This window comes from Equus caballus, chromosome 16 (assembly GCF_041296265.1).
Source record: "Equus caballus isolate H_3958 breed thoroughbred chromosome 16, TB-T2T, whole genome shotgun sequence".
NCBI classification, from domain to species: domain Eukaryota; kingdom Metazoa; phylum Chordata; class Mammalia; order Perissodactyla; family Equidae; genus Equus; species Equus caballus.
This window is the reverse complement of record NC_091699.1, coordinates 11,042,186-11,112,737: the sequence shown is the minus strand read 5'-3', so window position 1 is coordinate 11,112,737 and position 70,552 is coordinate 11,042,186. Positions and strand designations below refer to the sequence as shown.

The following is a 70,552-nucleotide window of genomic DNA, read 5'->3' as shown; positions in this document are numbered from 1 at the left end:
GGGTCTTCTCCGTTCCTTTGTGATTTCAAGAAGAAATCGCTTCGATCTTTTGCCTAGACTGTTCGGATTGGTGTCAAAATCACATTCGTCGTGGGTTTGGCTGCCGAGGCGCTCAGACCGGCTGGGGCTGACACCCCTCCTCTGTGGCTTCCTCCAGGGCGAGGCAGCACTTTGCGCCGTAGTCTCTCCCTCAGCCGGCCACGGGGCCCCTTGGGGAGGGCGGGGAGAGAGCAGCCTCCTTGAGCGTTCCATCACTCAGCACCGGTGTGCCCCTCATGAGGACGCTGGCCATGGTGGATGTGGAGGCGGAAGAAGAAAGCCATCCTGGGAGGGCTCAGAAATGCGGCGGGGATAACAGAGAAGCCGGGATTGGAAACAGGTGAGCTGTCGGAATGCGCACTGGTGCAGCCACTATGGAAAACAGTATGGAGGCTCCTCAAAAAATTAAAAATAAAACCACATATGACCCAGAAATCCCACTTCTGGGTATTTATCTGAAGCATACGAAATCACTATTTTGAAAAGATTTCTGCACGCCCACGTTCACGCCAGCATTATTCACAATAGCCAAGGGATGGGAGCAACCCAGTCCATCACTGGATGAATGGATAAAGAAGATGTGGTATATGTATACAATGCAATACTATTCAGCCTTAAAAAAGAAGGAAATCCTGCCTTTTGTGACAATGTGGATGGACCTTGAGGGCGTCGTGCTGAGGAATGCATCAGACAGAGAGAGACAAATGACGTGTGATCTCACATGTGGACTGAAGAGGAAATGAGCGAGTGGAAATGGAGAAGTTTGGTGTTTGCGAGAGGCGGAGGCTTGGGAGTGGGTGAGACAGGTGAAGGATTTAATAAAAAAGGGAAATAGGCCAGACAGAGAGCAAGCATGAGCCAAGGGGAGGGTAGGCCAGGGGAGCAGGAAGCCAGGACCACCTAGGGGTGGGGATGGCGCGTCCATCCAACCATCTGCTGACTAACTGATGGATTGATCCATCACCCTTCCTCCACTTATTCATTCTATGTGTGTTTATTGAGCACCTACTGTGCGCAAGCCTCTTTCCTAGGTGCTGGGAGATAGCAGACAAACCCCCTTTCTCATGAAACTTATAGTCTGGTGAGTCAGTGAATAAAGCCCGACATAGAAATGCGAGTGCAGGGGCCAGGGGGGAGACTGCGATTTTAAACAAATTGGTCAGGGTGGACCTCACTGTGAAGATGAGGCCGGACAATGCAGAGGCAATGAGACGGAGGGGGCAGAAGGGCAAACGTCATGAGCGGGGCATGTTCAGCTTCTTCAGGAAGCAGCAAGGAGCCAGCCGTGAGCGAGGCAGAGAGAAGTGGCAGGAGGTGCGGCCAGAGCGGTCGGGGGCCGGGCTGGGGCTTTTACAGAGGGTGAGATGGGGGAGCAGGAGAGCAGCATGAGGGGACAGGGGTTTCCAGTTTGGTGGCCCCTGTGTTTCCTCCGCTTCTGGTAAGGCCCCCAGTGTTTGCTAGAGAAGGCTCCGGGGAGGCTGCATTCGCTGAGTGCATGCCCTTGCTGCCCACCCACACCGGGCAGGTGAGCTCACCGTGGCCAGGGAACCTGTAGGGACTAGCTCTCTTTTATGCAGAAAAGCTGGACAGAGAAAGTCCCTCATGGGCATTGTCGTGGGAATCGTAACAGGAGGTACTTCACACGAGGTGACAAGGACCACAGGGAGGGCACCAGGCCACTACCGTCCCTCATGTGCACATCTGGACAGATGTGCAACTAGCTGCAGCCCTTGGTGTTTGGCAGAAGACCGTGGGGGAGAGAGACAGAGACAGAGATGACAGAGAGCGCGTGAGAGAGCCGTCAAGGGCTCCGGGGGCCCGTCCTGTGCTCCTCCTGCAGGACTGCTAGTATGGGGCGTGTCTTCCCTGACACTCAGGCCCCACCAGGCTCCTCTCCTTTGGGCCCATCTGCTTTCTCCGATGTGGCTGACAGTGCAAGGGGTGCTGTGGACCTCTTCGCGGCCTTGCCTGGAGGCTCATCCTTCCCACGACCAGGGGAAGCCCAGCCTCGGGGGGCCAGGGTCCTTTCCCGGCTGCCGCCGACTTGCCATGCCGGCTTGGGCAGCTCTCTGGGCCTTCAGTTCCTCCTCTCCGTACTGGAGCTGAGGGTGGCCCGCCTGTCTGGGCATCTTCCCCTCGCAGCACGTAGCAGGGCCCAGGTGCCCTCTGGCTCTCTGTTCAGGGCGCAGCCTCACTCCTGAGCGGCCTCCACACCTGTCTACCCTTCCATGACCTGGCTTTGACTTTGACTCCGTGGTCTCTCTTTGGTCTAACCAGACTGTGTGGTCACCCCTTGATTTTAAACCTCCCGTATCACTCTGTTTTAGGTGTTTTTGCTGAAAAAGAGCATTACCTTTGGATTTTTATTTCTTTTCATGAGGGTGTTAACCCACCCGTGTGAATTGGTCAGAGCCACGTGTCCGCGTCGGGTGCCGTGCTGGGCTCCCGCTTCCTCTGCTTGTGGCCTGTCTTTTTGCCCCTGACCTTCACATTCTTTGATTTTCCCTCTGGTCACTGGCAAGGTCTACGTCTTCCGTTCAATTTGCCGGTTTATCTTTATTTTTAAATGGACATATGTGGTAAAAATGAACATCAAGAATAAATGCATCACTATTGATTCCTGTCTGTGTAGAAAGAAATTTGCTCATTTCCCTGCTTCCTCCCCACAGTTTTCACAGGTATAATCCAAGATTTTAGATCCAATTTTCACTTTTTTTTTAAAGATTGGCACCTGCGCTAACATCTGTTGTCAATCTTCTTTTTTTTTTCTTCTCCCCAAAGCCCCCAGTACATAGTTGTAGATTCTAGTTGTGGGTCCTTCTAGTTGTGGCATGTGGGACACCACCTCAGCGTGGCCTGATAAGTGGTGTCATGTCAGTGCCCAGGATCCAAGCTGGAGAAACGCTGGGCCACTGAAGCGGAGCGCATGCACTTAACGATTCGGCCACGGTCCAGCCCCCCCAGTTTTCACTTTTAATCTGTTTATTTATTTTATCATTATGCCTCTTCTTGTTCCAGAACAATTGTCACTACTTAAAGTCCCTTCTTTTCCAACTTAACCGTCCCATCCCAGCGCCTTGACTAGCTGGAGTATCTTTATCAGCCAAGTTTTCAGGAATGTTGTGACTTATGCATCTGGGATGAACTTTCTGTTGCTCTCACACATATGAACAATAATTTGACTGGACATTGATTTATTTTTAAAAATTTACCTTTAACTTTTTTTTTTAACAACTGTTGCCAATCTTCTTTATTTCCCCCTCTGCTTTTTCTCCTCCAATCCCCCCAGTACATAGTTGTATATTTTAGTTGTGGGTCCTCCTAGTTGTGGCATGTGGGACACCGCCTCAACGTGGCCTGATGAGCGGTGCCATGTCTGCGCCCAGGATCCGAACTGGCGAAACCCAGGGCTGCCAAAGGCAGAGTGCACGAACTTAACCACTCAGCCACGGGGCCGGCCCCATTCCTTTAATTTTTTGAATCAAAATTCGGAGTGCACAGAGTTTAGTGTCACCGGTCATTTTGCCTGAGAGGCAGTGGTCCCCCCGCCGCTCCTCACTGCCTGCTTCCCCGGGAAGGTGCTTCCAGCCCTTGTCGCTGACCCTTTGGAATTTGTCTCCTCGCCTCTGTAGGACATGCTGATATCGTTACCTTTGATTTTAGGTTCTGTTCCGGGCAGTGTGTGTTGACACCCGCTGTGGCGGTGAGGGTTTAGCGCTCTTGCACACAGACCGTGTCCCCTCCCCTTGTCGCGCGGACATGCACATCCCATCCTTGTCCTTGCAGTGGGGTTAGTGCCACACTGAGACTTTCCACAGGGCTAAACTGTAACCTGTGGTCTTCTTCATTTCCTGCACAACTTTTCTATTCCCTGGCATTAATAACTGTCGGCTTAATTTTCAATAATCTAGTCATCATCTAGTCTAGTGATTTTCTATAATCTAGTCATCATCTAGTCTGTTAATTTTCTATAATCTAGTCATCATCTAGTCTGTTAATTTTCTATAATCTAGTCACCATCTAGTCTAGAGATTTTCTATAATCTAGTCACCATCTAGTCTAGTGATTTTCTATAATCTAGTCATCATCTAGTCTGTTAATTTTCTATAATCTAGTCATCATCTAGTCTGCTAATTTTCTATAATCTAGTCATCATCTAGTCTGTTAATTTTCTATAATCTAGTCATCATTTAGTCTGTTAAATTTCTATAATCTAGTAATCCCCATCTATCAATTTTCTATAATCTAGTAATCCTGTAGTCTGTTAATTTTCTATAATCTAGTCATCATCCAGTCTGCTAATTTTCTCTGCACTGTCACGGACCCATGTCCAATGGTCCTCAGCTGAGCCCTTCTCCTCTCAGAATCTTTGAGTCCCCAGCATTTCTACCATGCCCCCCTAACCCATTGTCCCAGAAGTCTGGGGGCCCACCGTGGCCTCTGAACCCTCCCGTCAGCACTCCTTTCACCCCGTTTTTGGGGCATGTTATTCTCCCTCCCTCTGACTCTGCTGAGAGAGAATTCCAGGTGGGAAATGAGTTTCCTGGAAATGTTGACGACGACATTCCCCTGGCTTCCAGCTTCCAGAGCCGCTGTGGGCAGTCAGTGCCAACAAGATGCTTGACACTTTGTGTGCTTTTTATATTTGTCTTGTTTCGCTGTACTCTCCCTCTCCAGAAGCTTTTGGGGCCTTCTCTTTGTCTTCAGTGCTCTCAGGTTTCACATCGTGTCTTGACGAGGGTCCATATCCCTCCGGTTTGTGGGTCTTTCCAATCTAGCATCTCCAGACCCTCCATTCTGGGACCTTCTGTGGGTTGTTTTCCCATTGGTAATTCTTCTCCTCTCTCCTCTCTGTTCTCTTCTGGAACTCCCATCATTCAGATGTTAGGTCTCCCAAATTGGTCCTCTAAATTTCTGATCCTTTTTCTCTCTCTGCTCTTCTTAATGGCTTTCCTCAACTGTATCCTCCAAACTCTTCTAATGTTGTCATTTCTGCTATCATATTTTTAATTTCCAAGAGCTTTTCATACTGGTTCCTTTTGTTTAATAAAATGCATAATGACCATTTCCTTTTGTGGTGAGAACAGTCAGGAGCCACTCTCTTAGCAACCTTCAAGTATGTAATACAGCGTTATTAGCTATCATCACCATGCCGTACCTTAGCTCCCCACAATTTTTTCGTCTTATAGCTGGAAGTTTGCACCCTTTGGCCAACATCTCCCCATTTACCCCAGCCCCCGGTAGGCCCCTCTGCCCTGTTTCTCTGTGTTTGAGTTTTCTAGATTCCATATATAAGTGAGATCATCCAGTATTTGTCTCTCCCTGTCTGACTCATCTCACTTAGCGCAATGCCTTCAGGGTCCGTCCAAGCTGTCACAAACGACAGGATTTCCTTCTTTCTCATGGCTGAATAATGTTCCATTTAACACAACATGTTTAAAAATTGTCTCAGTGTCTTTGGGACGTTGAGCCAGTGCAATTCAAAGGGTGTGATCATGAAAGTGTGTGCTTGTGCCACGCCTTCACTGAGGGTCCTCAGGTGGTTTAAAAAGTGTCCCATGACAGCTTTACCTCACATTTCAGCAAGAGTGCCCAGGCCCAGGTAATAATAAAACCTTTCCCCTCCGCACGGGGCCGTCTGTGGTGAAGGGACAGCAGAGTCCTCCTTTGGGTGATGTTTCTCTCTTCTTCCCCCATTTGGGGTGGAGGAGACGCAGGGTGACAGGCGCTGCAGTGAGACGTCATCGTTGCCTGCCTGGGCTGGCTGGCGCTGAAAGGCGGCTCCTTCCCGAGGAGCCTGAGATGCTTCTTTGCAGGCCATCCCTTGGGGGCCATTCTCTCAGGACAGGCCCTCTGGCTCCTACTGGGCAGGACTGAAAACAGCTTCTGGCTGTTTCTCTCTCCCCTGAGGCCCACATCTGGTCCATGAGAAAAACTCACTTGTTCTTGCTCCCTCCATGTCTCGGCGTGGCTGCTGCCCTGTGAGAGACAGATGTGCTCGGCCTTTCTGAGACCCAGTAGGGCCCACAGGGCACTCCCATGGGAACCTGATTGCCCTTCCTGAAAGAGGGTCTCCCAAATTGTGCAAGCAATCAGGTCATCCAGGGGACGGCCCCAGCCCTTGGGAACTGCGGGACTGGCTGGTGACCCAGGTGTGGCTTTGTGTGAAAGTGTACGCTGGTTGTGCCTGGTTGGCGGGGGAGAGACAGACACATTGCTCAGCAGAATGAAGCAGAAGACTGTTGCGGCTTCTCTGGGAGACCAGGAAGTGGGGGGGCACCCAGAATGGAGAGAAGCAGGATAAGTGGGGTGGGGAGAGGGCTGAGTAGGGACAGGGCCGTCTAATGAGTGGTGCCAACCTACTTGCTGTGGTGCCAGGTACGCTTCCTCTTCACTTCCTGTCACCCAGCCTCAGCCCAGGGATCTCAGTCTGTGTCCAGACCGTCTGCTTGCGAGGAGAAGAGCACATCATTGGAGCAACCTAACAGAGTCCCTGCCACCTCCCCTGGCTCCTCTAAGGGAGGTGGGCATACTCTCATGTATCAGTGAACTATGGCTGGGTGACAAATCATACCATACCTGGTGGCCTGAAACAACAAACATTATTTCTTACAAGCCTCTGGGTTGGCTGGGCAATTCTGATGACCTGGGTGGGCTCACGCATGCATCTGGGGCTAGTGAGGGTCAACTGGGCAGCTCTGTTGACCTAGGTGGGGGTCTCTCACATGTTGCATGGCTGGCTGGCTGGAGGCTGGTCTAGGATGCATAGGACCTCTCTTCAGGGTCCTCCAGCAGGTCAGCCCAAGCTTGTTCATGCAGCAGGTGTTAAGTGTTCCACAAGATCAAGTGGAAGCTGCAAGACTTCTTGAGGCCCAAGCTCAGATCTGGCACAATGTCAATTTCACTCCATTCTATTAGCCAAAACAAGTCACAGGCTAGCCCAGAAGGGGAGGGGAAATGGGCTTCACATCTTGATGGAAAAAGTACAAAGCCACCTTGCAAAGGCGTGGATCCAGAGAGGCATGGGGAACTGGGACCAGGTTTGTGTCCATCTGCCACATCTTGCAACCTATAAGCAGAAGGGCCTGTGAAAACCTCAAGCTGCTGCTGGTCAGGGCCAGAGGCCATTGCTTCTTTGCCATCTGTGGGGCTTCCACCAGTGTAGTCTCCCGGGTGGGAGGCACATTTTATAGCAGAAGGAGGGCAGGACTCATGTGACTGACGCTGCGAAGCAGCCGCAGAGCTGAGGAGTCAGCAGGGCAGCCCTGCAGCAGCCGGACTTCGGGGCAGGACCAGGGCCCCGCGGCCTTCCGACGCGGGAGGACCGCCCACAACATGGCGGAGCGCCCGCCCGACCTCAGCCCTCACCAACACCGTCAGCGGGGGGGAGACGAGAGTGCCAGAAGAAGGGGGAATTCCTCCTTGGGCCTCGAGATGTGCTGGGCAGGGAACCGAAGGACTCAGGGCCCAGATGGTGTTTTCATCTCGTGTTCCAGCTGGCGGCTAAGGCTCGGGGAGAGGAAGGAACATATGGAGGTTGAACAGCTGGCTAAGTAGATGCAGTCGAAGAATGTGATTTTGGTTTTCTGGACCGTGGCTTAAGACGGGTTCTTGGCCAGGACTAATATTAACCATCTAATACCGTGCGTGTGTACAGAGCTTCACTGTCTCAAGTCACCTTGGTCAGTACCTGTGTTGTCCTCACTCCACACTAACCGGGGTTGAGGGCAGCTGCATTTTACCCATTTCGCAGATGGAGTCAGAGAGGAGAGGGCCCCTGCCGTGGAGATCTGAAATCGGCGCTCATCTTGCTCTTTCACGTGCTTCTAGTGAGAGTGGTGTGGAGCCAGGCTTTTCCCTTCTTGTGACCCACAGAAAAAAAATTTACATCCAGACTCAGGATATATATGTATGTTGCGTGTGTGCCGCACTTGCGCATGTATATGTGTGTGTGCGGGGGGCATTCGTGAAAAAGACAAGAGGGACATGAGAGGTGCCAACAACAGGGAGGACAGTCCACCACGTGCCCAGGACGCCCCTGTGTGAGGATGGAGAATGGGAGGTGTGTGCCGTGGGCAGGCCTGGGCGGCAGAGAAGCCCGCGTTCCAAGCTGCGGCCTTTCTTCGTCCCTGGTTTCCTCTCTGCCGCCTTCCTCCTCTGGTCAGGAGTCACAGGGTCCCTGGCCGGCCCACTCATGCGGGGTGTCGTCCTCTCGCCTTCGAGGGGTGGCTGCTGTTGTCGCCGTCCCAGAGTCCCTTCCTTCTGCTGCAACTGGCTCGTTGGTTTCATGACGCACCGAGGGGTTGGGGCCCGCGGTTTGGGCAGCGGTGGCTGCCCGGTCTCGCCTGCTGGGCTTGCCTTTCTCGTGGTCCCCTTCCTCGCAGTGGGTCCTGCTTCCCCATCATGGAGGTGGGGAACTTGACCGGGGCTGGAGAATGGAGCTTCCGATTCCCCTGGGCGTAGCTGGGCCCTCCGAGGCCGGGCGAGTTCCACCAAATCTGACCCTGGGTGTGCGCTGTTGTCTGTACCCACCAGCATCTGACATGAGGGTCTCTGACTGGTGAGCTGTGGGGTGTGTAGACGCCCAGCATCATGTGGCTCCAAGAGGCGGGGCAGTGTAGGCGCTCAGGCACAGTGCTGTCCCGCTCTCCAGGGAGGTCACCCACGCCCCGCGGAGGGGCACCGGCAGTGTCTGGTACCGGCAGTTACACCGGCTCTTCAGGGGTTGTCACTTTTGACCCCTCCAATCGGTTTCTGGCTGGTCCTCGCCTGCCGTGGCTGGGTGGGCACGTCGGGGCTGCCTGCCGTGCAGCTGCAGAGCGCGTGCTGGGCTGGACGGGGTCAGGTGGGGGGACGCTGGGGGCTCTCTCAGCCACACCTCCCCTGAAGGGGCCCTTCCACACGGCATCTCCCCGCACCCTCCCTCCACTCTGATGGAGACCGTGGACCTTCTGTGACAGGTGAGGAAACTGAGGCCATATGACCTGCCCCAGTCTGCAGCTCGTCAGCTGAGCACAGCCCCTCTGACGCTGCGACGAGGCTCTCCACGTCACTGGTGTCCCCCAACGTGTGGCGGCACCCAAGAGACACGTGAGGAGAGCCGTGGGCCCAGCATGGAATGCTTCCAAATTCCACAGTGAGCAAGGTATTTCCCTACAAATTATCTTTCAGGTCTTCTAATGGCTTCAAGCAGAATGCCTTGATTTGGTGCTAGAGTGTTTTAACACCTTTATAATACTTGCTAATCTCTCTTCTTCTAACAAAGAGGGAGTGGGCCTCAGGCTGAGAGTCTTGCCAGGCAGCGCTATCAAATTAGGGCTTAATAACATTATTTTGACTTCATTGTGTTTTCTTGTTCTCATATTATGGAAATTGAGGCTCCTTTCCGTTTATGAAGCGATATAAAGTTTTCTGTTAGGTATACACTAAATACAAATAAAAGAAATAGAAAAATAAAAGAAAATTCAGGTATAAATTAAAATTAGCTAGTGTTTGAGGAAACATAAGTCCAAGAAAGTCTGAAACCAGAGTGAAAGGCAGGATGGGAGGAGGGCTTGGCAGGGTGCCAAAGTCCAGAGGGCGTGGTGACCACAGGCCAGCAGCTGCCTCTTCGAAAGCCAGGGGACAGGTGGCACCCAGGGACCACTCCCAAGGCACTAACCAGCCCACCACCACTGGTCCTCAGGGCTTCCTGACCGGCCCCTTCTCTGCCACCGCACTCCTGCGTGTGGACACAGCCTGGCTGGAGGGTCTGGATGTGGCTCCTTGTTTCCAGGACCTCTGGCTGCATCCATGACTGAGATCCGGGGGCCAACGAAGGCATCTCTGTCGTCCCCCCGCCACAGCCTGGGAGTGGGTGGGCCTAAGGCTTGAATCTGGGGAACCATCCATTTTCTCTGGATCTCTGGACGCTGGCTGTGGTCCTGGCATGCTGCCTGTCTCTTGCCCAGCCCAATCCCTCAGTCAGAATCTTGATAATTAGGGAGGAGCATTGCCCATCACACACCCAGATCTAGACTCGGCCATACTCCGCTGCTGTTGTGCCCCCTTCGCTCAGGCCTGGGTTCATCAGGACCCCTCTGGGTGCTTAGACAGAGGTACTGCTATGGCTGATCTAACCAGGATGGAGTGAACCTGTTGGTCACTCACCCAAAGCCATCTCTTCCAGTCACCAGCTGCCTCCCCCGGAGCAAGCCCCTCCCCACCTGGGTTTTGCTCAGTGTTGTTAGAGCCCCAGATCTGTAGGTGTCCACTCTCCTCCATGAAGCCCTGGGGAGGGGTGGGTCTTAATTAGTCTAAGCCAATCACAGAAATTCCATTTACCTAGCCAGTGATTGGCTTAGGAAGAAGCAGCTGGCCTGATTCTGGCCATTGAGATGTGAGGTTGCATGTGTGATGCCTGGAATTTTGGCAGCCATCTTAGGCTCATGAAGAACATTAGCCTGAGAGAAATTTGCTGAGAATGACAAAGCAGAAAGACCGAAGGCTCTGGGTCCTAGGGCTTCTTCTTGGGTAGGACAGAGCCTTTTATATAAGCGACTTTTAGTTGGGTTTTCTGCTACTTGCACCCAAAAAGCAGCCCAACTAATACACACAGAGAGAGTGGGCGGTAGTACACTCAGGGAGCAGGTGCCAGCACCCTGGGCCACTGTCTGTGGCTGTCGGCCTCATCTCTGTCCCGTTCTCTGTGAGAAGGCCAGTGTCGTCTTCTCTCCTCTCTCCTGCAGCCTGGGGCATGAGGCTGGCTGTGGGAAACTCAGTTGGTGGGGGAGGCCTGGAACCTGTTCTCTCCTGGGATTCCAGCCCTGACTGTGGCCCCAGGAGTCCAGGGCTCTGGCTCCTTCCGGCACACAGCACAGCCTGGGGGCCTCGGCACCCCGCATTCCCTGTCCCCCTGCAGGGGCCTCCTGCCTCTGATGCTTCCCCAGCACGGGGCGAGGCCAGGATGCCCAGACCTGAACATTTAGTTTCCTGGTCACCATTTTTAAAAGTGGTTTTACAGCACAAAGTTTTGCTATTTCCTTGTAGGTTACTGCTCATGGATTTTTAACTGTTTCTTTAAAAACAGTTTTTTCCCCTTTGCTTTACTATTTTTCATTTGTTTTACTAGGTCTCGGGGCAGGAGATCCAGTGAGCCTGCTTTATTTTACCGTCTTTCCCCGAGTTTCAGCCTGGCGGCCTCTGTGCCTCCTCCTGAGCTGGCCACCCTACCCTGAGCCCCTCAGGAGGAGCGCCGGCTTGGGCATCTCAGAGGTGGGCCTCCCGCAGGCAGCAGGCTCCTTGCCAGCACCAGCCGGCGAAGGTGACGTGTCATCACAGCAGAGACCACCTGCCACCATCCCTGTGCCTGTGGCCCTCTGGCTCCATGTGATGGGACGGTTTTCGTGTGTTCTTGCTTGTTGTGAAATGCAGCAGGACTCGTGGGTGTAGCTCAGCATCAGCTTCACTGTAGTAAAAGGAAAGGGAGCAGCGGGGCGCCGAGGGCCGGGCCAGGCCGGAGTTGCCGAGTCAGGCGCACCTGGGCATGAGTTCTGGGTCCGTGCTTCCTGGCCGCGTCTGCAAGCGTTAAACAGGCTGTTGTGTAATTAAGGGACGGACACTGGCAAGCTGTGTCGTCTCCACAAGTCTCAAATCCTTTCTCTGTGGAACGGGGGCAATGATCACATTGCTCCTTTGGTGCTGTAAGAGGAGTAAAGAGATTGTGCGCGTGGGGCGCCTGACACAAGGCTTGGCCTGTATCCAAGTTGGGAATTGTCACTATTTAGAACAAGATTTAAAGAAATGCAGCCCTCAGGTACACTGATGTGCGTAATGTGTTAATTTACGATGTTTGTCAGTAATCATTGCTTCGTTCAATCCTGTGTTCTCACAGACTTGAGCAAAACCACACAGGTCTGGGCCAGAGTCTGGGCGCCCCCTCCCCCCGGCGCTGGGCCCACAGCCGCAGACCCCACCAGCCCCAGCTCAGTCTCTCCCCGGGGCCCCTCTTTCCAACTGCCCTGTCCTGTCAGCGTGACCCTCATCTCCCACCGGGAGGATGCTCTGCAGACTTTTCTCTTCCTCTCCTGCGTCTCCCGTGACGCCACACCCAACCCCCACAGCCTGACGGGCGCCCCCACTCTCAAGGATGGCAGCCTGGCTTCCCAGCGAGGGCGGAGAGCAGGGGCCACATCTCTTCTCTCCAGCCCAGGGCTGGCCATGCTGAGGTGCCTGAGAAAAGCCTCCTGACGGAGCCCGTGTGGGCTTCCTGACTGCCTGCTCTACGGTTGTCTCCCCTTCACTCCCCGTCCTCTCGCTCGTCTGAGTCTCCGTAGTGCTCATCTCCACTGGACGGGAAATGTTTACCATCTGTTTGTCGGTCGCCTGTTTGGGTGCAAGGGAACACGCGCACCGCGAGGGTGGTTCATCATCTGTTTTGTGCTCTGCTCTGTCTCCACCACCTGCAAGTTTCGCCTGGCACGTAGTAGGTCTTCAGTAAATACAGTCTGGGTGAACAAACTCCCCAGACAGAGTTCACCACTATGGACTTTGGTTACTCCTTGCAGACTGGACTCCTCCAGGGGGTCACAAGTACGCACACACTTTATTAAACGGGATAAAGTGGGGGCCAACGGAAAGAAGGAGAGAGGGGAAAGAGAAACAGACGGAGAGGGATAAAGAACACACACACAGAGAATTGTACCAACTAATTGTACCTAGTGACAAGTCACAGGGGCCAGCTCAATACCTTTTTACCTGTCTGACGCCCTAATCAAAGTCTGCCTTCCTTAATCCTGGTCGCCATCCCTCACATTGATCCCAAACCAGAGAATAGAGAGGAGCACACGCCTGGGGGCAAAGAGAAGGCAATTAACAACCCCCTGGCTTCACTGAGAAGCTGTCACCCAGCAGTTTGCCCTAACGCTGCAGAGTTCTTTTTCCCCTGGGCTATTTCTCTCCTCACCTTTCCTTTCTGCAATTCATGTTTGGAACAGTTAGGAGGCCAGGAACTTATAAAAAGACACTATTGGATTACACCAGGGATTCCCAAACTTTTGGAAGTCATGGAACCTTGGTTTAAAAAAAAAAAATCATTCATGGCAAATAGAGACTTTTATGGTTATACTTTGAGGTAGAAAATATTCATTGGGCACTTTCCATTCATAGTAATCCTATAAGGTTCAGAGAGGTAAAGACAGTTGCTAAAGGTCACACAGCTAAGCAGTGGAGCTGGGATTTGAACACAAGTCTTGGCTCCAGGCACAAGGCTCAGGGCTCTCACGTCCAGCACTGCCTCCTAGGCCATGGGAATGCTAGCGAGGCCCCAGTGCTCTCACGTGTACCAGCCCAGGGCTCCTGGAGGACGGGAGGCAGAGACCAGGCAGGCAGGGCGTCCGCCCTTCCTGGCCAGTGTAGAGAGATCCTGCCCATCCCTCAGGTCTGACTGCAGGGTCAGGCCTAGCCGTGGAGTGGCTGTCGGAGCTCGTGTCCAGAGAGGCTGAGGGGTAGCACTTGGTGTTCCCTTGCCGGGCTGCACTTTCACACTCCCATCCAAGTTCCATGGCTCTTCTGGACGGGGCATGGGCTAGGGACTGGCGTGTGGGCGGCAGAGAATGGAGCCTGAGTGATCTCAGATGCTTTAGTCAATGGGATGAGGGAGGGGGAGCAGAGGCAAAGAGGGAGGGGTGAGCTGGAGCTCAAAAACCAGGCGGGTGGTCCAGCTAGGATGGATTCTTAAGAGGCAGCATGGCCGCCCTCCCTGGCCCTTCGGTTTGGGCTTCTCTGGTGGCTGCTGCCGACAGCCCAGGGTGAACTCCAGGGCTGGTTGGGAGGTTCCCCCAGCTGCAGTTCAGTCCAGGTCCTTCCAGAGCAGCAGCCGGCCACAGCAACGCTCCCAGGCAGCCCTCCAGTACTGCATGTCCAGCCCCCCGCCCCCAGTGGAGGGCTGCGGTCCGGCCTGGGGTGTGGTGCACCAGGCATGGCAGGAGCAGGAGATGGGGTGCAGTGTGGCGGAGGAATGTGGGGCCACATGGCCATGGCATAGAGGACCTCCATCACAGAAGGGTCCCTCCTTGGCTCTGGAGACGTCTCTGCCCTTCAGCTTGGGAGGGTCTGTGTGTGTGTGTGGGACGAGCAGAATGGAGGCCCCGCAAGCACCTGCTGCAAAGACCCTGTGTGAGGTCTGTGTAATTCTTTAATTTCTTGCCCCCTCCCACCTGCGAGTGTCCCGGTGGGTGTTCCTCAGTGGTCTGTAGCCTCCGTAGGTCAGCATCAGAAAGTTGTGGCGCTGCGGACAGGCAGGATGCAAGGAGATTGCAGAGGTGGAAGCCAAAGCAGCTGTCACGGGCTGCGTTCTAGACCCACAGGTGTGCCCAGCTGTGGCGACGAACCCAGATCAACCACGTGGGCTGGGAGGACAGTGTGCTAAGCGTCAGCTGAAACCAAAGGCTGCTTCCTTCCCTCCAGCCTGGAGCCACACCTTTGCCCTGTGACTTTTACGGGTTGGTCTGTGGGGGTGTCGGCAGGGCAAAAAAGGATGTGGACGAGAGGAGCCTGGGAGTCCTGTAAAAATGGGAGTCACTGGGGCCGTGAAAGGACTGTCCAGGGGAGCGTGGCGGACACAGAAGAGCCCGCTGGTCGAGTGCAGGGACAAGGACGGATTGGAAGAAACGCCCCTTCCCCAAGACAGAGTCCCAGCATCATTTTCTAGTTACACAAGAAATATACCAGTACACTCTCTTTTAAAAACAATAAAAAGCTTCCAGATAAACCCAAAGTGCCCTGTAGCCAGGCTTTAACCCTCGTGCACACCCCAAGCTACTCCTGTGAAATCGATGAGTTTCCCCCTAGATGGTTAAAAATGCTTTTCTGCGCTGATCCATGTAGATCTAGGTTGAGTTTTTTTTTTTTTTTTAATTTTTTTGAGGAAGATTAGCCCTGAGCTAACATCTGTTGTCAATCCTCCTCTTTTGGCGGAGGGAGACTGGCCCTGAGCTAACATCTGTGCCCATCTTCCTCTACTTTATATGTGGGACGCCTGCCTCAGCATGGCTTGACAAGTGGTGTGTAGGTCCTCACCTGCGATCCGATCCACCGAACCCCGGGCCATCGAAGTGGAATGTGTGAACTTAACCACTGCACCACCGGGCTGGCCCCTAGGTTGAGTTTTTAAGCCGTTGCACAATATTCTACTACATGATTATGGGAGATCTTAGCTATTCCCCGGCACTGGTGGACGTATGGTTGTGCCAACATTGGCGAGGGGCATCCTGGACGCGCCTTCTCACACACTGGCCAGGGCTTCTCCAGGGTCCACACCCACACCCGGAAGTGGAAAGCTGTGTCCTGAGGCATCTGTGTTTTCACAGGGCACGAAAGTAACTCATTTCCTTCAACCTCAACAGCTCGTGATATTATCAAGCCCCTTTTTGCTGATTACATGGGTGAATTAGAGGCTGTCTCGTGGTTGATTTAATATGCATTTCCCTGATTACGGGTAGGGTTTGGCATCTTTCCTTCTGTCAGTTGGCCTATGTATTTCCTCTTCAGTGAATTCATGTCCTTTGGCCACTTTCCTGTTTGGTAGCTGTCCTTTTCTTACTGAGGTGAGGTGTTGCTTATATACTCTGGATGCCGCAGGACAGAGTTCTCTGTGCAGAGCAGCATGTTGGCGGCCTGTTACAACAGCTAACAGGACTGGCTGTGTGGGGCTGCAGGCTCGTCTGTAACTGGACTGTCTGTGGTCTTTTCATTGACGGCTGCACCTTCCCCACCGAGAAATGGGCACGGTGCACGTTATGGTCATGGTGGAGGTGGGGCTGTAGTAAATCCTTACTGGAGGAGTAGTCATTTCCCGCTTTGAATCCACCTGTAAATGGATACCCTATGGGGAGAAACATCAATTCTTGGGCAGCCCAGTAAGCCACCCCCTGCCGGTCCTGGACTGTGCCAAACATCCTCCTCTCATCATCCTTCCGTGAGTGGGGAATGCAGCATGAACACCCAGAAACAAGTCAGGCTGGGGACACAGCATCAGTCTTCACACAGGGGAGGGGGCATCGACGTCCTAGCTCAGAAGTGTGCACTGAGTGGAGTGGAGGTGGTGCAGTGAGGGGAACACTGAGCCCCAGTCGCAGAGGGGCCCCCACACCCCTGTGGCAGGAGGCTCCAGCAAGCATGGAAGAGCCCCCCTGATGTAGCACAAGGAAGACTGTGCAAACTGTCAGGGGACAGGCTCTTCTGCTCATAACTCTTCCTCTTGGGAACCAGACCCCAAGGCAGAAATGGACTTGCAGGTCATCTGGTGGGGAGTGCCTTGCCAGACCGGAGCTCTGCGGCTGGAAGGGGCTTCAGACTAGTGCCACACTGAGGTGCGAGGGCTGAGCCACTTCACCCCTGTGTTGCCCGGGGAGGCTGAGCCTTGACGGAGGCAGCTCCTGGAGAGGGCTCAGCTGTGGGTCCTCAGCAGCCAGCTCTCCCCATGCCTGGGGACTGAGAGCCTGAGAGCTGGGGTCCCAAAGGGGGCCGCGCTCTGGCGCTCCCAGCTGGCTCAGAGCAGACCCGAGCCTCCGAGTGCAGCCGTGGAGACACCTGATCAGTGCCGCAGCCTCTTGGCCTTGGCGCCCCCGTTTCCCCCTCTCTTCCCGGCTTCACTCAACCTGAGCCACCCCCTGCCGGTCCTGGACTGTGCCAAACATCCTCCTGCCCTGGGCTCTGAGGGAACGCCCCCTCCCCCATGAGGGCGAGCTCCATCCCTCGCCTTCCTCCATCCCTTGGGAGTTGGACTATTTCCTTCTCAGGGGACACGTACTCTGATCACTGAAAATGGAAAACATTCCCCAAGTAGCTCGTCCTTCTAATCCTGCCTTGTGATTGTCCCCCTGTCACCACCACCAGACCTGTCTCATCATTTTGCAGATTCTCTCCCTGGGAGGACAGAAGCTTGCTGAGGGCAGGCATCTTCGTCTCCCTTGTTCCCCACTGGGTCCCTGCTAGAACAGGGCCTGGGCACGGTCACTGCTCGGCGGGGCTTGCTGGCGAATGGACGAACACTCAGAGGGCAGAGCGGGCTGAGATCAGACTCAGATTCTTCTGTGGTGGAACATAGCCATGCCTTTAGGGAGGCGGGCTCTGCGGGATGGGGTTTCATGAAGGACACAGCCATGTCCCTTTGGGATTGGCCCCAGAGTGGTGAGCAGGACCCAGCCTACGGTACGCCTGCAGTAAAATGCTGACTAACGGAAAGTCAGACTTGGACACTGGGTGCAGCCCCAACAGCTACACCAGCTACACAGCATCATGCGCAGATGGCGTGCTTCCACAGCTGGTCGGGGAGGGAGGCGGGTGCACCACACTCCCAGGTCCCTCCTTCGTGCCACTGCTGATAAGACCTGAGAAAAAGATTCTTATCTCATCCATGGCAAGGACAACTACAGAGCACTCGCTTTTACTATTTGAGGGGAAAGCCAACTGTGGCACACTCTCTCATGTCTCGCCCCCAGTTATTCAGTCACACACTCGTCTAGGTGTTGCCGTGGAGGTATTTTGTAGGTGTAGTTAACATCTACAGTCAGTTACTTTAAATAAAGGAGATTATCCCTGATGAGAGCCCTTAAGGACAGAACTGAGGTTTTCCTGAGGCGTAAGAAAGGTTCCAGCCTTTCCTAATGGCCTGCCCTACAATTTCAGATTTGCCTAGCCAGACCCCCACAAGCATGTAGGTCAATTCCTAGCAATAAATCTGTTTCTCTCTCTGTCTCCTTCTCTCTCTCTCCATATATATACTGGTTCTGTTTCTCTGGTAGAACCCTGACTGAAACAGAAGAGTAACTGGAAAAAATTTAACTTGGAGAGGAGACTACGAAGGATTTTCCTCTAGTCAGTACAGAGAGTTTTCCAAGTCATGTCTCAGACGTCTGGTGGTCAAGACACAGTCATAAGGGCCAGATCAGGATAGACCTAGTTATCTGTGGCCCAGCCAAGGGTGGCCAAGGTCATAGATCTACATGGTGCAACCAGTATAACAGCTGTTCAGAACACAGTTGACCAGCACATGATGACCAAGGACACAGTGTAGAAGATAAAATGAAGAGGGACAATTGTCCTGGACATGGCTGGCCAAGAAGGCAGTCACAGAGGAAACGGTCATTATCCATAGTTTCCCAGGCCCTAGGTGGCCAGTCCACATTGTGAGGACAAAGCTAAAGAAGATTTGCCGTCCAAAACTCTACGGCCAAGAACATAGTCCTTGAGGAAAAAGCTAGGAAAGAGAGTGTAGACATGATATCACTGGCTGTGAACAAGTCTTGGGGACACACAGCCAATGCCAACAGTGTAGACAGCTGTGCAGGATGCTCATGGCCATCATATCCTTGGGAGAAGTTTGTCCTTGAGATGGGCACTGTGTGTACTTGTGCTAGAGGTAGGCTGTGGTTTATTTTTCTTATTTATCCAAGAAGCTATTTTTGTTCATTAAAACCTAGTTACTCGCTGTATCTAGCCAGGATCCTGGAGTGCTCGCTTGGTTAATTTAAGCAAGCAGAGCTTTGACGAAGTAATTTTATTGTCCTTTGGGATTGGCCAGCTTATGCCAAGCCTCACTCTATCTGTTGAAATGGAGTTAATTTTCGCTGAAATTGCTTCTTAGCAGACAAACACATTCCCCATCATTGAGGGCTTATGCTTCTGCAGCTCTATTATTCCTTAATTTACACACTCGGGCAGCACAGGATCCATGCCCGAGACAGATAGAGACTCCCTGCAGGGTGGAGGGAGGCAGAGGAGGCAACGGCAGCAGCTGCTCAGCCCCACATACCTGGTTAGAATTAGCCATTAGATATTGGTCATTAATCGCCCAATAATGTGCATAGCCAGAGCACCTGTGTGCCCAGCTGTGTGCCCAGGGCAGAAGAGGATGCAAGAAGGTGGCAATGTGATCCCTGTCTTCAAAGAAGTCAGTTTCTTTGGGGAAGTGAGCCTTAGACACAAGGCTCAGAAATGACACAGGACAAAATTAACTCAGGCTGTGGCTCTGGTCCAGGATATGGGAGAACGGACCTACCTTCTGATGAGTCGTGAAGAGTGGGACAGCCTGAAAAAGGAAGAAAATGGCGCTCCTGCTATGCAAGAGGCCTGAAGCTTCTGGGGAACTTCAAGGAGGGACTGCAAGAGTGGGCAGTGGTGGGATGGACGAGGTAAAGAGATCCAGAGGGGCACAAAGGCACTCGATGTACTTCAGAGAGGTGGTCAAGCCAGAGGCAAAGGCCAGGGCTGGGGTCAAGGCCATAAATAATAAGCCAGTGTTTGAGTCATAAAGAGGGTCAACGATAAGATCGAGGCTGGAGGGAGGGTCAGCTTGGGCCTGAAACCTGTGCCCTGGCCAGCACCATGGAGAGCTCCAGCAGGTGCAGGTGCAGGGAGCTTCCACAGCCAGTGCATATCAATATTCAGGTCCCAGTTGCACAAACAGAAATGTAGAAGCTGTATTCTTTAATTCAGCCTTGGCTAGAAAATGTAACTGAAGCAGAAGCTGTGGGCTTTGCCTAGCAGTTAATGAAGAACTTTGAAAAAAATGGGAATCTGTTGACACAGATGCTTTGAGAAGACAAGCGGTAAGCTAGCCATTCCATCTTGTTAGACAGATTAGGGGAACGCGGGGGAATATTTGCACACCAATTACCATAAAATTTAGGTTCAATCTATACTTATTTTATGGCTTGCCTTCAGAAATTTGAGTTTTTGTCTACATCTGTTTGCTAAGAAGATCCATTTTCCTGTAGTATTGAAACTTTTGTCATAGTAGTTTCAAAAAGTGTTGAGTTGTCACATTGAGATTAAAAATGTTTATTAGGAAAAATTACATTTGTTAAAATGTTTGCACAAGGAAAGCATTCATGCAAAGTATGTATTTACCTTGATGATAATTAACCCACTATTTCCCTCACTAACCCAGCCAACCATAGCCAACTCAAGATGTATAAGACAGTGTCAAGTGCCTTCCTGCTAGGAACACAGGAAGATGCACATTTCCACATAAAAAGTGTTTGCAAGTACAACAAGATGACTCTAACATGTTGACTTTTAAAGCCAAAGCATAATCTTTGTTCATGGAGTGGCACAGGCTCCAGGCTCGGGGATCACACGCTTGATCCTGCCCCAGACAGAGGCTCTCCCTGTCCGGGACCCTAGGCAGGCATTAAACCCCCAGCCCTGGAGCCCTCGCCCCTGTGGGCCGTGCAGTTTTAATTTTACTCACTTTCACTGAGTTGTCTCTCCATCTGTCACCTGAAAGCTTGAGGTTTTACTTTAAAGCTTAGCTAGGTTCTTAAAACGTAAGTAAATATTTGAGTACCTCTACACTTTTGGGGTGCATGTGGGGGGTCTGCCGCTTGACTTTGACCTACAAGTCCAATTTTTAACTCCTGGCTGGTTAACTACTTGGATACTAGTCTAGACTGTGAGGCTTCGTGATGCCCAGCACAAAATAAGACTTACTAGTTGTTTGACAAATTGGTGAACAAATAAATGAATGAATGAAAAGTAAAAAAATGAAAAAGCAGGTAAGTTTGAACTTTATGCTTCCACCAGAGCACCATGTCTAAAGTTCAAGAGATGCGTCACGGCGTCAGGGAGCAGGAGGAAGGCAAGGCGTTGGGCACTGATTTAACCAAAATCGTACGCAGCTTCACCTGGCCCAGAGGCTGCCTAACACACAGCTCAGCCCAAACCTGGACGATGCGACAGCACAAGGGGGAGTTTGTCCAGCTGACTCTGGGGGTCTCCTCTTGTACTTGAGGGGAGGAGAGGCAGCCCGACCAAGATTCTCTCCAGGTGGGGATCTAAAGTGAGAGCAATGGCAGTGTGCCTCTCGGGACTGCACTACGAGCTGTGTGGTCTTGGGCGGATTACTTCAGCCTGAGGGTCTCTATTTCCTCAGCGTTGAGGTGGGGATCAGTGAGAGAGCAGCCTTATCAGGGCACAAAGATGATTAGACATTTTGCATTGCATTCGGCACCGAGAAGGTGCTGATGCAGCCCTTAGTATTGTTGAGCAAGTCATACTTTCTGCCTCCCACCAGGAGCGGGGGTCCTGGGCTGTCAACCCATGGCATGGTTTGTGGGTGTCAGGATTGCCAGCAAAGACACACAGGCACTGGATGGAACAACGCTTTACTCAGAGGAGAGACAGGGCAAGACCAGCTTTGGTAGTGGGCATCAGTCCCCCATGGCCAGCAGGTCTTGCCCCACGGCCAGCTCAGGGTGATGGTCTGTGTGCACCCCTTTTGTGCTGCAGGTGAAGGACCCAGCTCCCTCCACATCGGGAACAGATACAGCAGTGAGGTTGGCTAGGGGCCATAAGATACATGCGCTTAAGCAGAACAAAGAAGTACACGTCAAGCCCGGAACAGGGAAAGACACTTGCAAACTAAGGGCTGTGCCCAGCGCAGGCTGTGAGGGCTCCTTCTCTCCGTAGAAGGCAACGTTGCAGTTCTGAGGCACAATCTTACACCGCCGGGAAAGGGTCAAGCAATCTGGGCGTGACTGCCTTTCCCAGCAAGTCTCAACATTGGTACTGAGGTCATGGTGATCATTTTTCCTTGACTCCATCCTTCTTCCCACCTGCTTTATTAGGAAAGTCTCTCTCTATGAAAGCTGAGTCCCAGCCCTTCACTCCAGAGGTGGGCCCCAGCCACCCTGGCACTTCCTTCATCTCTTCTGCTTGTTTTGTTTTTCAGTTGGTATTCTTTTTTTGAAATTAAAAAAAATTATTTTTGAGGAAGATTAGCCCTGAGCTAACATCTGCCACAAATCCTCCTCTTTTTGCTGAGGCAAACTGGCCCTGAGCTAACATGCGTGCCCATCTTCCTCTACTTTGGGACGCCTGCCACAGCATGGCTTGATACTTGGTGCATAGGTCAGCACCTGGGATCCGAACCGGCGAACCCTGGGCCACTGAAGCAGAACGTGTGGAACTTAACCATTGCGCCACCGGGCTGGCCCCTGGTATTATTTTCTGATCACACAATTAATATATATTCATGGTAGATAACATAGAAAAAATCCCTGAACATGCAGAAAAATGTAAAGAACAGAATTAAAATCATTCATAAGCTCATCACTACCGCTAATATTTTGGAGCATCTCCTTGCAGCCTTTTTTTCTACATATATGTATTATAAATAATCTTGAAATTACATTATGTATAAAATTTTTAATGCACAGTTTTCCTTAACATTACAGGTGTGACATGTCTTGATCACTCTAGTGACAAATTGTAGCAGGTGTGATATTTTGAGTCTCGTGTTCAGGTAGACACACAGTGGTAGCATTTTTCATTTATCTATTTCTCTACTTGATTCCACTTATGCCCCCTTCTTCAGATGGCAGTAACTTTGAGGGCGTCATTTCCAGGGAAATTCAGTCTCTTGAGATTTAAACCAATCATTCCCACTCCTTCTCTGTTCTTTCTGCTCCTACTTTGACATCTAAGTTTTGTTCTCTTCTGTTTTTCAAAAGCAAAACTCTAAAAGCCTCAGGAGAGGGAGCCGGTGCTGCTAACCACAGCCGGTCCCCCGACAACTGGCCAGGAGGGTGCCCTGTGGCGGTGCGGATTCGGCAGAGGTGCGGTTCCCCAGGAGGCACCTGCACCGTGCTTGTCCGCCGGCTATTGGCAGAGTCGCGGGAGGGTTTTCAAATTCCCGAGGCTGGGCCACACCCCGACCATGATGTCAGACTCTCTGGGCTGGCTCTTGGCTTCAGTATTTTTTTTTTTTAAAGATTGGCACCTGGGCTAACAACAGTTGCCAATCTTTTTTTTTTTTTTCCTGCTTTATCTCCCCCAACACCCCCCGCCCCGCCCCGTACACAGTTGTATATCCTAGCTGCATGTCCTTCCAGTTGCGGGATGTGTTTTTTAAAAAATTATTTTATTGAGGTCACATCGGTTTATAACATTGTGTAAATTTCAGGTGTACTTTATTATATATCAGATTCTCTACAGACTGCATCGTGTTCACCACCAGAAGTGTAGTTTCCACCCATCACCACACACATGTGCCCCTTCACCCCTTTCCCCCTCCTCCCACCCCCTTCCCCTCTGGTAACCACCGTCTGTTCTCCTTATCTATGTGTTTATCTTCCACATATGAGCGAAATCATACAATGTTTGTCTTTCTCTGTCTGACTTACCTCACTAAGCATAATATGCTCAAGGTCCATCCATGTTATAGCAAATGGCATAATTTTGTCTTTTTTGTGGCTGTGTAGTATTCCACCATGTGTGTGTGTGTGTGTGTGTGTGTGTGTGTGTGTGTGTGTATAAAACCACATCTTCTACTTTTTAAATCTCTCCAGATGAGCTTGAGAACCAGCGCTATGGACCTATTGCTGTGCAAAGTGTGGATCAAGGCAATGAGCATGAGCCAGGAGTTGCTAAAATGCTGAATCTCAGAATCTTCACTTTAATAATACCCCCAGGTGGTGTAGATACACATTAAAGTGTGAGAAGTTTATAGGAAAAGTGATAAAAGTGGTGGAAACCATTTATATGGCTCTTATTCCCTTGTCTATGTGGATGGTATAAGAGGGACAATAATTGGTTTTCATTATACCTTTTAATGCTTCTGGGAACACAAAACCAACCTCATGGTTCCTCTACGTGTATTCTTCCACATAAACTTGGGAGCTACTCTGTCAAGTTTGAATTAAATATTACAACAATTTAAGAAGAATTGGCATATTTGAACTAGTTAGGCCTTCCATTCAGGGACGTGGATGTGTCTTCACATGTTTACCTTCTCTAATGTCTATCATTACCTTGAATTTTTTTCCTTTGACTAGTATCTGCAGCCTTCTAAAAAAAAGTCTTTGGCCAAAAAAAAAGAAGACTAAATAAAGTTTGTTTAGAGAGTAACAGCCATGAAAGCACTACATATTTAAACAAATGGAGGCAACTAAAGCTGCACTCAGAGGAATATTCAAAGCCTCAAGTACTTTTAGTAGTAGACGAGGAAAACCTAAACTAAAAATTTGATTTCAAAAGTCTTTAAAGAAAGGCAGCTGAAGAAAGTAAGAGGAAGGAAATAATTGCATTAGAAGCAGAATTAAAAGAACAGAAAACCAGAAGAATTGAGGAATAAACCCAAGATCCGAATGTTTAGTCTCTAGGTATAATAGTAGATGTGTGTGTCTCTTCTTTCACTCCTACCAGTTTCTGCCCCACGTGTTTTCAAGCTCCATTGTTCGGTGCACATACATTTAGGATTTTAATGTTTTCTTGGAGAACTGACTCTGTTATCTTGCAGAATGTCCCATTTTCTGTTAATAATATTTCTTTTTCGTTTTTTTTGAAGCCTATGTTGTCTTATGTTAATCTAGTTACTCCAGCTTTTGATTAGTATTTCTAATCCTTTTGCTTTTTTCCTTTCTATGTCTTTATATTTAATGTGGATTTCTCACAGACAAAATTTAGTTGGGCAAGACCTTGTTATTTAAATACATCAGAAAAACACTTCACACCTCTGGCCAAACCAATCAAAGTGAAACAAAACAAAATTTAAAAGAAATTAATAAAAGAATGTCATTGCCCAGTTTGAGAAAACTTGATTTTAGGAAGAATTCCCTCCCTTCTGATGGGTGGAAAGAGGGGAGAACCTAGAGACCTACAGATTCATGGTGACAAAATTATTTTCCCTGTGAGAGTTTTAGTGATACAGTATTTTTTAAATCGGTGTGAGTGGGCAGTTATAAATCCTAGCTATCACTGATAAAGTTATTTCTTAGGTGGTTTTTCCTCTAAAATTGTATCCTTCCTTCTTCTGCCCTCATCACCCCCATCAGAGAACATGATCTCTTACATATTGTTGTCTCATTTTATCACTCATTGTTATGACTTTTTGAATTTTGTCATATTTAAATTTGATTTAAATAGGCATTTATACAAAGTGGTTATATTGCCTCTCACCTCCCTACGTCATCATCTCAAGATTTCACAGTCTTTCTAAACCACACTTTCTAAAATTTCAATATCTCTCTACCAAGATGTATCTGCTTTATTTTGCCTTTGTCATACTTAGTGTACTCTATGTCTTTACTTGCATCTCTCGATTTTCGCCTGTCTCGCCCACATCAGAACCCAAGCTCCATGAGAGCAAGGATTTTTGTTGATTTTGTTCACTGGTTACATACCACTGCCTAGAATCATTCCTGGTATGTAGTAGGTGCTCAATAAATACTTGTTAATGATGAATAAGTGAGTTGCTTCAGATGAGAAGTTAAGCTGTGGTACAATAAGTATATTTGGTCTTTATCCCAGTTCCTCGCCCAGAGCTTCAAAAATTCCTGCAATTTCCTGAGTGACAGGAGTGTCTTTTTATGCTAATAAGGTGGTTCATGGTGGCCCCTGGTAGCTTCTAGGGTGGGCGTTGGTCACCAGAAAGAGCAAGCAGACGATAGAGGGTGGAGCTTTCAGCTGCACAGCCCCTGGCAGGCTAAGGGGCCTGGAGATGGAGTCAACTGTGCAGCCAATGGTTTAGTCAGCCATGCCTACGCAATGAAGCCCTGGTCAAAACTCTGGACACAGCAAGCCGCAGGCGTGCTGGGGCTTCTGGTTGGTGAACACACTGGTGTGCTCGGAGGGTGACGCACTCAATTCCATGAGGAGAGGGCACAGAAGCTCCCATCCTCCCTTTCTGCCTGCCCCTGTGTCTCTTCATTTGGCTGTTCCTGATCTGTCTTTTACAGTAAAGCTGTGATCTAAGTGTACCACTTCCAACGAGTCATTGAGTTGTTCTAACAATTACCGAGCCTGAGGGGGTCATGGACTCCCCTGCACTGCGGACGACTGGCCAGAAGTGCATGTGGTGTGTGAGGTCCTGCAGCCTTGTGGGGGACTCCGCCCTAACCTGCCGGGGCTGGCACTACCTTGGGGTGGTTAGTTTTCGGATTGTATTGCAGTACATGCACTTGGGGTAGAAACAGAGCATAAGTTAAAAAAAAGTTAAGTTAAAAAACAGTAAGCAGATTTATGGAAAAATATTGAGTTGTAATGGCAGATAGATGTAAGGGGTCAAAGAAACCCTGATGGAGGTGCCCTACAAGTAACTCAGTTCCTGGAGAGACCCCCACGAGACCTGTGATCAAACAATACAACGGAGGTCCCAACGTGTCGACGGCAGCTCGTTAGCAGTAGAGGAAATTAAGCCATGGGAGAAAAATTTTTTTAAGACATTGGAATGAGAAAGGCATTATTTCTACAGACAGAGGAAACACGTGTGTTAGAAACTCATACCACATTAAACTCTATGTTGATAGATTTGAAACCTTGAAAACTGGAAGATTTGATTTAAAAAAACATAAATGATCAAAACTGACTCAAGAAAAAGCAGAAAGATGGAATACAGCAAGAACCAAGAAAGAAGATGATAGAGTTATATGAAAGAAAAAATGGCCTTCAATGACAGCCCTCAAGTTTTGATGTGTAGGCGGTTTTTTTTCAGGCTTTGGGTAGATTCTCGACTGCCCAAACGTCCAGTGAAATCTCTCCCGGAGGTGGGCTACAGGAATTATTCTTTCCTTGTTTAGTTTGAATTTATCATCTTTTGTTGTCCAAACTATTGATTGCCTTGAGTCCCAGGCACGGCTGTTGGGCTGGTTCCGTCTTGCTGGCGGGGCTGCATCCTTCACCAGAGAGGAGATTGGTGGGGCCCCATGCTGCCTCAGAGCACAGACACTTCATAACAGGATTCTCATGAACCGACTTCTTTTAAAAATGTGCAAATACACAAGGAATGCATTATTGTTACAAGAAAATAAGGAGAAAGACAGATATCGTGAAAGGCCTTGGTCTTAGGTATATGCTGTGCGACGCTGTGCCTGGAGTTAACACTGTATCGTGCTCTTAAAAATTTGTGAAAAGGGTAGATTTCCTGCTAAGTGCTCTTACCACGAGAATATAAAAAGGATATTAAAGTTTGTGAAAGCATTAAAATTTTTTAAAAAGCTTTATTGAATTCATATACCCAAACAAATAACTTTATTTTGAGAAAATGTTTGTATTTCTAGGAAATAAAAGACATGTGCCTAGAAATCAAAATAAAGCTGTATTTTTTAAAAAAATGAAAAAAAAAGAGAGAGACAGAGAGAGAGTCCCTGGAGACTCGCTTCTTCCTTCTCAGCAGCGACCCTCCCAGCGGGAGGCGGGGTCGCGGGGCGGGCGCGCCCTTCCCAGGGCCGTCTGGGGCTCCGCTTCCTGTGGTGAAGATGTGGTCTGCAGAGACCAAAGCTCCTTTGAGCACCGAGTTGACTTTTTCATTTTATAATTATGCTACATCTCAATAGCTTTTATCTCATTTTGCTTGCTTTTCCCTCTATAAAAAGTTGTGGGGGATTTTGTTTATTGGTATCCCAGCTAAGGTAAAAAGCATTTTGATTAGATGTTAGCTTGGGTCCTTATTTTATGCCTCAAGAGAAAACATAAAAAGGAACAGAACATCGCAACACGGCTGCCCTTGGCCTGAAGACACCCACCCTCAGCTGCCGGGGGAGCTTGTGATGTCTGGCTTTGATTCTAGAAAAGACCCTGGCTGTCCCCTGCTCACCCTCAGAGTTGCTCAAGCTGCGGTGTTTGCAGAATCCCACCTGTGAGAGAGGGGCTGAGATGGGTGCAGGATGTATCTGGCACAGAATTAAAACAGCCTGTGAAAATGGGCTTTTCTCTGACAGCTCCATGTTGGCTGAGGGCCCAGCCCCAGGCCACGGTGCCAGGAGGACACTCTTAGGCCAGGTGCTAGGCTATCTGCGGCAGACACAGAACCCCTTCCTGATGTCCATTCTCCTTTCTCCCCGCTTCATCTGGAGGGAAGTGACCAGCTCAAAAAGCTTTCCCAGTGCTTGCAGTGCAGCGCTCATGCAACACAGTAAAACACAAGGGGAGAGAAAGGAGGCTGATTCTGCTGGCCTCCCCTTTTTCTCCTTTTCCTGCTTGAAATACAGATACAAAGCTAGGGCTCTGGCAGCCATTCTGAGGACATGAGTACGTGAGTCAGAGCTTAAGAGAGGCGGAGGGCTGGCCTGGTAGCGCAGCGGTTAAGTTCATGTGTTCTGCTTTTCGGTGGCCCGGGCTTCGCCGGTTCGGGTCCCGGGTGCGGACATGGCACCGCTTGTCAAGCCATGCTGTGGTAGGCGTTCCACATATAAAGTAGAGGAAGATGGGCACGGATGTTAGCTCAGGGCTAGTCTTCCTCAGTGAAAAGAGGAGGATTGGCAGCAGTTAGCACAGGGCTAATCTTCCTCAAAAAAAAAAAGAGAGGCAGAGTGAGGACCTATGTAGGCAGCTCCAGCACCCCGGCCCTGGCGACCCCACCTTGGCCTCCCCGACCCGGCGTTCCTATCCTCAGACTTCTTTTAGGTGAGAGCAAAATAACTTTGCAATTTCATCAGGCCACTGTCTGGGGGAAAACATAAAAAGGAACATTTTGTATTTCTAATTCCTAAGAAATACAACATCCGTGCTAGACTTGCAAAGGCGTAGAAGGGAGAGTTCAGAATTGCCTTTGGGATGGGAGATGGGAGGGAGGGAGCTGCAGGACCGGCTGCTCTCTTCCCCTCGCCAAGTGAGGGGCCACAGGGGCTGACTCTGAGAGGCTGGCAAGCACCCCTCCCGGAAGTGGGGGACACAGGTCTGAGCTGACTCACACTGGAGCTGTCTCCAGGAGAGAAGCAGGACCGGCTGGCTGCCCAGAGCCGAAGCGAGATGGGACCCCTCAGCGACACGGAACTGAGCATTGTCCCACCACCACCGTGTCCTGCAGGCCAGAGGAGGGCTCCGTAGGGAGAAGCCAGACTGGGTCACCTGGAGAGAGACTCTGCCCAAAAGGACCACCTGCAGAAGGAGGTGGCCCGACAGTTTGAGTGGCATGTGGATGGCCAGGAGGGAGGAGAGGCAGGAGGAGGACGGAGAGACAGACAGACTCACTCGTGCGGGAAGCTGCGGGTGGAGGCCCTTGGGGAGGAGGTCCAAGGAAGCTTCAGGGGCTCCCCCGAAAGGGACAGCCAGCCGGAGGGCACGCGACACAGGGAGCCCGGCGCCCGCTGCCCTGCAGCCTTCCTCAGCCGTGGGGACCTCTGGGGATACAGGATCTGGCGTGCAGAGAGGAGGAGAAGCGAGGAGAGAGTAACCAGCCTTCCCTCCCTGCCAAAGGCCTGACTGAGACAAGCGCTAGAGGAGTTTAAGTCAGACAGGAATCGGAAGTTTTGGTGTCAGACCGGACCAGACTGTTTCTTCCCTGTTGGGGACCAGAAAGCCTGTGAACCCTGCCAGAGATTTCATGGCGGAGAGGGCACAGGCGGAGGTGGGAAAGGACGAAGCTGCTTCTCCCTGCCCTTTCCGAGTGGAGTGAGCTGCCGGGGGCCCGGTGTGACCTGTCGGAGGGAGAAGCAGCATGCCACCCCTCCTGCCTCCGCCTCTCAGTGTCCTGCGATTTCTGTTTCGTTCTCTGACTCTGCCGTCAGTGAGGGGAGGCTTTCCCAATCATGGCAGACCACCAAGTAAGAGACAAACATAGAGGATAAAATAAGTCCCCTGTGCTCCACTGCTCAGAAAGGTCATCTTCGTCCATGGTCTTGCCCATGTGATTACAGGATTGTGATGACACTTTCGGTGTCCCAGAGAAGTGCTCTCATATTTGAAAGACTGGTGCGAGATACATCCACACAGGATTTAATAGCAGCCAAAATGGGTCCATCACTGTCATCCATCTCCTTCAGCTCGTCCGGGGGCTAGTGGGTAAGCAGAGTAAAATGCTTAGACGTGGAGGGCGTGGCATTCCTTGTCCCCTCACCCTCCACAGCCGAGGAGGGTGCGTGCCTCTTTCAGGCCAGGCATTCGGGGGTCCCAGAGAGTCACTATAGAAACTGGGGGGTTGTGAACAGGCAACACGGGGTCTTCCTCTGTGGCTGGACACTAGCCTGGCTGTGGACACTTGCACTGCTCTTGAATTGAAGCGTCAGATGGTTCTGAGGTGGCCGACTCTCCCAGGAGGCTGGCTGACGATGCTCCCAGGAGTGGGCAGGGGCAGGGAACCATGAAAGCAGGCTGCAGGGCAGCTTGTCAGGGCAAGGATGTTTGATGTCTCCCATGTCAGTGGACACTAGGAAGTAGAAATGGCCATGAGCCTCCTCAGAAGGACCCCACCCAGAAGACTGCCTGCCGGGCAGACATGTCCCCCCACAAAGAGACTGTGGGCGTGTCCCCAGAGGACAGGAGCGGAGAGCAGGGGTGAGGCAAGAAGGATGCGCATGGCCCATGTCAGGGAATGATGCAAAGGCAAGGTCCCCGTGGGGGTGTCTCTGAAGACCACACAGCGAGCTGCCTACGACAGTCAGGAGGGAATCACAAGCAGCACCAGCAAAAGAAAAGGCCTTCGCCCCCTTTCCACTTACCCTGGAGGTTCAGAAAGGCAGAGAGGTCGATGGAGCAGGGGGGTGGGAGCAGACCATGGCAGGTCCTGGGCCTGGCATCGTGCCCAAGGGGGTGGGGAAGGAAGTGGCTTAAGTGGTGCATGAGATCAAGTTTTGATTCAGAACGGCTGGATTTTTTCATAGTTGAAGATGAGACTTTTCTCCTTCCTGAAAGTGACCAGATGTGGCCAAGCGGTGGGGGAGGGAGCCCTGAGGATCGTGTGGCCAGGCAGGAGAGGAACACAGCTGACCCCCGACTGTTGCTGGTGCAGTGCAGCCCCACAGTACGCCGGGTGTGCACGTCGCTTCTGCTCACACGTTACACCACACTCCATACAGTGTTTTGGATCTTGCATTTGAACTAACAATATATTGTGAACATTTTTCCATATGAAGATTTCTACCACTTCTTTGTCAATGCCTAATTGACTAATGTATTTAATTCCCTAAGAAAAATTGTGTATTTGGAAGGATTCTTTTTTTGAGGAAGACTAGCCCTGAGCTAACATCCGTGCCCATCTTCCTCTACTTTACATGTGGGACGCCTACCACAGCATGGCTTGCCACGCGGTGCCATGTCCGCACCCGGGATCTGAACCGGCGAACCCTGGGCCGCTGAAGCGGAACGTGCGCACTTAACCGCTGCTCCACCGGGCCGGCCCGGGAGGATTCTTTTTTATCTAGTCTTAGAAACTCAATCTCAGATCAGCAGCCATCACACTAAAGTCTAATAGAAACTAAGAATAAAATGTGAGTATTGGTTTTCAGCATTTTTATTTAACATTTTCTTGCAGTTTCTAGCTACTTCAATTACATATGAACCATAAATATGAACCATATCAGGATACGAACCATAAATATGGTTCCATATGAACCATAAACGAGAGGTATGATTTTTACACATGAAGAAACAAAATTATAATTATTTTCCAGTGATGTGTTTATATATGTATGTTTCCCAAAAATATTTTAAAAAACTGGAATTAATTAAAAGGCTTCAGCTTAAATAAAGATAATGACTCAATGGAATGGATTTTGTATATAACACAAATAACCAGTTAGATAGTACCATCAAAGAGACCCCATTTATGACAGGAACAGAGAATATTCAAATGTTTGAAAATAACATTTACCATAAAATTTAAGAATGTTATAAAATTTATTTTTGTATTTTGATGGAAAAAACAGATGGAGAGCTTTATTTCTGGATAAGAACACCTAACATACTTTTCAGATGTCATGACAACTAAGCATATGAAAAGATACTAACGCCATTTTTCATTTGGGAATTGTAGATTAAAACAGCAAGATATCATGTCACGCCTATTAGAGTGGCTAACATCTGGAACACTGACAATACCAAATGCTGACAAGAATGTGGAGTGACAGGAACTCTCACCCTCTGTGGATGCAAAATGGCACAGCCACTTCAGAAGACAGTTTGGCCATTGAGACAGAGCTAAACGTAGCTGTTACTGTACGATTGAGCATTCCCACTCCCAGGTATCTGCCTAAGTTTTCTCTGAAAACTTATGTCTACATAGAAATTTGTTCATGAAGGTTTACAGCAGCTTTATTCCTAATCGATCAATCTTGGAAACAAACGGGATGCCTTCAATTGGAGAATGACCAGATAAGCTGTGGTACCTCCGTGCAATGGTATGTTATTCAGCAGTAGAGGAAATCAGCTATCAAACCATGAAAAGACATGAAAGAATGTCTTAAATGCTTAGATGCGCATTGCTAAGTGCAAGATGCCAGTCTGAAAGCTACATGCTATGTGATTCCAACTACAGGACGTTCTAGAAAAGGCAAAACTATGGGGATGGTGAAAACAGAAGTGGTTTCCAGGGGTGGGGGGAGAAGGCATGAGTGGCAGAGCACAGGGGATCTTTAGGGCAGTGAAGTCATTCTCTAGGACACTGTAATGGTGGGTACAGGACATTATACACTTGTTAAAATACATAGAATGTACAATGCAAAGAGTGAACCCTAATGGAGATGATGGGCCTGTTAATTGTGATGTCTCACTCTCCAGTCATCAATTATAGTGAATGCACCACACTAATGCAAGATGTTAATAATGGGAGAAAATGTAGGGGTACGGGAGGTGGGTATTTTGGAACTCTGTGCTTTCTGTCCACTTTTTCTGTGAGCCTAAAACTGTTCTTAAAAATAAAGTCTACTGATTAAAAGGAAAAAAAGGAGCTATCAAGCCACAAAAAGGCATGGAGGAACCTTGAATGCATATTGCCAACTGAAAGGGCCACACACTGTATGATTGAATTACATACATTCTAAAAAAGGCAAACTGTAGAGACAGTTAAAATATCAGGATTGGGGGTTGGTTGAATAGGTAAAGCACAAGAGATTTTTAGTTTGGTGAAACGATTCTGTGTGATACTATAATGGTGGATACACGATACATGTGTTAAAACCCGTAGAACCTTATAGCACAAGAATGACCCTAATGTATTTAATTTTTTTTTTTTCTGAGGAAGATTTGCCCTGAACTAACATCTGTGCCAATCTTCCTCTATTTTGCACGTGGGTCGCTGCCCCAGCATGGCTGCTGACCAGTGGTATAGGTCTGTGCCCAGGAACCGAACGTGGGCTGCTGAAGTGGAGCATGCTGAACTTAACCACTAGGCCACAGGGCTGACCCATATATTCAAATTTTAAAGTCCCTTAGGAAATAGAGAGATCCCAACGTGGAATGCAGAATTTAACAAAACAATTTAACTGTATTACAAATGTATGAACAACCTCATTGAGGGGTATGGAGAAAAAGGCACCGTCCTAAGTAACTTTGGAAGTGAGTGGAAAATGAAAAAATAAAGGCAAAAAACTTCGCATAAGCACTACACTCTGGGAGATAAAGTCGTTTCTCATGGGGATATAGGCTAACGATTCTAAGGCTGTCGTACGTGTGTACTGGGGTTCCACAGTCAAGTGCATGGCTTGTGGGTGGTGGGAGCTGATGTCTTCCCACTGCTGGAGCGGGAGGTTACAGGGAAGCAGAGGGAGGGGACCAGGATGACCACCTGGTGATGGCTCACAGCTGGAGACATCAGTGCGAACTCGTGTTTAGTTGATATAGATATAGATGGTTAGATACAGAAATACGGACAGGCGTGTGTGCGCAGGTTTGTATACACACATACACACGTTTCCCAGCTCTGTCAGCTGAGTGGTCTGACTGTCAGCTGAAACAATGACATCTCATTAGCAACAAGCACAGCCAGAGTGCAGATCGAGGTTTCTAATACAATTCTCCAATAAAAGGAACCAGAACTCATTGGAAAAATGGCTGATTGTGGGTTTGGGGTAGGAGAGATAGAGGAGCCTAGACCACGCAGTGCCAGGAAGTAAGGAGGTGTTCAAAACCGAAAACCTGCCGTGATACCGATGGCAGTGCTGTAAAAGGACACAGGAACCAACTGAAGGAGCCCTCGACGGCCAAAGGTTCCCGCCTTTGAAAACAAAATGAATAATGTGGCATTGGATTATAACCCAAAGTACAAAATAAATATCCATGAGTCCGTACCAATATAAATAAATGACTGGCTAAATGAATACATGGAGGAGAATAGACAAATCTCCCATAGAGATATCGGAACAATCTCTGTAGACACACAGCCTTCACGGAGGGGGAGCACCATTCTCGTTAAGCGTGGGCTGTGCATGTGACTCCTTCCAACGAGCATAGTGGAAAAGAGGGGAAAAGGCTAACTTCACAGTGGAGAACCCTGACGGACACGACCTCAGCCAGGTGGTCAAGGTCAATACCAACAGTGATATGTCATGTTGACAGCAGGCTCCTCTGATAGCATGTGATAAAAATGGCACGTTACCTCTCTGGTCTTCGTTCAAAACACATAATCCCAGCCTAAGCCTGAGGAGAACCTCAGACAGATCTCAACTGGGGGATGTTCTGTGAAATCACTGGCCAGCGCTCCTGAAGACAGTCGAGGTCATCGGAAACAAGGCCTGAGAGACCGCCCAGCCAAGAGGAGCCTGAGGACGTGCGACAACCAAATGGAACGTGGGAGCCTGGGACAGAAAAACACCGTTAAATACAAACTAAGGCAATTCGAATCAGGTACGGACGTCAGTTAACAATAACGGATCAATATGGGTTCACTCATTGAGACAAATGTACAGTGGCTGTGATGAACGAAGGTCATGTGTGAGTAACGGGAGCTGGGGTGAGGTGTGGGGAGCTTCTGTACTATCTTCGCAATCTTTCTGTAAATCTAAAACCGTCCTAAAGTTAAAAGTTTATTAAAAAAGTATGTCAACTCTTCCCCAGCCAATTTACTAATTTCAATGTAACTCAAAATGCCCAGTAGGATTTTTTTTTCAAAATGAAAAACTGATCACGAAAGAGACGTGGATGAAACAGCAGGAACAGCGAGGTGTATTTTGGAAAAGATAGGCGGGGGTGAATTTCTATAACTCACACACACAGAGCCACAACCTTAAAACAACGTGGTTCTGATGCAAAAACAGACAGATGAAATGGAATGCTTGACCCGGAAGCAGACTTGAGAGCGTGTGACAATCTAGCCTCTGTAAAGCTGGCCACTCCGATGGGCTGGCAAAGCAAAGGCTCGCCATACTTGCGCATTTGTACCAGGCATACAGTTGTACAAAAAGCACCCTGTTTTATTTAATTTTTAAAATTTGACCTCAGCTGCAGAGCATGAAGCCACTCACAGTCCTCGGATTGTGGTCCCCTCTCCTCACCGCTCTGCGCAGGCTCTGCCGTGTGTCGTTTGCTCTCCCTTCGTCCTGGACGGCCCCCGCCACCTCCCCTCTCGCAGGGGCACCCAGTCCATGGTTTGGTTTACTTGTTTAGAAATGCAAGCACTTTAGGTAGTGTTGCTTTCCGTGTGTGTTTTCAGCTTCCATAAATGGTAATGTCCAACAGGTCTAATTGTATGTCGTCCCTTTTTCACCCAACAGTATGTCTTTCAGGATTTGTCCGTGTTGCTGTCCAGATTTCTAGCCCGGCGCCCTGGATTGCTGCGTAGGGTTCCAGAGGCCACGCCGCCATGCTTATTTGTCCATTCCCCTCATGAGGAGGGTACAGGTTGCCTCAGCCTTCCCAGCGCCTTCAATAAGACTGTGATGAAAGAACCTGCTCGTTTCTGTGTCTCGTTCACACTTGACCTTCACCAGGTTAATACTCAGAATGGTGGGTAGCGCTGGGCTATTCACACTTGTGCTGAGTATTACCAGCTTGCTCTCCTGAGTAAACACACAAGTTCACACCAGCCAGCAGTGCACGGGGGCTTCTGCCACCTGCATCCTCTGCAACGTTCGTATTCTCTGATTTTCTCGTTGTGTGATCTAATGGTGTATGTCGCATCGCATGGATGTGGTGCTTTAATTGTGTGACTGGAGAAGTTGAGCATCGCGCCCTCTGTTCTGATTCCCATTTCCCCTTCAGAGTCTGGCCCCTCATGTGTTTTGCTCATGTCCTCTTGGACTGCCTGCCTTTCTCTCATTGATTTACAGGAGCCCCGTGTGTATTCTACATCGGCCCTTGCGCTGAGAGCTGGCTTTCTGCCTTACTGTGGGGACCAGTGGGCTACGGTTTATTCAAGACAATGTGGGGAGACTAGAGGGACCCCCACAGCACTCCCTCCTTGCCTCTCTCCATGCGAGGGGCACAGTGCTCTTTGACTCGGGACCGCCACTGCCCAGTCCCCCACCATGCACTGAGGTGAAGCACAGTTGGTGGCTCTGGGGAGTTCTCACTGTTTTTGGTGTTGGTTTGACAAATCCATTGACCTCCCGCTGGCTTTGGTGGCACCTCCCAGACTATTTTTGGGAGCAGTGGCCCCATGCTAATTTCATGTCTTTCTAGAGCCAGAAGACAGTGTGCCACACACCAATTTTACAAGGAAAAAAATTAGGAGAAAAACATTTGAGTACTCTTTATATACGTGTATTGAAAGTATATTAAAGTGTTTTTTAGGGAAAACATATAATTATTGTGTTTGCTACATCTAGCAGCTGAAAGCCGCTCTTCTTGTTTTCTTCAAGTCCTTATCATTTTCCTGGTTGGTGGCAGACCAAATTACCACTCAGCAGCCCTTGCGTGATGGCTGTCACATTAAACAGAACCCAGTGTCACAGCAACAACTCGAAGGCTTTTGCACCGTGGGCTGTGGAAGTGATAGATCAAAATCTGAACGGTCAAGGAGTAACCCACAATCTATCTCCCGTGTCTGGATTGTCCTGTGGCTCATTATTTTTCTGAAGAAATCTACCATAGGAAGTGAAGCTTGTGTCTTCTCGTGAGGGTATCCACGGCCACGCTCCGCCCAAATCTCTGGGGGTGGGACCCAGTGGGCATCAGTGTCTTTAAAAGCCCTTCAGGTGATTTCAAGGACAGCCAAGATTGAGAACCAGCGCCGGCTCAGACCACTGGTTCTTAAACCTGGCTGCACATTGCATCACCCGAGAAGTGGCAAAAGATTGTCTCCTGGGCCCCACTCCCAGACGGTCTCATTTCATTGGTCTGGAATGCAGCCTGGGCACTAGGATTTTTAAACGCTTCTTGAGTGGTTCAAACGCGCAGCAAAGTTTCAGGACCACAGCTTGACTCCTCCCACGCCTCAATCTGCCACATCGTTGTACTTACCGGTTTAATTCCATCAGATTTGTCAGCGCCCCCTCTCCAATAGACATTACTTATTTTTTGGACTGAAAGCTTACTTGGATTTTTCGTATGTTTGTCAATTATTCACCATTGCTTCCTGTATCTCACGCCTTCCTTTAGGATTCCTTTTTTTATTTCATGACATTATCCCTTAGAACTTCTTTTAGCAAGAGTCTGGATGCAGCTATAAATTGTCTGCATATTTTTTCTTAAAACTTCTTTATTTTAGCTTCTCTACTGATGGTTTACTGCGCTGGGAAATCGGAGCTGACACTTATCTTCTCTCTGCTCTCTGAAGGTGCGATTACGTTGCCTTCTTTTCTCTGCTGTTGCCAATAAGAAGCCTTTGTCGGTCTGTTAGTGGTTTCTAGGTTACGTTTCCTCTTTTCTGGTCTGGTTGCTTTTATGCTTTTTCTCTTTGCCTTTGGTTTTCGGTGGTTTCCCTCACATAACATTTGGGTGTACATTTATTTTGTTTATCCTGCTTGCAATTCCTGGTTCTTCCCTCTGAGCATTCGTCTTACTCCCTTCCAGAGAATTTTCAGCCACATTCTCTTTGAGAACCGGCTTCTCTCCTCTCATCTGTGGGTGGGTCCTCTCCGTTCCCCTTCCACGTCTCTGAACCTCTCTTTCATACTTTCATCTCTTTGCCTCTCCCATCTGCAGTACCTTTGAATTCTGTGTCATATTCGCTTAATTTTAAATTTCAGTGACTACACTTACTTCTAGAAGTTGCATTTGCTTCATTTTTGAATCTACATGTTTTTGTTTGCTTTCCTATTTCCCTGTTTTTGCTTGTGCTTTCTATTCCTTATTTTATCTCGTTAAAGATTTTAAGCACATTTACTTTATACTTCAGATTGATTGGTTATTTCAGTTTCTTGGTATGCTAGTCCTTTCTCCTTATCTTTTCAGCTCACGCTCCCACTCAGAGACTTGCTTCACCCTCTCCTAGACGGCAGCCCTTGTCTTTTAGAGAGCGACTGAAATGGCAGGACGCCTAGGGTGTGCTCTGGAGAGTGGAGGGTTGGGGAAGTGCGCGTGGGCATGGGAGAAGTCAGATGGTCTGTGATTTGTAGCTCTCGCTTCCCAGCTCATCTGCGCCCAGGATTTTTGTTTCCTCTGGAGAATCTCACACTCTGTGTTGTGGAAGTACTACTGAGAGCATATTTTTTGTTTTCTTCAGCCTGTTAACCTCATTAATTTCAGGGGTACTGGATAGGATTTTTAAAAAATTGGTGTCTTGTCTTTGGGGTTTCTGCAACATGTGGCTGGTATAAATTGGGACCTCTAGAGCCTAGAATAGTTTTGCCTAGAACCTAAGTTGACCTAAGCTTCTTCGTTGCTTCTCTGGGCTGCTGGGCAGATTCTTTTCAGCTCCCCTTTCACTGAAGGGCAGTTTTTCCAGAATCCCAGATTTTCACTTAAGTCTTACTCCTGGCTCTCAAGTGTGGGGGTGCAAGGTCAAGTCCCTATTCCAGAGAGAGAACATTAAAACCTCTACCTCTGTCCTCTAAGAGTTTATTTCTGAGCCAATATTTATGAGAGCCACCATGACTTCAATTATTTTATTAATGATGCACAGGGATTCCTTTTATTTAAAAAAATTTTTTTAATTATAATTTTTCTTTTTGACGAAGATTAGCCCTGAGCTAACTACTGCCAAACTTCCTCTTTTTGCTGAGGAAGAGTGGCCCTGAGCTAACATCTGTTGCCAATCTTCCTCTTTTTTTTTTCCCCAAAGCCCCAGTACATAGTTGTATATCCTAGCTGTAGGTCATTCCAGTTCTTCTATGTGGGATGCCACCACAGCATGGCTTGATGAGTGGTATGTAAGTCCATGCCTGGGATCTGAACCAGAGAACCCCAGGCCACTGAAGAGGAGCATGTGAACTTAACCACTAGGCCACCAGGCCAGCTCCCATTATTTCAAGTTATCCTCAGAAAAATCCCTGCAGCATGCATGCCATCACCAATCTCTATTGTGCAGATGGATGAATTAAGGCTCAGCATAACTAGGTGACTCACCCGAGATCATATACACGGAGTGGCAGCGTTGGAATTGCAGCCCAAGCATGACCACCCGGACGTCTGCAAGGTTAGCCCACCGTATAGCACCTCCCTGAACGATTGGTGCATTTGCCTTAATGACAAATGTGTGTGTGCGCTATTGAAGTGGCTGAATGTTCCAGAATAATCTTCCAGTACAAACCTCTTGTGGGATAGGAAGTCAGTCCACACCCAACATCCGGGTTCTCCTCCACACCACCGGCACTTGGTTTGAGCCATGTGACGGGAGCTAGCCAGTGACATGGGAGTGCAGGTGGAGCAGAGGCCGTGTGTTCTGTTCGGGTGGCAAGGCTGCCCAGCTCACCTTGACCTGAACGCGGGGAGAAGACCTGGACGGAACAAAACTGCCGGGATTCGAGCCGGGGGTCCTGTCGCGGCAGCTCGTGCTCGTTACTCTGACTACCATGTTTCTTTCCCACCGCTCCCCTCGGTTTCAGCAACGCTTTTTTCTGCTACTTTGCAGAGAAAATAGAAACCCCTAGATGGCAACCCCGGTGACAAACCCACACACTCGCCTCAATCGCAGATTCTGCTTATTTCATCTCTCTTGTATATTCAATCCCCTTCTCTTAACAACCTTCTTCATTTCTTTTATTTAATTTAAACATCTTCACCGTGGTTATGTTTTATAAAAAAAGCCCGTGGCTTTTAGAGATACGTAATGAAATATTTATGGTTTAAATGGCATTGTGCCTTGGATTCGCTTCAGAATAACCCAGTGTTGAGGGAGTAGTGGGCTGGAGATGAAGTAAGATGGGCCGTGTGTCAGTGACTGTCAAAGCTGGGTCGTGGGTACATAGGGGTGTCATCATTGTCTTCCACCCACCTTTCTGTAGATATATTTGAAATTAGCCTAATGCACAATTTTCCTAAAATGGTACACAAAAATTAATAGAAGAAGAAAACCTTTTTGCGAAATTGTTTTTTGAAAACTGGAGAAGAAAATATGTTTAATACAACCTGTGAAAGACACATGCCTCTTCATTTCACCCTCTTGCTGGTTAATCGGCCCTGGGGACCCCGAGAGTATTTTTGTTACCTTGCTGGCTTTGAAGATGGAGGGCGTGGCCACGGGCCAAGGAATGCAGGAAGCGTCTAGAAGCTGGAAAAGGCGAGGACACAGATGCTCCCCTGGAGCCCAGAAGGAGCCCGCCCTGCCGCCTGACGTTAGCCCGCGAGGCCCACTTTGGACCTCTGACCTCCAGGACATCTTTTTCGGCCCCTAAGGCATCATTTATTGGTTTAGAGAGCACCCATCACATAATTGGGGTGCTTTACGATATAGAAAACATCCCAACAGAACTCACATAGTTAAGTACAATCAACAAATTACAGAACCAAAAAAACTGGCATGAAGCAACAATCTTTCAAGTTTCTAAGATGCTGAGAAGTGGCAGTTAAAAAGGTGATTCCAGCAGCAGGAGACCAGACAGACGGGCAAAGCTGCACAGGAACCACAGCCCCAAACGGGACATTTGCGGAGGGTGAGTGACATGTGAAATGAAATTTCACAAAGACAATCAACTTGTGTTATTTTAAGTTACTAATTTGTAGTAAATTTTACTAAAAATCGTTAACTAACATGCACATTTTCCAATTGAATCAAAATATGATCTTGGTCTGATATTAATTTCCCTTATACACGTCAGCAACACAATGAAGAGGTTAGGATCCTGGGCTCTTGAACAAGAGAGTCAGGTTTGCATCCTGGTCTACTCACAGTAGATAAGCTACTTAATTGTCCTGTGCCTCAGTTTCTTCATTTGTAAAATGAGACCAACAATAGCACCTACGTGTGAGTACACGACAAGCACTGGGAACAACACCTGGTGCACGGTAAGCACTCAGTAAATTTAGTTATTATTGTTGGCTCTTATGTATTTCTGACCTATTTTCATCCAGTAAGTTGTCTGTTCCTTTGCCAAGACCAGGCTTTTTTTTTTTTTTTTTTTTTGCTGAGGAAAATTTGCCCTGAGCTAACAAATGTGTCAGTCTTCCTCTATTTTGTATGTGGGTCACTACCACAGCATGGCTGCTGATGAGTGGCATAGGTCTGCACCTGGGAACTGAACCCCGGCCGCTGAAGCAGAGCATACCAAACTTAACCACTGGGCCACCGGGCTGGCCCCTATACCATACTATTTTGGTGGAACGGAAAGGTGCAGCTCACTATTGTTCTTCATAATTTTTCGTGGCTTTGTTTCCTAAACTTAATTCTCCGTATAAAACATAAAACCATTTCATCCAGTTTCATGAAAGAAAAAACAAACAGCATTGATTTCAACATATGGTGTTGGAACAAACTGGATAGTCATATGTAAAAATACAAAACTTAACCTTCATCTCACACCTCATACAAACATGAACACAAATGGGTCATTGAGCTAAAGACAAAAGCTGTAACTATCAAACCTCCAGAAGAAAATATAGGAAAAACCCTTCCTGATCTTGGAGTAGGCAAAGATTTCTCAGATGGGACACAAAAACATAAGTCACACAAGAAGATATTGACACATTTTATGTGGTAGGCGCTTGTGATTTGCCACCCAGACTCGTCCTCTGAAATAAAGGCTTTATGACCCCAGCTGCTAGAATTGTCTTCGGCAGGTAGCTCTCAGCCCCCACCGACAGCCATGGGGTCCTACAGTCAATGGAGGCATAACGTGGGGACTGCCCAGTCCCGCTCCTTACTTTTCACATCGTAAAAGGCACTCCTCACAGACCTACTGCACTCAAATTTCCATCTCAGATTTGGCTTCCTGGGAATCTCCATCTGAGACATTGGGCTTCATTAAATTTAAACTATTCTGTTCTTTGGTAGACACTGTTAAGAAAATGAAAAGGCAAGCCATAGATGGGAGAATATATTTGCAATACATATAGCCACCAAAGGACTTGTATCCATAATATATAAAGAACTCTTACAACTCAATAATAGAAAGTCAACTCAAAAGTAAAATAGTAAAATTTTTGAAAAGGTCTTTCACAAAAGGATTTATAGGTATGGTCAGTAAACACATAAAAACCCAATAAGGATGGGGAGTATATAAGGTGAGCATGGAACATCTTGTGGAGCAAGAAAGTATGGTGGTGCTCAAAAATAAAACAAAAAGCCACAATGATGAGGGTATGTCAAAAGGATGCAAGAGCCAACTGAAGAGCTCCCAGTGGCCAGAGCTGGAACCTTTGAGTAACAAAATAATTAATGCAGTATTGGATTATAACCCAAAGAATAAAATAAATATCCAGGAGTCCATACCAAGATAAATAAATGATTGAATAAATGATACCTGAGGGAGAAGAGACAAATCTCCCTACAGAAGAATTTCAAGTAATTTACACAGACACTCCCCTGCCCCGAGGAAACGAAGCTCAAATCTCATCTCCTAAAGTGTAGGCTGTGCACCGTGACTTCTTCCCAAAGAGGACAGCGTGAAAAGGGGGAAAAGAGTAACTTCTCAGTGGAGAAACCTGACAGACAGACACGACCTCAGCCAGGCGGTCACGGGTCAACACCAGCAGTGATGAGCCATGTTGATAGCATGCCCCTTGATACTATGTGATGAGAAGGGCAGTTTGCTTTTGTGGTCTTCATCCCCAAAATATATAACCCCAGTCTAAGCATGAGAAAAACATTAGCCAAATCCCCACAGAAGACATCCTTCAACACACTTGACCAGTACTCCTCAAAATTGTCAAAGTCATCAAAAACAGAGAAAGCATGAGCAACTAACAGCCAGGTGGGTCCACAGCTAACTGTGTGTGGTATCCTGGATGGGATTCTTGAATTTGAAAAGTACATAAGGTAAAAACTAAGGAAATCTGAATCAAATATGGACTTCAGCTAATAACAGTGTATCAATATTGATCCATTAATTGTGATGAATGTACCATACTAATACAAGATGTCAGTAACAGAGGAAACTGAGTGTGAGGTATATGAGAACACCGCACTATCTTCACAATTTTTCTGTAGGGTTAAATTATTCTAAAACAGAAATATTTACTTAAAAAAAAACCCCATGTCATTTGTCATCAAGGAAATGCAAATTAGAGCTACAATGGGATACCACTCCACAGACACCAGAATAGCTAAAAGTAAGAGATTGACAATACGAAGTGCTGACAAGGATGTGGAACAACTGGAACCCTCATACACTGCTGGAGGGAATATAAAATGGTACCACTACTTTGGAAAATAGTTTGATGGTTTTTATAAAGTGAAACAAAGACTTGACATTTAATCCAGAAATTCTATTTCTAGGTATTTACCCGAGTAAAATGAAAGCATATCTCCACTCAAAGACTTGTGTATAAATGTTCATAGCAGCTTTATTCATAATATCCCCAAACTGGAAACACGCATGTGTCTATCCATTAGTGAATGGATAGACACACTGTGGTATACTCATGTGATGGAATACTACTAACTAATAACTACTAGTGAGGAATGGATTCCCACACATCCTACAACACGGATGATCTGTAAAGCATTATGGTGAGCAAAAGAAACCAGACGTAAAAGAGCACATACTGCGTGATTCCATTTCTATGATATTCCAGAAAAGGCAAAAACAATCTGCAGAGATAGAAAACAACCAGCGGTTGCCTGGGCCGGGTCGGGGCACTGACTGCAAAGGAGCCTGCGGGAACTGTCTGAGGTGATGAAAGCGTCCCATATCTTAATTGTGCTGGTGGTCACCCAAGTGGATGCACTTAAAATGGATGTGTTTTATTGTGTGTAAATTATACCTCAATAAAGTTGATTGTTAAAAAGAGTAAAGAAAGAAAAAATAACTTTGAGAGTCTTAGTGGAATTGCAATATTTATACACTAATTTTAGGAGATTTCCTAAACAACACTATGGTTCCAATCCTGCGTCCTGGCGTGTCTCTATGCTCTCTTCCCAGACCGTTGTTTTCATTCCCATCGCTTTAAATGCCAATGACAGCCCTCTTCTCTGAGCTCCAGACCCCAAATGGCCACTTGACATTCTCACACTTAGTGGCTTAAAAGCTCCTTTAAGCCAACGTGTGCAAACCAAGCTCCTAACACTCCGCTGGGGCAGGGTCCCAGCACCTCTTCTGTCTTAACAAAGGGCAGCGCTGCAGCCTCCCCCGAAGGGCGTGTGCGGCCCTCATGGCTTTGCTTCTATCCCTGTCTGGTTCTCTCACGCTGGGGCGTTGCCTTCTGCACCGCCTGCAGCCTGGTCTAATCAGACAGAGTCCCTCAGGAGGCGCCTCTCCCCGTTTCATCCGGGCACCCTCGGTTTGCTCTCTGTTTCACGGCCAGGCGGATATTTTATCATAGCACCTCCCTTTGCCTGAAAACCTCCCATGGTTTTCCATCGCCTTAGAACAAGACCAGAAGCTGTGGTGGTCTCCCCATCTCATCACCAGGACCCCCTCAGTATGGCCCCACCTCCTCTGCATTCCTGGTGTGGCCGGCTCCCTTCCACCTCCACCTAGGCAGGGCTCATCCCTTCCCGCTTCCCCTCCCTGCCCCTCCCAGCCTGGTTCACTCTACTAATCCTACCGATTTCAGCCCAAATGCCCCCCTCCCAGACCTAATCAAATGCTCCTGTTGGTCTCTCTCCTGGCAGGCACCTCCCTTCTCGGCCCTTGACCCAGCTGTAATGGTGCATGTTCTCTGCAGTGATTAGATCAATCAAGCAAGCAAGCATGTGCGTCTACAAACGTGTCGTCAGGCAGGGCCCATTTGGCAGGCAGAACACGTTAGCCCAACAGACTCCTTCCAGGTCAAGCGAGGCCCGCCCCATCCTGGCTCCACCCATCCTCCGCTTCCGCCCAGCCCAGATATGTGCCAGGGTGACTCCGACAGTTTTAAAGAGGGGCCTGGGGTGGCAAGGAGCAGTGGGCTTCCTGAAGGGCTCTTAGGAGCACCCAACCTGCCTGGGGAGGCACGTCTGAAGGCTGAGATCGGAGCCACAGTGGTGACGCGGGGACGCCTCCAGACCCCCAGCCCCTCAGTCCTGTCTTCCTGGGAGGGTCTCCTGGCAGTGGCCCCGAACCTCTGGGCTTCCAGAGCCAGCTGCAAAGAAGTCGACAGCAGGGCGAGCAGGTATCAGTCTGGGTGTCCCTGGGGAGGGGTAGCTTTTGTATTGTCCACGTGGGACAGAATCTCCAGTGCCCTTGAGGGGAAGGGCCAGGGACAATCCCCTGAACCCCGCCCTTCCCACTTCTGCTCCCCAACTTCCTTCTCTCTTCCCCGCCTTCTTGCCCCTCCCCTCTAGGAGGGGTAATTCCTTCATTTGGCCAAAGTTAATCTTACTTCTCCCACCTTTGCCTGGAGGATTTCGGATACATTAGTGAGCTCCCCTCTGGGCCAATCCCTCCTGGCTCTTCCTGGAAACGGTTTAACATGTGGCAGTCTCCCCAAAGCCCAATCTCCCTCCCTCCACACCGCGTGTCCCCCTGAGCTGCCAGCGAGCGAGCGTGCTGCTGGGCTGGGCAGCAGGTTCTGAAGGCACGGTGGGTGCCGGGCGGCGGGGTTCTGAAGGCACGGTGGGTGCCGGGCGGCGGGGTTCTGAAGGCATGGTGGGTGCCGGGCGGCGGTGTTCTGAAGGCACGGTGGGTGCCGGGCGGTGGAGTTCTGAAGGCACGGTGGGTGCCGGGCGGCGGGGTTCTGAAGGCACGGTGGGTGCCGGGCATCTGGGTTCTGAAGGCAACGTGGGTGCTGGGCGGCAGGGTTCGGAAGGCACGGTGGGTGCTGGGCGGCAGGGTTCTGAAGGCACGGTGGTGCCGGGGAAGGGCAGTTGGGGCTCGTGCTGGGAGCCGGGGTGTGGTCTGAGCCCCGACTACTTGGTGGCTTCTCTCTGGCAGATCCCACATGGAGGAGCAGAGGCCTCCCAAACGCCTGCGCACCGGGGCTCCTGATCCAGGTACTGTCAAACGCCTCTCACTTCCCATTTGATCTTTTCCTGGTTTTCCCTGTACTTTTGGTATTGACATAGTTATGCAACTTACAGATTCAAATAAGGCCGGTTATGAGAAACACAGCCCCTGCTCCTTCTGAGTTTCCCATACGTTAGACACAGCCATTTTCATCTGTCAAAACGGTTCTTTCAGCATTTACTTCCTGTTCTCTGAAATCAATGCTTACAGTACTCCCAACTTTTTTACCCTTTTGGCCTTTTGTTCGGTCTTCTCTCTCCCGTAGGAGAGTATTCGGTTCCAGCTCCCACGTTCCCACCACCGTCACCGCGCTGTCCGCACACACGCCCTGCCCCCGACTCACACGCCTCCCGCCCCTTCTCCCAGCAGAGCCGGCTTTCCGGAACCAAGCCATCTGGGACACCAAGGTTACTTTCCCCTCTTGCATAACTTCGGAATTTTCCAGGACTTGATACTTGGCCTATTATTTGCTTATTGACCACTAATTCATTCTCAACTCTTCCCCAATTGTTTAAATTCAAACACAGTCAAGTCCTCTGTCAATTTCGTCTTCTTGGGGCGTTGCTGTCACAGCCTCGCAAGGGGCCCAGCTAGCCTGGCTGCTCTGAGCTGCTCCTAGCTGTCACCCTGGGATGCACCTTCACCATCGTGTGGGAACACCTTTCTCCTTTGGAATGTTATCTCCTGTGTTCTCTCTCTGGTGTCTTTCTCTTTCTTGGTTTATTCTTTCTCTTTGGTGGAGCAAGTCCTCCATCAGTCTCCTGAAAAAACATGCATCCAAAAGAAATTATTTGAGACTTTGCAGGTAAAATACCTTCCCTCCACCTGCCTTGATTCAGGAGTGATTGTTTGAAGACACCTTTCTATTGTCTTCTAGATTCTAGTATTGTTTTTGATATGTCTGATTTTTCTTTTTCTTTTTTTTTTTGGTGAGGAAGATTCACCCTCAGCTAACATTGTGCCCATCTTCCTCTGTATGTGGGACGCTGTCACAGTGTGGCCTGATGAGTGGTCTGTAGGTTCACGCCTGGGATCCGAACCTGTGAACTCAGGCCTCTGAAGCAGAGTGTGCGAGCTTAACTGCTCTGCCACCAGGCCAGCCCCGACATGTCTGAGTTTTTGGACATTCTGATTTCCGAGCCTTTTCATGTGACCTTGTTCTCTCTCTCTCTCCGGGAGCCTGTAAGGTCTTCTCTTTTTCTGCCGTGCTCTGAAAGTTGATGATAACAGGCTTTGGTGATCCTGTGCCTCTAACTTTCTGATATTTTATCCCTCTTATTTTTCATCATTTCGAGTTTTTGTCCTCTTTTCTGAGAGATTTTCTCAGCTTTATCTTCCAAAACTTCCATGGAGATTTTCATTTCTGCTCTCATAATTTTGATTTCAAAGAGCTGTTTTTTTCTGAATGCTCCTTTTAAAAAGTACCCAGTAATGGATTCCTGGGTACCATTTCTTCTCTTCTCTCTCTGAGGAGATTAGCGGTAGATTGTCTGAAAGACTCGTCTGTGGTGTACATTGTTTCCTCCCATTGCTTTTTCCTGTTTGATTGTCCCATGTGTTCGTCTTTCCTCTGATGGTGGCTGACCCCTTTGGCTGCCCATATTGAGAAAAGGACCCTGAAGAAGTGAAGAGTAGCCCTCAGCCTCTGGGTGGGCTTGTTCCCTGGGGTTCCACAGGACGTACATGGCTGGGCTCTCCAGCGGGGAACCCCAAGTGTCGGTTTCTCAGGACGTTTCTCTTAGGCTGCACAGGCCTCCCAGGGGAGACCCCTCAGATGGTCTTCAACACCAGCTCTGCCGCCAGTCAGGTTTCCACAGGTGTGCGTCTAGTGTGGGCTGTCTGTCATGTCTGCTGCTCAGTTATTCTCTCTGTTCAAACACCACACTGTCCTCATTGCTACAGCGGCACGCTTCTTCGTGATCTACGATAAAAGTACCCCCACCTTGTTCTTTTTCTGGAAGGCATTAAAATTTGATAGGTACTGTCAAATTGTTTGCCAAAACATTTCCCTCCATACATCGAGTGTCCTAAATCTTTTGATCTTTGTTGGTTTGACAGATGCCTAACAATGTCCCAATCTTTTCTTTAATTTGAATTGCTTTTTATATGTGAGGTTTAGCGTCTTATATGCAGATGGACCATTCACTTTTCTTCTTTTACAGATCGCCTGTGATTGCTCTTTGCTATTCTGTTCTATTTGGTTGTTTCTCTCATTGACTTTTAAGTGTTGTTTGCATTTCTGGGGTTTGTCAATTCAGACTTTCTTCAATTTAGGATCTCTCAACTCTCCCCCCAAGTCTGCTGCTGCGGGGGCCGCATTAGGTCAAGAAAGGGGAAGGTGGTGTATTACTGTCATGTGATTGGAAAGCGTGCTCTGCTCCTTGGTCCGTGAAGCCACCCCTTGCTTCTCTTTGCGCCCGTGTCTGGTCATCAGTCCGTGCAGGTCACTCTGAGCCCTCTAGGTCGTCCCTGCAGGGCCTGCCAGCCTGCCAGCTCTCCCGCAGCCCACTGAGGCCAGTCTTGGATCTCCTGGAGCCACAGTGAGCTCTGAGCTGGAGCCTGGACAGCAGATGTACACGACTCTGAGGGGCCCCGCAGGCCTCTGAGGACTTGAACAAAGCACAGACTTTGCCTGTCCTGGAAGGCACACGGCTCGGATATTTGATGCTCAAAACCCCCAAACTTAGACCTTTTCATTATCTTTGTCCTCCATTCCCAAACTCTCCTTGCCCAAATATGGGCAATGACTAGTGTCCCTTCCTTTCTGGTTTGTCGCCTGAGTACGGAGAATGCAGAGTCACGGAGCCCCTGACAGGACTGTCAGTGCGTGGCAGAGCGTGATGCCCGCAGGGGCCTGCGGTGGGCGTGCCGCTCTCTCAGCCCTCACCTCCTGCTGCTGCCTGCTGCTGCTCGGCCCTCTTTGTGGGTGGATGTAAGGTGTTAGTGCGAGTTTGAGATTCCTAACCGAGAACTGGGAAAACAATTCGCCCATGAGAAGATCTGATCCTGGCTTACTGATTTTTTTCTTAATGATGATTGTGGAGGAAGAGAGCAGCTGTCAAAATGCTCTCCATTGGGTCCACTGTGGCGGGTCTGTTGGAGCTGCTATTTATTCCTGAGTCCATTTGTCCCAGTTCTGTCCCCCACAGGACTCCACCACCCCTTGGTACACGTCCACCCCTGCTGCACCTCCTCCCCACTGTCACTCTCGGGCCGTCTCCCCCACCACGGGCAGATGCTGTCTGCCCCGGCACCGCCCGTCTGCCCCGGCACCGCCCTGGAGCTGCTCTCGCCAGTTCCAGGAACAGCCTTGCCGTGACCCACCCGAGTGGCCTCTCCCAGGCCTGCCCTGTCACTTAGCCAGCACCTTTGGTGGCTCGCCCCTTCCAGATCTATTCTCTCCCCCTCAGATCCAGGCGTGCCCTCCTGACTTTCCTCTCTGTCAGTGGCCCTGGAAGGTACTTTTTCTCTCCCTTTCATTTAAAGGTAGGTAGAGGACCTTAGGGATCTGTCAGAGGCCTTCTCTGCTCCTCTATTCCCTTGGGCTGGTCTCGTCAGCCCCCATGGTGGTGAAGACCAACTGTGTAGCTGACCCTAACTCCACTCCAGCCCAGCCCCCCAAGAGCCCCAGACTCATCTGTTTCTCTCATCTTCACTCGGATAATGTACCCCTGATTGTCATTGGGCACAATACTGAACACTTGTGTGTTACCCAAACCGGCATCTTCTCCTTGAGCTCTACCTTGGCAAATGCTTCCTTCCCCTCCCGGTTGGGGCGGGAGGATGGCAACACTTCAGGGTGGTCAGGAGAGTGCCCTGCGGACAGATGGGCTTGGATGCTCTCTTTCCTCCATCACACCAGCCGGCTGCACCTCTGCGCCTTTCCCAGCTCCTTCAACCCCCTGGAGGAGGACTGCGGGCCTGCCCAGCACTCCTGCCTCCAGGCACATCCTCCCTTTCTCCGCCCTCCCATCCCCATCCTCCACTCTCTCATCCTCCATCCTCCCGTCCTCCCCCGCCCTTGCTCTCCAAGTCTGCATGTGACTATGTTGCTCCCTTCCTCAAAATCTTTCAGCGCTCCCCTTTGGTCTTAGGATAAACTAAAACTTGGCTTGGCTTAAAGAGGTCTTGATGAGCTTCTCCTTCCCACTGTGCTGCCCTCCAGCTGGTCCAGGCTTCTTACAGTTCTGGAAGCCCTGCTGCCAGCCTCTCTGTCCCACCCAGAATCCTCTCCCTCCTACCCCGCCCCTGCCTTGCTAAATCCCATTCATCCCTGAGGTCCCGGTTTGCAGGTTTATGCTAACTCCTCCAGCCGGGCTCTCTGACCCAGCCCCCACCCAAGCCCTGTTAGGATGCTCACGTGAGTGGCACTAATCTAAGTTACTTGTAGTAACTCAGTCCTCCTAACTCCCCAGGGGTTGGTACTTTGCATCAATTCGTGACAAAGGCAATTGAAGCCCAGGTAAAGTGCCGGGCATTCTGGATTCAGAATGACCTCCCTCTGGTACCCTAACTCCCTCACTTCCTAACTTGTCACCCATTAGTGTCATTACAGCTTTTGTTTTGTTCTGTCTCTTCTGTTGAAGTTCAAGCTCAGTGAGGGCAGGGACTGTCATTTTTACTCAACTTGAATCTCTCTAGTGAACTCTAGACTCAGTCTACCCATCAGTGAAATGAGGAATGCAATGCCTAGCTGACCAGGTGGTTGTGAGGGCTGAATGAGACGACCGGTGGGAGAGCTGAGCCTGGAAAAGGCCCTCGGGCAGCCGGGTCTCCCCTGGGCCGCCCTACCTCTCCCCCGTTCTCCTGCCCCCAAAGCTTCCTGGACAGCCCCTGCTCTCCTCTGCTCACTGTCTGCGTCTCTATTTTGCCTAGGTGGGCACCGTCGGGAGCCAGGCCGCTCTGGTGTGGAAGGTGAAGACCCTGTGGAAGCACATGGCCCTGCAGAGCCAGGCCATCCCTCGAAACCCTTTGCCTACGTGAAACCCATGAGATGTGAGAGCCCAGCTTTCACAGAAGCTGCTCGTCTTGCAGAGAGAGGCCGAGGCCGCCACAGGGCCAGAAGCCCAAGGACAGAAAGAGGCCGCCGCAGGGTGGCAGGCCTCCCCCGGGGCCCCAGCCCCCAGGCGGGGCCAGGACACATGCTGGGGCCAGATTTGCATGCAGAGTTGGACCTTGGTGACGAGCCCACCCACCGCATGGAACTGGAAGCCAGGCAGTCCTGGTCCTTCCCCTTTACTGATGCAGTGACAGTGCACGTGCAGGGATGTGTGCTGTGGGGCCACAGCCCCCACACGGCCGTACTTGGCGTGAGACGCCAGGGGCAGCCCGACGCCTCTGGGTATTGGGCTCTCATGGGGTCCCCGGCCTCGGCCGTCTCTCCCCACATCGGGTTCAGGGCCTCGGCTGGCTCAGCTTTGTTCTTCATGCAGACGTCTTCTGGCACCTATGTGTATGGGGTCCCAACATTCTTCACCCACTTTGCACGCTGAGCCCCCTAATAACTTGCCGTCAGCTTCCGTTTCTCTGACCTGGGTGTTTGCTAAATACTCCTTTTTCTGCAGCCCAAACCTGAGTTCCCCCTCAGCCCCCACTCTCCTCTCCCACCGTGGTGGACCTCTAGGTCGTGTTGTCCAGCTGGGTCTGCGAGCCCCCTCCCAGGGTCCTGGCAGGTCCCACGCCCCGCTGCTCTCCCCATTTTGTGTTTTATCATTCATTTAGTCCCTCAGTGCTGGCTAAAACAAGTCAGCAGCGTCCCCCTGCCCTCCCTGTCTCAGCCCGTTCGGTCTGCGGTCACCAACTACCACACAACGGGTGGCGTGGAAACCACAGACATCGGGTCTCACAGTTCCGGAGGCTGGAAGGCCGAGACCACCGGCAGATTCGGTGTCTGCTGCCACCCCACTGCCTGGTTTATAGACCGCTGTCTGCTCACTGAGTCCTCACACAGCTGAGGAGGTGAGAGCTCTCTGGGGTCCGAGGGGTCCTTTCATAGGGGCACTAACCCCATTCATGAGGCTCCACTCTCATGACCTAAGCACCTTCTAAAGGCCCCTCCTCCATCACACTGGGGGTTAGAATTTCAACAGGAATTTTGGGGCACACAAACATTTAATCTGTAGCATCCGCCCACCACCATTTTTTCATTTTGGTGCATAACCACCAAATTTAAGAAAAGAGAACACAACGAAAGAGTGAAAAACGGAAAAAGTTACATCCAAGAAAATAGAACATTCAGAAAAAGACGCAAAGAGTGTGATTAACATCCTCAGAGAGAGAGGGGGTGATATGATGTCGCTGGCACAATAGCACGTACCTGCATGTGAAGCCAATTAAAGATGCTTGAGATGAAGAGTAAGGTTGTTGGAACAAAACGTGTTGTGATTTGAGTTGCAGAACGGGCAGGACTGAGGAACAAATCACTAAACTAGACGTGTGTGCAGAGGGAGCCCCCAGAATATGGCAAAAGAGGGGCGGGAAGTTTGAAAGTCCGCATGGAGCCCAGCTCCCAGTGGGATATCCGGCAGGAGTTCTGCCAGGAGGAACAGAACATTCGGATGAGCACAACAGAGGAAACAACCAACGTCCCCACATGAAGAAAGACATGAACCCTGAGCAGGATATGAGAATGACACACATTTGAATGAAGTGTGGTGGAGAGAAAATTCCCAAAACGACCTGAGAGATGAGCCCTACGCGGAAGCACAATTAGCCTGCCACAGACTTCTCTCGGCGGCATCAGTGAGTCCAAGGAAGCCGTGGGATGACATCCTCAAAGCCTGGAGAGTTAATAACCCTGAGTCTAGAATTCCATAACCAGTCAGAGATGCTCCTGTGCTCCAGACCAGGTGGTGCACGAACAGATGGTCCTGGAACTCCTGCAGCCATTTCACCAGCTCGGGGAGGAGGGGGTGGTCAGGTGGGAGTGGGGGTGGTGTAGGGAAAGAGGAGAAAAATAGCCTGAATCCTGATCAAACTCGACCTGAAACTTGAGTTGTGTTGAGTATTTTGTTACCTGCACAGTGAAAGCACAGGTGTTTCTCAGCCAGGAAAGAAAGGTCTCGGGAGGAAGAAGTGGATGCAAGGAGGATCAGTAAGCAAGGAAAGTAGAAAACTATTATTGAGTCTAAAGTGGGTTTCTGGAAGAAAGATGAATAACATGGAATTAAAACTCTGGAAGATGTTGACATAGTAATTTGGGGGGAAGGAGAGTTCAGAAGGAGCTAAATATTACTAAAATTCTTCTCTAGTTCCTGGAGATGTTACAGATGATGCATAGGAGGGAGCAATGGAGCTGTGGACATTTTTAAGTACGTGTCCCCATTGGTAACCACTAACTGAACTGAAATTGAATGTAAAGTTTCAGGTTAGGAAAAAGTGGATCAAAGAGAATTTGATGGATCAAACAAAAGGCATAGTGGGTTAATGAAACAAGGAGAAAGCGTGACACATTTAAGATGCTAAATAAGGAATAACTAACCTGATGGCAGCCTCCTTGTGGGTTCTGGCTTCAATGGGAATATTTTAAATGTGTTACCATTAAGTAGGGCGTTTCCTGTAGGTTTCTCATAGATATGCTCGATCAACTTGAGATCCTTGCCATTCTTCTCAGAATTTGATAAAAGGTTTATTACAAATTGGATTTTGTATTTTATTAAGTAAGCTTTGACTGGCTGATTTTAAGATTCATCTGTAAGAGAAAACGAAGAGAATTTTTCCATGAAAGATTTTTTCTTGTGTATTTCAACTATCCTCTTAAATAAACCCTTCTCTTTGGCTTTTATTGTAGTACAATTTTTTTATTGAAATTTTACAGCTTTCATCTTACCAATGTAAGATGAGTTTACTATAGCCAGAAAAAGAAACATACAAGAAGACAGAGAAAAATGTCCGATCTCTCTCCTCTCCCTTCCTATCGTTCTTTCCCCGTAATCATACAAGCCACTACAAACATATGTGTCCATTAAAGGTATTGTGTGTGCCTTGATTTTACAAAAATGGGGCACAGAACCCACCCAGGGTCTGAAGAAGTGACTGCAGGGCCAGTCAGCTCCCGTAAGTGTGGCAGGTGTGGGGACTGGCTCCTCGGTGAGGCCCATTCTCCGTCTGAAGTGGGCGGAGGTGACTTGGTTTGGAAGCAGTGCGCGGACCGCCACGAGCATGTCTGTGGTAGGAGCTGTTCGAGCCTTGCCATTGTGATGTCTCTTACTTGCCCTGCCAGCTGTCGAGCTGAGGCAGCTTCTGGTCAGCCGATGCCCCGCCCCCTCCCTGGTGGCTGGATATCTCCCTGCAAGATGCACACACCCAGTTTGTGCAGTGGTCCCCTGCTGATGAGCTGTTTCCAGGGTATTTCTACCACCAAAATGCTTCACTAAACATCGTACACGGAGCCTTACGTATCGGTCCTTTTAAGTTTATAAAATAAATTCTCAAAGTGAGATTCTTCTGTCAGATGGTATGGCTATATTTTAATAGATATGAAGAAACTGCATTCAAATTAGGCTGTATCAACATCAATTCCACCAGCAGTGTACGAGGGCACCAATTTCCCCCACAGTCTTCCCAGCAATGAACGTCAGGACTCTATAATTTTTGCCAATCTCCTGAGTAAAAATATGTCATTATTGTTCTAATTTGAATTGTCTTGACTACTAAAAAGGTTTAGCACATTTTTATACATTCATTGGCCATTTTTACTTCTTTCTCTGTTAATAGCCAACAACTAGCCTTCGTACAATTTTCTATTGGGTTTTAAATCTTTTTCTTACCAATTTGTAGGAACTTCTTGTATATTAGAAATTGTGATAATTTTTCTTGCGTGTTGCAGACATTGTCCCCGTTCCAACAGTCCTCTCCGGAGGGTCGGACTTGCTGGGGCCGTCTTGTGCCTGCTGTGTGTCCAGCCTCAGCTCACAGCCCACCCTTCCACGTGCCCAGCCGTCGGGCTGCTCCTCCTGCAGGGGACTCTGCTCCCTCCCCAGGCCAGAGGGTCCATCCGACAGGGCGGGTGGCCCACCTTGCACAGTGTGGAAAACGTTTTCTGAGTCATTTCAAGGTCCCCCTCTGCCACTTCAGAGTCAGGTCAGAGTCCAGGGTGCTCCGGCCGCAGTGCCACAGTCCGCCCTCTTTTGAGTTATATTCACCCTTCTGGGAGACTTGCCAGCATCCAGGCCTCAGGAGGCTTTTTTCTTTTCCATTTTTATGTCCCTTCAATTTATTTTGTTTAATAATATGTATATTAGAGTGGTGACTAATTCATACTGAGACACATGTTGAACTTTTGTTAATGGGATGTTTATCCGCAGACTTGAAGACCACTGATCTCTCTATATGATATATGTGTCCTCACTTAGGAAGGAGAAATTTATTGCAACAATAAATTTACATCAAGGTATTGAAATCTCCTAGCCGCTCACTGTCACTGGAGGATATGCGTCTTCACACCTTCATGTTAAACAAGGAGTCACAAAGCCTGTCTCACACCTTAAGGTCACCTGAGGATTGCGACATCTTTCGGGTCCTGGAAGGACACTTGTGAGAAGACTGGCATCAGATGCTCTAAGGGACATCAGTAGCTGCTGGCCTTCTTGACCCACTGCTGTGGGGCCTCCTCATGTCACTGTGTCACCTGGTCTTCCTCCAGACCGTTCAGGGCTGCACAGGAGGACGCCGGTTTCCCTTGCGCCCCGTCCTCAGGCGGGCGGGGGACCCCACTCACACTTGCCTCAGGCCCCTGTGCCGAGACATTCCCGAGCCCATTTTAAGGCCACGCTCTGCTCACAGATGGCAGAGCTTCTAGCTTAGGGCTCACTTTTCCTGCTTTTCCCTCCCAGCTCCACCGACCTCTGGCTGTGGGGGGTAAGACCCACCCACATCCCACACCCTCACTGTCCTCCCCACTGTCTCCCTCCTCCGGCTCACAGGATCTCATCTTGTCCCCGGGCAGGGTCGGGAGAGGGGCCCAGAATGGCCATGGATTCTATGCCTCTTCTTTGTAGCAAAACTTTCTCCACAGAATGCTTTAGTGCACTGGATTTTGATAAACAAAAATTAGGATTTTAGGACTCAATGTTTTTTCTCGACTATGGATTTCAAGAGTGTATTTTGAAAGTTAAAAAAAATGTGCACACCCAAACAGCACAGAACCATTCCTTATTTTCAAATTTGGAACAGTGCAGCAACCCTGCCGCACTGACGCACTGTGAGGGCAGAATGCTGTTAACAGGTCCTGAATGTGGGGCCAACGACCGGGGTAACAATTAGGATCAGATTTAGTGACTCATAACACTCACTGAAACAAGTAACACTGTCTGAAACAGACCAGGAGCTTATTTATCTCACATGAAAGAAGCTTAGAGCTATGCAGACCAGATCCTATATGGCAGCTTCAGTTTAATCTTGCTGCTCCATTCTAGTGTCACCTCATAATCCAAAATGGCTGCTGGAGTGCCAGACATCATATCCTAGTTCCAAGAAGTAGGAAGTGGGAAAAAAACAAAAAAGCAACCTCTGAGTCAGCTCCCTTAATTCAGCCTTCTTGGAAGTCTAGCCCAAATTCTTTCTCTTATACCTCATTAGCCTGAATTTTGTTACATTATCACACCTGCTTGCTGCAGAGGAAAGGAAATGAAACCTTCTAGCTGAGGCCATGGTTATTCCAAATAATATCAGGGTCTGTCTTAAGGAAGAAGGGGAAAAGGGATAGGGGGTGGCAGATAGCAGTCCCCAATATAACAGAAAAATAAATTGCAGAGAAAATAAACATCTGTTAATACAGACGTAAAAAGCATCCCACCACAAACCATTTCGTCAGGTCCCCAAAATCGTTACTCATATTTTTAGTAGAAGTGGGTTTGTTGAGCTGTTTTTAAGAAAGTGCCCTTTTACGACATTGAGTCTTTCTGTCCGTAAGTGAGGTATCCAGAAGCGCACACCTCCACTGGCGCACGTGCGTAGAAATGTGGGCTGAATCATTTTTGGAGGGAGGGTTAGTTCTTCAACGGCTTCCTCAATTTTAGTGGGATTGCACACACTATGAGCGGTCGATTTGACTTTCTGTTTCTTCCTGCGTCGAGCCCGTGCGCGTGCCACGTCCCAGCCGTTGCCTTCCACCACCCGGTTGAGCGGTTCCCAGCCTCGGTGAGCCCCTGGAACCGCCTGGGGAGCTGGGAGGCAGGAAACGGTCACTGTGTTTTCAGTGGTCTCCGAGGTGCTGATTTAACTAGACGGGTATGTGGCCTGGGCAGGAGACTCACGTGTGGCCGAGGCTGAGAACCTCGGCTCTAGTTTAAAAACCCACTCCCGCGCCACGAGGAAGGAGGGAATCGTCGGGAAACAAGCAGTTGGGGACCAGAGAGGCAGAATTCGTCAATTCGTGTCCAGCACACCCAGGGCTTGGACGCCCTGGCCAACCAGGACAGTTTTCTGTGTCTGTGTTGGAAGTCCCTCTAACAGACCTGGGTGTGTGGGAGAAAAGATCACCTCGCGGTCAGGTCAATCCTCACCCTGCCACGCCACCCAGCTGCTTTTCACACTGCACCTGTTTCACTCGTAACTTTGTTCCAGAAAGAGAAGGGGTCCACGGACTGAAATAAACGTCCGAGGTGTGCGATCCTTGTGTTTCAAATCATAAATTAATAAATTGACATTTTAGTTAAAAGAAAAAAGCAGCGCACTCCTCGAGGCTCATATCTCAGCCTCCTGCACTCTCACCCCCTCACTCCCAGGCATCGCCCACTTCACCGTCCGCTCGCAAGCCCGCATCTCTCCCCTGTGGGCTGACTCGTCTCCACTTGCTCCTCCCAGGACCACCTCCTCCATCCGACACACGGCAAATCCTGCCAGCTCCAGGGCTCCACTCCAGGCTCCCGACACAGATCACGGATGCACTACCCTGAGGATCACCCGCGGGTCCTCTCGGGTCCTTGTGCGATGCGGCCCCTCGGCAGCCTCAGACACGGGGCCATTCCTGCTGCCTGGAGGGTTTTCCTTCTCGTGGAATCTGGAGCTCATCTTCCTCTGGTTTCTCTCTTATTTCTTTTTTGAAAATTGAAATATATTTGACATATAATATTGTGTAAATTTATGGTGTACAATATGTTGGTTTGAGACCTTCATCTATGGTGATATGACTGCCAGGGTGCCACTGTCAGCACCTCTATCATGTCACGTAATTATCCTTTCTTTTCAGTGGTTGGAATACTCCAGATCTAGTCTCTTAGCACGTTTGATGGTTGTAACACAGTCTCGTCTGTATTCACGACACCGTGCATTCGAGCTCCAGGACACATTTACTGCTCTCTGTGCATTTGTCCCCTTAAACAACACCTCTCCTGTCCTTCCCCCCCTGGGAACCGCCATTCTCCTCCCAGTTTTTTTGGGTTTGGCTTTTTGAGATTCCACATTTAAGTGGAATCATATAGGATTTGTCTTTGTCTGACTTCTTTCTCTTAGCATGATGCGTTCAAGGTCCATCCGTGTTGTTGCAAATGGCAGGATGTCTTTCTTTTTACGGCCAAACAATATTCCGTTGTACATATACACCACATTTTCTGTATCCATTCATCCATTTTATTCCTAAAGCAGCTGCTCTGCGTCTGCCTCGTAGCTCCTTCTCCGTCCAGGTTCCCCGTAGAGGTTGGTGTCCTTAGGATTCTACCCTGCTCTATTCTTCCCTCTAACTGCTCCCAGCCGCCCTTGGCAGCCTCCTCCATATACGTGGCTTCAGCTTCTCTCTCTGGAGATAGAACCAGGCACTGGCCCTGTGATGACACCCACGTTCAGACCTGTTCTGGGATCCTGAGCCCTCGCGCGGGGGGCAAACTTCATACCTGCCCTTCGACCTCCCACGGGCACCTCAGCTGTCGCCAGTCTGCACCCCAGCCCTTGCCTCTCAGCAGTGAGTGGTCGCACTGCTCACCCAGCTGCCCCGCAGAAAACCTGGCTCCTCTCTTCTCCCTGTCTTCCAAGCCTCAGAGCCCACCTCCAGCTTCTCGCATCTTGACCTCCTAAACAGACTCTAGCCCGTGCGCGTCGCTCCTCCCTCACAGCCAGTTCCCCAGGGGCCGAGCTCACGGCCCCTCCCAGGAGAGAGGGGCTGCTTCCTAGCGGACTTCCTCCAGTCTTCTCCACAAACCGCCTGTGGTTCACTCTTCAACCAGGAGGTCGTTCTAGGTACAGGATTTGGTATGTCATTTGCTGCTCAAATCCTTCATTCTTTCCTCTTTGCTTCGGGATCTGTGCCACCATCACCAGCTCACCAGCCTCGTCTCTTATCAGAGCCCCACATCCCATCTCTCCTCCAGCTATTGGGGACTCCTTTGGTCCCCACAAGGAGCACTGTTCTCAGGGTCTCTGCTCACGCTGTTCCCTCTGCCCTTCTGACCTCTGTGGGCCTTGACATGGGCGACATTCCTCCAGTACGACCACTGTGACCGCACGTCCAGGTGGGTAGGCGGGCAGTGACCCCACGTCCAGCTGGGTAGGCTGGGCTGTGACCCCACGTCCAGGTGGGTAGGCTGGGCTGTGACCCCACGTCCAGGTGGGTAGGCAGGCAGCCCTCCCATGTGTCCCTCAGCAGCTCCTCTTACACATTCAGGTTCCCACTCTGGGTCACGACTTCCTTAAGCTCTGCAGGAGTAGCAGCCCCATCTGTGAGGTTCACAGCTGTGTCCCAGCGCCTACTTAGTACACACTCAGTAAGCACCTGCCCTAATACGTGGAGGAAGCTTGCTGAGCCTCGTTTTCCCACCTGGGTACACAGGGTGATGAACCTAGCTCCTAGGGCCATTTTGAGGATTCAAAGAGATAACTAGCTTAAAACGCAGTGCATAGACAGAAGCTACCCTTGGCCTGCTGACATCACAGCGCAACCCTTAGTCTCACCCCAGCTCCGACTCTCCCTTGGGCATCATGGGGCTCCCCTGAGGCATCCTGGAGGCCCCCATGCCTCCCCCCCAACCCTTTGCTAAACAAGCCCCTGCTCCTTTGCCTTTTCCCATGCGCTGCTTCTCCCTTAGAAATTCCGGCGTGTTTTGGAGCTGGCTGGCTCAGACCATGAGCAAGAACCATCTCATAGTGTGGAGCCAGGTGGACACGCGCTACCAGGTCCTCGTCTGGAGCAGAGCTCGGTCTAGGACCAGTCCTCTGGCTAGAACCAGCCGCTTCTGCAGGAGCAGGACATGCCGTGGACTCAGGCTGCCGGATCTCCCACCCAGGGAGCTGGAGGATTTCCTGCTGCTGGGGGCACAGTCCTGACTTCCAGACCTGGACAGACACCCGAGCCACAGCCAGCTCTGCCTCTGGGTCCAATAAGGAGCGGTTTTTCCTTGCAGGACACCACTGCAAGGCTTGTCGGGGCACCTGTGGCTTCTAGCCCTGGGAGGGGGGCACAGATTCTGGCTTCCGTGTTCCCCAGATGGGACCTCCTCCCCGCGCTGCCTCAGCATGAGGAAATCGCCAGCAAGGAAAGAGAAACAGTAGGAGCCAGAGGAGTGAAGCCTGGCACCGGGGAGCTCATTCCAGGCGTGTGCTCATTTTCCTGCTCACTGAGGGCAGTGACTGACGCTGCCTAGTTGTCTTGGCCGTCCGGGTGTCTCGTTCATAAAGCGTCTGCTCAAGTCTTTCGCTCATTTTTCCATTAGCTGGTCCTCTCATTCTTCTATAATTTTGTTTTCAATTTTCAGTCACCATCGTGCAGCTGTGTTTTGGTCCCGGGCAGGTGCACACAGTTTTCGTGTCCCCAGACACAGTGCCTGGTCTCGTCTCCGTGCTTTAAGTTTTGCATGGATGGTATCAACCTGTGTATGTCCTGGGCGCCCTGCTTTTCCACTCGCCCTTCTGTCTCTGACACTAACTCATGCCGTCAAATTCCACTGTGTGAATTAAACAAGGTGTGAGTGTCCACAGCTTTTCTTACGAACAGCAACTCTCTTCCCTTTTCTTTTGAATTATAGTTTTCCAACAAACACCCTCTCACACACCTTCTCAGCATACGTGAATGAGAGTTTCTCTGGGGTGGATGCCTAAAAGTGGAACTTCTGGTAGCAACATAAGCATGTTTTCCACTTTTCTTAGCACATCCACACTGTCCTTCTACATGGGTGTCCTCTGGCCTACCCACCAGCACCATCTAACACATTTCCCAGAGCCTTCAATACTTGGTGTTGCCAACACCAAGTCTTGGATGATTTATTTCCAATTTCCCTGATGACTAGTGAAATTGGGCATCTATTTCCTTTCCTGTTCCTTCTTAAATTCCTATCCTCACCCTTTGCCCACAATACCACCCTCTGTGAAGTGACAATAATAGTATTATTTCCCTCACAGGCACTATTATTTAGGTGAGGCCACGTATCATACGTGTATATATGTTGTACCAAGGCTTTACTTGCATTATTTATATGCTCTATATCCTTAACTAATTTCTTAACTTATTTTACTTATCTATCAGTTACTGAGGGACATCTACTATATTCTTCCACTATGATTAGAGATTTATTCCTTTTTCCTTATACTTTTTGCCGATTTTTGCTTTTTAGCAAGTTAGAAGCTGGATATTGAGGCATACAAGTTCAGACTTTTTATATCCTTCTGGTGAATTCCTGGTGAATTTTTTATCTTATCATTATATATTTACTATCTTTATGCCAATAATACTTTTCCACTGAGTCTACTTTGACATATTAATATAGCTACATCCATATTCAACATTTATTAATAATTGTTTAGTTTCTCTCTTTTTCCATCCTTTCACTTGCAAAGTTTGGGTCAATTTGTTATGGATATGGTTCTTCTAATTAGCAGGTTAAAAAACCAAATTTACCTAATCCTAGAGTTTGTGTTTTAATTGCAGAGTTTCCTCTCCAGCTTCTATCGTCGCCTTTTGGGGGCACATATGGCTCTCCTGGCTCCTCTCCTCCACTGCCTTTCCTGCCTGCCTTTGGTATGGCGGAGTGGTCTCCGCTTTACCTTTGTTCGTCTGGAAGTTACACAGTGTATTAGGCTGAACCACGTGAAATTGCCGTTATGTTGGTCGAAACTGGTCAGACATCAGCATCTCCATTTGATTCAATCCAATCTATTCTTTTAACGCTTGCTCTTAATTTTTAGCACGCATACTTGACTGAAAGTCAGACTTGGTTGATCTCTACCATTCTCTTGAATCCCACAGTCACCTTTGAATGCGTTCACTCCGGTCTCTACGGTTTTCATGTTACACGGCATTATCATCTACTATTTTAGTTCTATTTTGTCATCACCGAAATCTTCATTCTTGATACAACTAATGATCACTGTCAGTATGTATTGCACTGCGTCCCCACGTTTCACCCCTGTTTGCTGCTCCTCCTCCTGGGGCTCCCCTCCTTCTGCCTCAGGTCCCCTCTGAGGGGGGTTCCAGCAAAGGACAGTGCTCTCAGCCCTTCTGAAACGCCTGTTTCACGCTCACTCTCGAGTAACCCCTTAGCTGGGTGAAAATTCTAGCTGGACGCCTGTGTCCTCTCAGCACTTTGAGGACGTTTCCTGTTGTTTTGGGCCACTCTCGTCGCTGTTGAGAAGCATCCTGTTAATCCAAACGTTCTCGAGCAGTACACTTCCGTTCCTCTCCGGGTTCTTCTGCGATTTCCTTTTCGTGTCTCGTGTTCTGAAGTTTCTCTAGGAGATGTCCACATGTAAAAGTTTCAAAAATGTTCTCTAGATTCATTGAGCATCTTCTCTCTGAGAACATATTCAATAAAAAAAAAATGGGCAAAATTTAATGTAATGGGGAATTCTAAGCTCTTATCGCTTCGTTTTCTCTTTTCTCCCCTGGAAGCCCTGTAGATGGGTGTGTATGGGGTCGTGCCATTCGGATCTGTCTCATGGCTGTGCCATACTCTGCACTGTCTCCCCGCTGAGGTGCTCACATCTGTTTTCTGCTTTACCAGTTTTTCTTTTCTTTTCTTTTCTTAAAGAGTGCCACCTGAGCTAACAACTGTGGCCAATTTTTGGTTTTTTTCTGCTTTATCTCCCCTAATCCCCCTGGTACACAGTTGTATATTTTTAGTTGCAGGTCCTGCTAGTTGTGACATGTGGACGCCGCCTCAACGTGGCCTGATGAGTGGTGCCATGTCCACGCCCAGGATCTGAACCAGCGAAACCCTGGGCCGCCACAGCGGAGCGTGCGAACTTAACCACTCGGCCACGGGGCCCGCCCCTAGTTTTTCTGCTATATTCAATCAGCTCTGTGATTTTGATTTGATTCTTAATAATCCATTTTGTTCTTTTCTAAATCTACTGTGAGAGCAGTTATTTGTTCTTTATTTCTTCTTTTTTCTTAAAGATTGGCACCTGAGGGGCCGGCCTGGTGGCGCAGCGGTTAAGTTCACACGTTCTGCTTCGGCGGCCTTGGGTTCACCGGTTTGGATCCCTGGTGTGGACATGGCACCGCTTGGCAAGCCATGCTGTGGTAGGCGTTCCACATATAAAGTGAAGGAAGATGGGCATGGATGTTAGCTCAGGGCCAGTCTTCCTCAGGAAAAAAGAGGAGGATTGGCAGATGTTAGCTCAGAGCTAATCTTCCTCAAAAAAAAAGAAAAGATTGGCACCTGAGCTAACATCTGTTACCAATCTTTTTTCTTCTTCTTCTTCTTCTCCCCAAAGCCCCCAGTACATAGTTGCATATTCTAGTTGTAGGTCCTTCTGGCTCTGCTGTGTGGGACGCCTGCTCAGCATGGCCTGACGAGTAGTGCTAGGTCCGTGCCCAGGATCCAAGCCCATGAAACCCTGGACCGCCTGCCGAAGCAGAGTGTGTGAGCTTAACCACTCGGCCACAGGGCCGGCCCCTGCTCTTTATTTCTGACTTTTATAAGACTTATTTTGTTTCATTAACCATCTTGAACATTATTGCTTTACGATTTCTCTCAGATTTTTCAATTAACTAAGGTTTTCAGGGAACTAGTCTTCCTGTTGTTTTTGTTTTTGTTTTACCAGCAAAATTTCACTCACGATGGAATCATTCCTTTTTCGGGTCCGTGTCCCTATGTGTGTGGCATATTTAGCTGATCCGAAGCCAGGTTACATTTACTGGGGGAACTTCATGGCGCCAGGATTGCTACAGTGTGCTTTCATGGTGGCTTTACGTGGTACTGGGGTGGAGCGGGTGTCCCACCAGCCAGGAACAGATTCTGAGCTGGTTTCTCGGCTTCTGGTCCCCACACCAGGAGGCAACGTTTAAAGCCAGGCGCCATGTCCTCGGGAACGGAAGGCCAGGACTTTGGTTTCTCATTGGGGATTGTCCCCCACAATCGCGGCAGAGTCAGGCTGCCTTCTCCAGAGCAAGTGCGCAAGGCGGATTCCTTTCTCCTCACTGGGGTTGAAGGAGGCCTGGCTTTTCAGAGGCATCTCAGCTTCAATTCTTTGCCTGCTCTCCTCATCTCCTTTCCTTGTGGGGACACAGCACTCCAGCCTGGAATCCATGTGGTCCAGGACCGCGCGGAGCCGCCGGTGCACGAGCCGCATGCCTGCACCCTGCAATCACTTCCCTCTTTGCTCTGGCACCTGGGCACCTTCCCTTCTTCCTTGCCATCTGTGCCATGCATGGGCTGCATGGGCAGTACAGACAAGAAGCTAAAGGGACAGCCTCTGGGGCCAGACTCTTGGGTTCCAATCCTGGCTTCGCCACTTACAAGCTGTGCGACCACAAACAAATTCCTCAACCTCTCTGGGTCTCAGCTTTCCCAGTGATAACATGAACATAGAGAGTATCAGCCTCATGCAACTATCAAATGATTTAATAAATTTTAGGTGTTTGGAATTGCGCCTAGAACATGATGAGAACCCAATAGATATTACCCAATATTATTTCAAAAATGGGGTGAGGTGGTTCTATTTTATTCAGCATGCTCCGTGCTGCTCAGTGCTTCCTTGCCGCCACCACTTAATCTTTCCTGCTTGTTTTTGTTGTTTTTTTTTGTTTTGAGGAAGATTAGCCCTGAGCTAACATCTGCTGCCAATCCTCCTCTTTTTGCTGAGGAAGACTGGCCCTGAGCTCACATCTGTGCCCATCTTCCTCTACTTTATATGTGGGACGCCTACCACAGCATGGCTTGCCAAGCGGTGCCATGTCTGCACCTGGGATCCTAACTGGCGAACCCTGGGCCACCCAAGCAGAACATGCGAACTTAACCACTGTGCCCCCGGGCCGGCCATCCTGCTTGTTGTTTATGGCATGAACTGTGCGCACCAAGCTTTTCAGGGCTCTGGCTTTCTTTGTGGGAGGCAGGGTACCAAAGGACTTTATTGGAAGGAATGGTATTGTCTCACACTTTGACTTATTTTTCATTTTTCTTTCTTTTGTGAGGAAGATTGTCCCTGAGCCAACACCCATGCCATCTTCCTTCACCCTGTGTATGGGCTGCCACAGCATGGCTTGGTGAGCGGTGTTCAGGTCCATGCCTGTGATCCGAACCCGCGAACCCCGGGCCACTGAAGCGGAGTGTGCCAACCCAACCAGCACACCACCAGGCCGGCCCCTGACTTATTTTTTAAATTGGTTTTAATTGTCTTTTGATTTACAGATGTTCTTAATCATAATGTATCCAAATATATCAGTCTTTTTCTTTTACGTCAGCACTTTTTGTACTTTAAGAAATCCTTCCTTACCTTGAAATCAGAAATTCTCACCTATAGTTTCTTCTAAAATTTTTAAAATTTTGCTTCAGACATTTGCTTTGACACAAGTTCTTAATACACCTGGAATGGATTTTAGTGTATGGTTTAATTTTTCCCAAATAGATAACAGATTATTCCAGACACACTTATTGAGAAGCCGCTCCTCTCCGCTGGTCCTCCCCGGGACCTGCGTTGTGCGTGGAAGTCCTGCGCGTGCGGGGCTGGCTGGTGCGTCTGTCTGTTGTTTGGTCAGCCGCTTACCCTGCACTAACACCATCCGGCAGGGCTGGCCGCCTCCGTCTCCAGGGCCCTCCTAGGTGTCCCGGCCTTTTGTTCTTCCATCTTAACTTCGGAGGCAAATTGTCAACTTCCACAAAGGATCCTATTACGTTTTATTGGAGTTGTATTAAATCATTAGACGAACTGGGGAAGATTATATTACGATATGAAATCTCCCTATTCATGGATATAAGATGTCTCTTCATTCATTTAGGTCTTCTTTCATCCTTCAGGAAAATTTTACAAATTTCTGCATTGAAGTTTTTACAACTTTTGTTAGACTTATTTCCAGTTATGTTTGTAGTTTTTGTTGCTACATAGATAGTAGCAACATTTTAAAGTTTCCTGATGGTATATAGGGGTGCCACTGACGTTTGTATACGCAATTTGTATGTGGGTCTTACGTTCAGCCACACGGCTAAAACCCCCTTATTATTACTAGTTGTTTTTCTCCAGATTCTTTTTGACTTTCTGGATGGAAAATCATATCATCTGCCAAAAAGAAGGACTGATTTATTTTTTCCCTTTCCGAGCCACATGTCTTCAACTTCTTTTTTGGTCTTATTTCATCAAGATCTTTAAGATATCATGGATTCTGAGTGGCGGCTCTGGGCGTTCTTCCTTTAGTCCGATTTTAAAGAGGATGCATCGACACAACTCTCCTCACCATCTACACATTTCCCTGGATGATCTACAACAGGGATGACACCTCCTCAGCCACTTTCATCCCAGCTCTCCCCCTGGCCCCAGAGCCAGCTGACTATGCAAGACCCCCTGGGACATCACACAGAAGCTCTTTGCTCGCGTGTTTAAAGACGGACACGTCATTATGCCCACAAAGCTGCTTCTCATGCCGCATTCTCTGTCAATGCCTCTCCCATCCCCCTGGAACCTTGACATCATCCCCGCCTTTCCGTCTCTCTGGTCACCGACACCCATTACATTCTACCTCCAAAACAATCTTAGATCTGCCCACTTGCCTCGCTTCCAGCTGCTCATCTGCCAAGTGTTTCCTAATTCAGGTGACCAGCTCCTCTCTCCCAGCGGCAGCTCCAGCCCTCTAATTTGGCTTCTTTACCACTGCTGTGCCCTCTTCCAGGCTTCTCTGTCTTTTAGGTGAAGTATAGTTTCTAAAATATATAGAATACCAAATTGCTACTCTGCTTAAAAGCCTTTGACGGCTTCCCACCAAAGGAGACGGTTGCTCTTCTTGAAGTGACTGTAAAGGGGCTTACGTGAGCTGCCCCTGCTGGCTCCTCCAGCCTCGCCTCCCACCTTGTTCCCCTCCCTAGGGCACTCTGGCTCTGACATACTTTCCAAGACCTGACAGCTCTGGTCTGTTATTTAACCCCTGACATGTGCCCGTGTCTTATCATCTCACGTGCCACAAGCGGCAGCTCTACCCTTTGGAAAAGGCTGACACAAGGCACAAATGAAACAAGAAGATGCGTGTGAAGGGCCAGGCATCTTGCCTGGCATCCATAAATATTGGCTACTGCCACTCACAGGAGTGCTGAGTGAGGTTCCCTTTTCTCAGATGCCCAAACTGAGGCCAGTGGGATGTAGGCAGTAACTCTGGGGAAGCAGGGATGGGGAGGGGTGGAGGTCCCTCTGTGGAGGTGAGATCTCAGTTGTGGAAAAGCAGAAAGGGCATCAGCCTCTCTGCTCATAGAGGGGCTTGGAGAGGGGCCTGGGAGTCAGTTAAAGACCCCTCACTGACCCCTACTCAGGGCCGGGCCACCAGGAAGGGAGAGCTTCCTCCCTGTCCCTCTCCCAGCACATGGGCCGTCCTTGTCCCCTTCTATCCCTTCCACTTCCCCTCCTAATTGCCAGCATTGTGATGGAATGGGCGTGGCATTCAAGTCCTGCAGACCTGGGCACAAACCTGGCCTGGGCTAGCCATGCACACGTGAGCATGCTACTGAATCCAGGGGTTTCCGGGGGCCTCATCCACATAGAGAGTCGCTGCGATGGCTGACAGTGGCTGGTGTTGGGGACTAGCACTTTGAATCATCTTCATCCAGGAGGGTCTGGAGCTAAGCGTCAGTCCTCTTTCCTGCATAGGGCCCCACATCTGCCTTCTCCCCACTCGGTCTCAGGGGCGTGGCCATTACCTCTTCCCCGTACCCCACCCCACCCCCACCCTCCCTCTTCCTCTCATTAAAATGTCCTCCTGCCCCGTGGGCGGCGCCGTCCTGCACTATGCAGCTCGTCTGATCCTCCGTGCACTGGCGAAGTGGGCAGGCGGGGGTTATTAAGAGTAACATTAATAATCAGCGTTTATTGAACGCTTACGATGTACTTGGCACTGCACTGAGCGTTTTAAACGCATTATCTCAATTGATCGCACTGCGCAGCTCCCTGAGCACTTGTTTTCTTGTAAGAGTCTTTAGAATTCACAAGACTCCGGTTTTTACACTTGAGCAAATTGAACTCCAGAGACAAAAGCTATCTGCCCGAGGTCACCTAGCAACTCAGTGGTGAGCAAGGTTCTGTCACCCGTGCAGGGGCTGGACACGTGCTTCTGGGGCTGGCGCACAGTGGGCAGTGGCCTCGGCCTCCTGATGGCCCGCCACTGCTCCTCCTGCCAGTGCCCTCAACCTACTCCAGAAGGTTCGCCGGCCGAACCACGGTGTGTTTTAGTCCAGGGCCAGGGTTGGCCATCAGGGCCTGCCTGGTGTCAGGGGTCAGTGTGGTTGGTTAAAAGGTCAGTGTGGGTTGGGGTCAAGGGTCAGAGCATGGCTGCCAGAGGCCAGTGTATGGCTGGGGCCAAAGTCAGGGTGTAACTCAGGTTAGGTGTCAGTACGTGTCTGGGTTCAGGAGTCACCGTGGGTCTGGGCCAAGGGTCTGTGTGGGGCAGGGGTCAGTGAGTGGCCAGCTCCCCTCAGGAGGTTGAACCACTCCCAGAGAGAACCAGACCCTCTCCCTGGCCCCATCAGGTCAGCACACTGTCCCCCGTGGCCCCAGTCCTGAAGAAAAGTTCTGGAAGGAGCATAGGGTGAAGGGAAAGAGAGACTAGTGTGACGGGAAGAGGCTTCCCAGGAAGCCCCGGGAGGAAAAAGAAGCTCGAGAGCAGCCCCCTCCTGCCCCTCACACCCCAACCCGTAGCCACCACCACGTCCTCTCCGGGTGCAGCTGGACCAGCTCGCTCTGTCCGGGATCCATCAATGGGGCCCTTCTGGGTGTGCAGCCTTTCCAGGGTCGGGGGCCCCGCCAAGCTCCAAGGAGGTCCTCTGCTTCCCCACCCGGACACCTTCACTCACACCCGCCTCTCCCTAGAGATGCTCCCTGGCCCCTAACTTGCAAACCCTCTTCAGTTTTTGAAGCCCACCTCCAACACCTTCCAAGCTCTGCCAGGTTTCCTGCTGGAATTCTCACTTCCTGGGGCCCTTGATGCCCAAGTTGCCTTATCTCATCCCTGTGGGATGCAAGCCACCGGGGAGAGGCCAGGCCAAGTTAGGAGGCTGGCGCCCTCTGTGTGGAGTGACAGTGACTCTCTGTAGGAGAAAGTGTTTTTTTTACCTCCAGGAGAAGGGCTCAGGGGGCTGCTTCCTAACACGGGTGAGTCACCCTGTATAAGGAAGAGAGAGGAAATCTCAGGCTCAGGGCAAATCGGATGAGAGGGTCTTGGAACTCGTCCAGCACGTGGTCTCAAGGCTTGAGAGCCGGCAGACGTCAGCCGTGCTGCCTGCCTGGCCCCACTGAGCAACACACGCCCGGACACTAGACGCCCAGGACTTGGCTTTGTCCTAATATTCGTGTTGTTCTGAGGGTTTGTCTTCCCCGTGGCAGTTGATTGCTTTCCCATGAACCACAGTCATATAAAGTTTCCTTTTGAAATTCCAGGAGAGGCAGGAGTGGGTGCAGTCTCATGGGTGCTGGCCCATTCTCAGGAGTCCCCAGCAGTCCCCCTTTCCTGTGGCTGCGGGACCCCCGCCCAGGCCTCATAGCCTGAGGGAGAGTTGGACTCATTAAAAATAATTGCCTGGCCGGAGTCATCAGCTTCCCCTGGTGGAGCCCCGTTCTGGCTTCCTTGGCAGGCCCGGGCTGCCTTTGCTGTCGCTGCTGCTGCAAATCAGAACCCTCCCGGCCCCTGGGGTCCCTCCACTGGGGAGAGGTGACTGGAGATCAGAGAAAGCCTGGATAATGAGGGGAGAGCTCACTCACAGCCCCGAGCACGCTGCAGGCACACACTCAGAACCCTCGGCTCAGCTCTGTGGAGCCGATGCTGCTGCTCCCCATTTTCCTGGTAGGGACATCGGGGCTCAGACAGGCGAAGCACCTGACAGACACATGGCCAGCCAGCAGTGCGCAGCTGTCTCTGGGAGCCGGGCTGTCAGAGCCGGGCCAGACCGTCCACCATGTGGGCGGGAAGAGGGCTCAGGGCCATCTGGAGCCTGACAAGGCCTGAGTGGGTCAGGTCTGTGAGGTGCACCTTGGCAGGGCGAGGGAAAAGGCCATGGCTAGAAGCGGGTCATTGCTGACCTAGAGGG

General features: G+C 49.7%; 1 protein-coding gene and 1 long non-coding RNA gene across 4 annotated transcripts; one reads left to right on the top strand and one right to left on the bottom strand.

Annotated features, from left to right (window-relative positions):
- The first annotated feature begins 19,374 nt into the window (after positions 1–19,374).
- On the top strand, positions 19,375–51,741 carry PRR20G (proline rich 20G). Of its 2 annotated transcripts, XM_070238412.1 has the most exons (5): positions 19,395–19,628; positions 31,769–31,976; positions 44,819–45,297; positions 46,059–46,117; positions 51,006–51,741. In XM_070238412.1, exons 3-5 carry the CDS (start codon positions 45,035–45,037, stop codon positions 51,620–51,622), a joined length of 939 nt encoding a protein of 312 aa, XP_070094513.1. In that variant the 5' UTR covers positions 19,395–19,628; positions 31,769–31,976; positions 44,819–45,034; the 3' UTR covers positions 51,623–51,741. The 2 variants fall into 2 exon arrangements, with proteins under 2 accessions (XP_023475618.2, XP_070094513.1); XM_023619850.2 differs by lacking the exon at positions 31,769–31,976 and having other exon boundaries at positions 19,375–19,628.
- A 1,997-nt stretch (positions 51,742–53,738) lies between these two features.
- LOC138918182 (uncharacterized) lies at positions 53,739–67,852 on the bottom strand. 2 transcript variants are annotated; one of them, XR_011427151.1, is made up of 4 exons: positions 67,566–67,852; positions 67,040–67,189; positions 61,954–62,846; positions 53,739–53,820 (listed from the first exon to the last, which is right to left on the bottom strand). It is a non-coding gene; the product is annotated as an uncharacterized lncRNA (long non-coding RNA). The 2 variants fall into 2 exon arrangements; XR_011427150.1 differs by lacking the exon at positions 53,739–53,820 and having other exon boundaries at positions 61,818–62,846.
- Between the last annotated feature and the right edge of the window lie 2,700 nt (positions 67,853–70,552).

Excerpts from the sequence above, each read along its gene's own strand:
- PRR20G (XM_023619850.2), top strand. The coding sequence starts at position 45,035 with ATGTGCCAGGGTGACTCCGACAGTTTTAAAGAGGGGCCTGGGGTGGCA. Across the intron at positions 45,298-46,058 it reads GTCGACAGCAGGGCGAGCAG|ATCCCACATGGAGGAGCAGA; the intron begins GTATCAGTCTGG and ends TCTCTCTGGCAG. Across the intron at positions 46,118-51,005 it reads CACCGGGGCTCCTGATCCAG|GTGGGCACCGTCGGGAGCCA; the intron begins GTACTGTCAAAC and ends TATTTTGCCTAG.